This window comes from Primulina tabacum, chromosome 2, assembly GCF_025594145.1.
Source record: "Primulina tabacum isolate GXHZ01 chromosome 2, ASM2559414v2, whole genome shotgun sequence".
NCBI lineage: Eukaryota > Viridiplantae > Streptophyta > Magnoliopsida > Lamiales > Gesneriaceae > Primulina > Primulina tabacum.
This window is the reverse complement of record NC_134551.1, coordinates 46481336-46553424: the sequence shown is the minus strand read 5'-3', so window position 1 is coordinate 46553424 and position 72089 is coordinate 46481336. Positions and strand designations below refer to the sequence as shown.

The window sequence follows — 72089 nt, the reverse complement described above, 5'->3', positions numbered from 1 at the left end:
AAAATCGGAACTATTTTAATTACAAGTACTGATATAATTTTACATACACACTTCTCGTGGGAACGATACTTTACTCTCATATATTAAGACAACCTGTGCGCTTGCGAGCAGAAAATAACGCAACAACTACTCAACCAACCAGAGTTATAGCCGATACAACCCCTACTCTAATCATCAGTGAAGAGTAATCCATCAGGAAATCTGTTGACCAGATAATAAATGAAGCAATGTCCTTATTTGTTAAGAAATTTTGTAAATTTTCAAGAAAGAATCAGTTTAATTATTATCGTAAAAAAGGATCAAGCTGGTGATGATCAAGCTTGTTTTAAATGTAGAAAGAAGGGTCATTTCATCACAGATTGTAACAAGCCAAATAAAGACGATAAGAAACCCTATGAGAATAAGAGATCTAAGGATGATAAAGAGATTTTTCATGAAAAAAGGAGCAGAAAGTTCTTGTTCTTGAGGATAAAAAAGCAAGTGGACTGATTCAAACTCAGAACCCTCGTGATCAAAAAATTCATCCAATGAGAGCAATGAAGAGAAAGTCTAGTGTCTTATGGTAGATGTTAAGTCGGAAATCACAAATGTTGAGCTACAGACTATAGATGATATGGTATTTGACTTTGAATCTGATGAATTTACACGTGCGGATCTTGTTACGACACTGCGTAGGTAGACGAGTATAAAAGACTTTTGCAATCATTCGAGGAAGTCAAAATAGAGAACACAATCCTAATACAAAAGTCAAGTTATTCTAGCTCCTCGCAAGAAAAAGAACTTAGGAGTCTAATGGTGAAGTTTAATCTTCAAGCGGCTGAGAATGATAACTTGCGAATATTGTTATAATAAATAATAATGAGAATAAATGGTAATTAGTCAATTCTTGGAACAAGTCTTCTGCGTCCATTGAAAAGATGCACGAGTTGCGAAATACTGTAAGTTTGGTAATGATAAAAATAACAGAGTTTTTTAAAGGTCCATCGACCGCTCTTATGTATTTAAACGTTTACAGTCACTGGACATGTCAAGCCACTCATCGCATTATCAGAAGCTCAAGTTGCTGACACCATTAGAAGATTATTTCTTAGATCTATTTCTAACCAGACCGAATATCGATGAAGTGTTTTGAGAAAAAGCGTGCAAACCATAACCGATATCCAACCAACTAGTTATAAGCAGATCAAGATGGGTACCCTGGAATCGAGCTGTTCACTAATATCAGATAAAGTGTTATGTACAGTATCATACTAACTTCCGATTGACATGAATGTTTCCTAAAAAATCAAGAGTTAATCAACTTTTCGGAAATTAAAAGAGTCAAAGTCGTAAAAAACATGGAAGTATTAAATAAGCATTTAATGCAGCGTCAGATAAAGAGAAGTAGATAATATCATGTTGTTGGGAAGCTTTCCAGCTGTTGGGAACTTTGGTCATAACTATGCAGATTCAGAACATCAAAGTTAATATGATTCAAGCATTTTACAATATGCAATATATAAGATTTCGAGAATTATTTTTCTTTCAAATATCAAGTCGCTCATCAACATACATTTATATTCTACATCAGATCATCAATGATCAATTTGTACTACCTTACCAACTCTAGGAGTTAAAAGTTATCGGTTCGAAATCAACTGTTTCTGGTGAACCAAATGTTCTTAAACAACCAAAGTTTGTTGTGAGAAGTTATCAATAAGAGTTTTTATTAACTATCGACAAGTCCTAATCGAAGTGGATTCGTACCAATCAAAATCTTTTAGTGGATTCATTCCTACGTGGAAGAAGGGATGACATAAGAATTGTCATCTCCAAACATCCATAAAATTTTTTCCTTTTACTTACACATTTGTTTATGTCTGCTTATTTATTTTCCGCCATTGTGTTAATCAATTACATGCATTGAATATATACACACACGATATCACTAGTCTATACAGACCGTTTTCATACTCAAAATTTTTTTAGTGGTCCAATTCAGTCTAGTTGTTCAAGAAAATGTTTTAATAACTAAAACATATTAAAGTAGTTCAATTTTAGCAAAATATTTGTTGGGTGCAATAATTGTCCCTCATTAGTGGAGCGATCGAATCGTGGTGCTTGTACTGCTGTGCAGTTTAAAAGCTTTGAGTTGCACCATTACCACTAGCTATAACTTTTGGTAAAGAGGTAATCATTCGGTCCTACAATATTTTATAATGTTATTCAACCATCTCTAAACACAATTTCCGATCCCAACTTTGTGTTAATTGTTCTATGTTTGGTAAAAAACAACCATTGTTTACGGAAAATTTACAAATTGGATAATGTAACTGTTTAGCCCAAATATTTGAAGTCCAATGAAAATAAAAATCCATCAGACATGAAGGCCCAAATGTTGCTAAGTCCAGGAGAGATATATTGGTCTGAGAAAAAGCACGATGGAGGGATTGATCCATGACACATCATGGATGATCGTGGAATGTGGCTGGAACCGATCCGTGGAGTGTAACAAAAGTAGAAAGAAGAATCAGAATAGACTAACATCCAATAAAACAGCAACAAAGCTTCTTCAATTCTCTCAATATTTTATTTGCATATTTTTCAATTTCTAGCATCCTAGTTTCTTTAGATTTTGGCATATTCCTCCAACTTTCTTGTAAAAATGTCGTTCATGTTCATAACAGCGTAATTAAATCTGAAGTTGTTCATGAATTTTCTCTAATTTCATTATATTACTTTGTTCATATTTTTCGCTTTGAAGCCATACCGAGAGAATTAGAACTAACGGTCGAATTGGGACACACAACGCTTGACAAAAAAGTTAGATCATTCCATATTTGGCACGATCACGTGCCTGGCACCCCCGCAAATTTCATGAGAAATAACTTTCATTTTTAGTTTTATATATAAAATTTTAAATTATAGCACTAAGTCGGTCTTTATTTCATATTAGGTTCTTTTCTTACCCAAGTACTGACATGAATCGTAAAAAAGATATGGAACAAAAATTACTAACATGCCATGCATATCGACACTAATGAGAAAGAAGTAAAAGTGCAAATAAATATAATTTACTGGACTAAAACTGTAATGAAAATTTACATAATAAAATGGATAATTGATAAATTATATGACCAGAATTTCAATTTTTCCTATGTATATATGTATGGAAACATTTAAAAATGTGATAATATTTGACAAAACTACGTCAAAATGTCAAATTGGTATGTATTGTAGCTGATTTTGAGTAGTTCATAGGTGAATGAATAAAATCTCTTTTCTCTATATATACATGATCCATTGTCAAATAAACAATAAAATAACAAAAAAAATTACAAGTTACTGGGTGAAATCAAAAATTGACGAGTTATGGGACTAAAGTCCAAAACATACCAATTTACATAATTAAAGTTGAAATTTCCCTATTTTATTAAATTTGAGAGGCTTGGTGTAACGTCCCCGAAAATTTAAAGGTCCAACGCGAACCACATTCACGCAAGTTATTAAATTTCTTGTGTATTTCAATTAATTGTTTTAATTACATAAATTAATTATGTTGTACATATTGACATGTTTAAAATATACTTTTCTATATTGTCATATTAAAATGTATTTTTAACGGTTATTCGAGTTGCGATCGAGGAACGGAGACCGAGGGCTGGAAAAAAAATAAAAAATATTTTTATTAAATAATTATTTTTAATTATCTAAAATATGATTGATGTTATTTCTTATTTTTGAAAATAAGAGGCTTTGAGGTGATTTTATACGCCGGGACGTAAATTTTGTCGGTGTTGGATTTTCAATAAAAATACGAACGTTTTGGTAATCCAACTAATAAATTCACAAATTTTATTTAACAAAATATTTTAATTAAGTACTAATGAGCCTAATTAACTTGTTAATAGGTCAAGGCTTTTGTTGGTGTGTTAATTAATATTTAAAGTGCAAAAACCCCACAATTCACAACACAATTACACGCCCCACCTCCCCAATACAATTAAAACTCTCCCCTTCACACAAGTCACGGCACACACATAAAAAATTGAAGGAAAGGCATCGAATTGCTAGAGTTTTCAAAACCGTCGTCTCCTCGTCGTCGTTCTTCAATCGTCAACGGTTATTCGTGCGTAAAATACGCAAAGGCACATCATATTCTTCCTTCACTTATCATCACACCATATTATGTATTTAATTATGTTTTGAATGAAAACAAGTGAAGCTTTCAAATAATTCCGTTTATGCATCAAAGGTGAATTTTTAAAGCATGTTGTTTGTCCAAAAATCATGATTTTTATGTGCATAAAGGGCTGCCATGATTAGGAATTGTTACAGGATGTTTGTACACGTTTTTAAAAGGTCCTAGAACACATGAACATGCTGCACAACATGAAAATTAAAAGCTGGAACTGAAGGGAATTTAGAAAGAATGAGCCATGAGTGTCTTGGTTGTCCAAAATTCATGAGGTTTGGTTCTTAGGCATGGGGTCATGGGGCTCGTCCAGAGGCAGTGATGGTCTCGGTCTAGGACTGGGTTGTCCTGGGGCGGTTAGGGGTCAAGGTAGTGGCTAGGAAATAGTCATAGTGAACTAGGACTCTCCCCATGCACGGTTCTGTGCGCAGCAGGGAAGTTGGGCTTGCGGCTGGCTTGGGCGCGAGCCAGGTTGGTCCATCAGGGTCAAGGGAGAATGGCCAAGGGTTGGTGCAGGGTGGCTCGACGTGGATCGAGCCAAACACAAGGAAACGTGAGGGAAGTGCCGGATGGGAAGTTGCACGCGAGGCTGCTGTCTTCGTGCAGGGCTTCGTGCGTGACTCAGGGGCTCGGGATGGGGGTGGCTTGGGTCTGGGACTTGTCTAGCGTTAGGAAGGGTCGAGAGGGGTCGATGGTTAACCAGCTGGAAGTGTCCTAGTTGGGTTAGGAGTCCTAGAAGTGCAAGGAAGCTCACGCACACACACATGCAGAATTGGGTCTATTGTCCATGTGAGTTTGAGCGACTTAGGGGCTGGTTCTTTGAGCTAGGCTTTGTTAGTAGGGTCCCTAGGTGGGTTGGCTAGGGTTTGGACTCGAGGTGGCTCGGGCGTGGCTCGAATAAATTAGGAGTTGGCTCGGGTGGTTCGATAAGGTGTCAATTTCAAGATTTTAAGAAGGAAAAATTGGAACCATGGGTCCACGGGTGTGGTTCATGGCTCACAAGGGTAGAATAAATAATAAAAATTTTATGTTTAAAGTTTGGGATCAAAATAATGAGTTTTGGACTTATCCGGGATTTAATCGCCGCACGAAACGTTAATTAAAGAATTAATTGCAACGCCTAGATTTAAGCTTAATAAAATTATGAAAAATTATATTTAAGCTCAAATAATTATTAAAAGTCTAAGTTTTTAATTTGAGAATTTTATATTAAGGTTTGGTTTAATTCGGAATTAAAACGCATTAATATGTTATATTTAAAGATTAATTTAAAAGTCATCGATTTAAGCCAAATAAAATATGAGAAAATTCATGTAAGCTTAAATAATTATTTGGGCATGTCAGAGTCAATGAAATTAAGAAAATATCAAAAACTTGAAATTTTACGTCTAGTGGTAAAACGATAATTTTACACCCGAAAATTAGTAAAAGTCATGGCAGTGTCCTGAATGCGGTTTTATATGCTAATATGATTATTTTAAATGTTTATGAATTTTTATATGTTAAATTATGATTTTTAAATGTTTAAGGATTTTTTTGATTTAACATTGACATTTAAAATATATGTTGCATGCTTGGTTTAAAAGATAAACGATATTATATGCATGTTTTTATTAAGTGATGGAAATACGAAATGTTGAAGGACGTGAATGGATTGTGACTAATACGATGATTGGTGATATCGTGAGGGTTATGGTCCCAGTGGGAGCCCGACGATCGTGTTTCTTTAGATACAGATACGAATACGTTAATATGCTAATACATTGGCCAAGGCCCAGTTGACTGGTGAGAGTGTTGCTGGTGTCCCCGCCGCCCAGTACTGTGGTTTTCTCTAGATGGATCCATCGCCCAATACGAATACGAATACGAGTCACAATCACGATCTGAATTCAACAAACACGAATATGAAATTGAATATGAATATGATGATATGAAGATGTTTATGAAAAATTTTATGTTTGAAGTTATTCATTATTATGAGAATGTTATTTTAAGTACAAGTATTTTTCAGTGTTGTGTGTTATCTGTATACGTATTATTTGTTATCAAGAATATGATGTGTTGAGTCTTTAGACTTATTAGGTGTGATTGATGAAGGTGATTACGATAATAACGTTATGGGAGGATCTTGATTGTTGACCTAACTGGACTGAAGGTGCACATAACCCGATGACCAGTGCTTCTACTTTTCCGCACTTATGATTTAAGTTTATGATTTACGTTAAAGATTTTCAAGACTATTTATTTATGCTTTTGATTGGTTTTTGAGAGAATGATACTTTTTCAAGTTTATAGCTTTTTAGGTTTGGTAAAACGTTTGACGATTTTACGTTTTGAACTATTTTCCTTTGGATTTTTAAATGTTAGTTGGTTATTTTATTTTGAAATGGTAAGAAAAATATTTTATATATTTTGTATGTATAGTTCGGCCGATTGAGTGTTTAAAAAAAATTCTAGTACTTTTCAAGCAAAACGAATAATAGACGTTTCACTTCGATGGATTAATTTGGTGTCATGATATGTTATTTTTTATGTTGACAAAGTTATCCCTATTCATAATTTTATACAATATATACTTAATACTTACTATTGAAAAGGAAAACTCTATTATGGTAAATATACTAATATAAAAAAGATCTCAATCTTATCCAAATTAAACTTAAAGATTTATGTCAATCCTATCTAAGTTTAAATAACCGTATCACTACTCTCAATATAAAAAATCATTATAATATGTCATAAATTTTAAAATTTTAAAATAAATAAGAATACATATTTAAATAACTATTCTGGTTAATTATTATAATCTCTTATAAAACTAATCTGTAAAATTTAATATACGCTCTATTCTTTTTACATAAGACAAAAACTTGCGTGTGAGAGTCTCACGAGTCGTATTTTGTGAGAAGAATATCTTATTTGGGTTATCCATGAAAAAATATTACTTTTTGTGCTAAAAGTATTACTTTTTGTGCTAAAAGTATTACTTTTTATTGTAAATATCGATAAATTTGATCCGTCTCACAGATAAAGATTCGTGAGACCGTCTCACAAAAGACATACTCTTTACATAATTGGAATTCTAGCAAAAAATAAAAATAAAATCAAATCAAATATATCCTACTGAAAAACGACGATATAGATGATCAAAATCAAAACCGTAAAAAGATAAATATACATAATAAATTGTAGTTTTTCTTACATAATTTAATTCACATGATAGCAAAAAAACTCATGCATAAGAGCAGAAACTGCGTGCAATTGTATATATATGAAACAAAAGACACGTAGAAAAAACACTAAAAATTCAACGTTTTATAAATCATTGGAAAGTGGACGTTTGTTTAATTTATTTCAAAATCTGAAAGTTGGGGAGGCATTCCAAAATTATACAAGGTAAGTTATTATCACAAATCAAACAATGTCGGCTAACTAACTACACACAGACATAAAGCGTCAAAATCCGTCAAGCCACGAACATACCAACAAGCAGAGATGGTCAAACTAAATTAAGCGTAGCTGCACATTCCATACAAGCAAGTGCCCCCTCTCTTGCACCGATTATTGCACCCTCCACAGTTTTTTCTATGTGTAAAAGGGTTTATACACTTCCCTTTGCAGCAAACCTCAGAAAACTTACACATCCTCCCGCATTTCCCGCAGTTCAATTTATCTGTTCCGAGATTTACACATCTTCTACTACAACAACTCGACCCTGGACTACCCTTTAGCCTACAAATTCCAGGGTTTTTGTTGCATGTTGTTAATCCAAAACGTCGCCATCTAAATCTTCTTCTGGAAAAGAATCTGCTTGCACCTCTGTGAACTGAACTCGGGTTTACAATTTCATTGAATTTTTCATCAGTAGGAAGCGGTTCTGCTGCAAGAGAAAGGGCTATGGCCATCAAAATAAAGAGTGCTAATAAAATTTGAAATTTAAGGCATTCCATATTGCTTCATAAGTTGCTTATGAATATGTAGTGTGTGTGATCAAGAAATGTTATTAAATGGTTACGTAAATTGAAAAGAGAAAAGAATTGGAATTTGGTTGGGGATTTCGAGTGCTGCTTGGAAATAGAGGTAGAACAGACGTCCTTATATATAGTGGAAGGATGCATGAGGAATTACTACGTAATAACATTTTTGAATTAATACATTTTTTTTCTTTTTCTTTTTGCCTTTTGATTAGCAAGTTGCACGAGTAATCCTAGATGTATCGTGGAGTGATCTTTATTCGGCAGCCGCATACAAAGTCAATTTATCTTAAAAGTTAGGCACCCGATTCATCAGGAGAAAAGGAATAATTATTCAAGTAAAAAAAATTTTAAAAATAGTCGCTGAATTAACAAAAAATTTGGAATAAAATTGTTGGGTGCAATAATTGTCTCTGCTAGGTAAAGCGATCGAACCGTGGTGCTTGAGCTGCCGTGCGGTTTAAAAGATTTGAGTTGGACCATTACTACTAGTTATAGCTTTTGGTAAAGCGGCAAGCGCTCGGTCTTACAATTGGTATCAGAGCCAAGTTAACGGGTTCGATTCTCATTGATTGCAAGAAGTGTAATTATTAGGAGGGAGATTGTTGGGTGCAATAATTGCCCCTGTTTGGTAGAGCGATCGAACCGTGATGCTTGAGGTGTTGTACTGTTTAAAAGATTTGAGTTGCACCATTACTACTAGCTATAGCTTTTGGTAAAGCGGCAAGCGCTCGGTCCTACAAAAATATTTGTCAGAAAATTAATTTAATATTTAAATTTTCATACCAGATATTCAATATATTTAAATACTTATATTTTTTAATTTTCTCTACATGATAACAATCAAACTATATTTTTTAAAAGTCAATTTTTGAGTATACAAAAAAATATTTTTATCGGTTTACTTTTGTTTGAACTTTGAAGTTCGCTACTCCCACAAACCTATTTTAACTACTTAATTAACACATGAACTGTAATTAAAAAAAATTCCTAAACCTGCAGTGAGCTTTAATTCGATAAACAAATTTTCATGAGGATAATTTATTTTCTTGTCTATAAGCTTAGTTAAGATTCAATTAATTGTTGACTTCTGTTTTATATATGTAACCATTTTAGTAATATAATCGAAAGAGGAAAGTAATTATATTCTATACATATGCACGCATATAATCATTCTATTTTTTTTAATATCAAAACAGAGAAGTGAAAATTAAATTAAATTTAATTAAATGTAAACAAAAATCATGTAAATTTTTATAAATATGTAATTGGATAATTTTCTTAATGGTATTGAACATATACTTTTGCTCCATATTTCGGGTATATATCTGATTAATCAGAACATATTTTCAACTTGTTTTACGAATAGAAAACATTCGAATTTTGTACATATCTTTTTTTATATTACAAAAAAAAAAAAAAACAAGTGTTAAAAATTGTCGATTATTCAAAATTTGGCGAAAACTTTACCACAATGCGTGTAGGCATAGCTAGAGTACTTTTATATTACAAATTTAGTGTTATTCCTCATCAAAATTTTCATTCAAGAAACCGTGTGTTGTGTCCACATACATCTATGTAAGAACAAAGACGTTGACCATTTAATTTGTGTGTACTTGTTTGTATGTACGGGGAAGCATGATATAACATTAATATGTAACACATAATTCACAACCATTGACTCTACTTTATCGAATATAATATAATCGAATACACCACTTTAGATGGATTGATACATTCTCATTCGTCTTCGACAAGGGCGTAGCTAGAAGTTTCTCATCATGTGTGTCACGCCCCGAGACCGGAGTTAGTCGACACCGGCGTTGTTCAACAATCACATAATCGTCAAACAACAAGCTTCGTAGTTCAGTATAAACCAAAACCAGTCTATTTCATAATTAACTCAAAATAATATTGTCTTACAACGATAAATCCCAAAACGAAATAAAATGTGCGAAAGCGTTGTACAACTTGAATCAAAACTTAGGAAGAACATAATCGAGAAATCTTCATATCCCGAAACTTCATCACCAACCCCAAAGCATGTCTTATTCATCCTCGTTTACTTGATCTTCGTTCTTATCTGGGGAGAGATGTAAATGGTGAGTGTTTTGGGAAACACTCAGCAAGTGGAGGCCGATCGATTACCACAAGTACATATAAATATAATTTAAAACCCATATTGCAAACTGATTTTTGAAATGTAGTATATCATATCAGATCAGAATCGGAATCGAAATACAAAACAAAGATTATCAGACAATTCAGAACAGAACAAATCAGAACAAACGAAAACACAGTTATTCATCTCAGTTTTCCATGGTCAAATTGTCCCCCCATATGTTAGTCCTTTAAGGGGTGAGGTCAGAACACAGTTTTATACCCACTGATGGGGGCCATATAGAATTTACAATCGTCGTTCCATATCCCACTCGAATCATAACAGTACAAAACATAATCAGATGTATCAAACAACACTTATCGGAATTTTTGAATGAATTCAGCGGAATCAAAGAACATCGAAATAGAAGGAACATATCGTTCATCGATCGAGATTTTATGAAATATATAATAGCATTTTTCGAAAATGGTTTGACACACATACAAACATGTCATGAAATACTTATACAAAGTTTAAATTACAAAGAAATACATAGCAAAAGCCCACTTACTCTTAGTTTAAATGTACGATTCGAACTTAACCGATACTTGTGTAAAAATTGGGTCGAACACGGGCAACACCTCGGTAATTAACGATACTTTGACAGCAATACAATGGCTGAATGTAGCCTCTTCTCTTTGCTTGAAGTAGTCGAGACTTATGAGTGATTTAAGAGGATTTTTTGGTGTGATTTTACACTAAACCACAGCATCTATATATAGGCCTCCAAGGGTAAGGTGAAGGGTCACTCCATTCAATGTCATTTATCTCACCTTAAATCTCATTATTCATGGTCATTAACATCCTCTTATTGACATTTATTCATGACCATTAACCTCATATTTAAAACATCTATTCATGGTCATCAACCTCCTCTTAATTATCATTATTTTGCTCTTAATATAGGTGATTTAATGGTTGATTTATTGTGGCTTAAATTAGTAATTAAAATGATGATAAATGGTTAATAATGAGGGAAAATGATTATTCAAATTTCCAAGATTATGGTTGCATGAAACTCTAAAACGTTGTGCCAAAATGAGCTGAAATTTTCTATGACATATACCGGTCTTCTCGTTGCAAGATTTCGGGTCTTTAAAATATGGGCAAATTTTGTCTCGAGGAAGGGTCTTGACGACGACATTCTCATTCATCTTCGGTACCTAGAAATAGATTTCATATCAACCCTACTATATATTGTGTAAATTCATGAAGCTGCTTGAAAATTTCGTGATAAGATTACGACATAAAAGTTGAAAATTGACTTTGGTGACGGACCATTTTCGAAATCATTAATTAGATTTTAGTGTAGATTATAAATTATATCCCAAGAGTGATGCCCTGATGAGGGGGGAACCAAGGATCTGAGCATTGGAAGCTTCCACATAATTTTTTAGTTGTAATCTATAAATTGGATCGTGAATTTATCTTGTTTTCACTTTTGGCCACGCGAATGGAAGGAGATTGAGCGATGTTATACAATTTTTTTTTTATAAAATAAATAGCATTTAGAAAGAAAAAAAAAAGGCTAAAATAAATTTCTCTTTTATGATACAAATTAAAGTTTATAAGATGATTGATGATCACTCACTAGATCGTTTGTGACTATTTGATCATATGGTTTTATACATTTGGAAATGGAATTTGGTACCTCGTGCACTGCTGTCCCGCAGTGTCAACGCTTTGAACTGCTTGGAGAATCCGCAATATTTCTCTCAAATATTTTCGTGTATGTAATCTACATTATTAATCAAATTATATCATATTTCACAATCAAATATCTCACAAGTCAAATATTTATGAGTCACATTTTCACTTTAATAATATCTTTTTTTGTCATTTAAATAAAATCTAATATTTCATAATAAATTAGTGTTCACTCGTCACGGTGACATTCTTCCCAAATGTGTTCAATCAAGTCATGACGAAGCTGATGATGCGCCTGACTATCACATAACTCGGTATTTCCGCGAAGGTATTAAACAAATTCTGGGTGTAGCGTGATTTTTTGGTATAAATGTTGGTGTGGAAGATATAGATGTATGGAGTTCAGGTGGTATAAAATAAAATATATCATGCAGCTACGCAAGGTTTCCAGCATATATAGCATATTCCGATGATCGATTTTTTTATAATCATGCTTCCGTACAATAAATTGAATAGTTTACTTTTTTGACCAGAGTGTCCGTCGGATTATATCCACCGAGTTTTACAGATTGCTCCTCACAGCCCAGCCACATAATCGCAACCGATGGTTTCTGACGCAAATTCTTTCAACAGCACTTAACACAATCCTATTTTGTTTCCTACCTCAGGGTGTATAGTAAGGTAGTTCAATTTGAAACTAATACACGAGAGGGGCAAAAGCCTTGATCTTTTTATTCAAACATATAAACTATTATTACATTTTAACCACATGTAGAGGAGAAGAAACTTGTTTAGCTACTTATAGTAGCCGAAGTTAAAACACACATAAACTAGAAAGAGAAAATATTACAATGTTTTAAAAAAAATGAAAAGGTTGAATGATGCCTTCATCTTCCTTATACCTTGTTATTTATAGAAGTCCTTTGCGGATTTGAATTCCGGACTTCAAAACTTGCTTTAGCTTTTCTTTAATGCCTTCCAGCTATGGTTGACACTATCTCTTGAGTGAGTAGAGTGGGTGGTTGAATGGTACTCCTCATTTTTTCTTGAGTTGTCTTTTTCTAGATCATTAATTTAGAAACATCTTATTCTTCCATATTTATCTCCTGGCATAACCAGTAGATATGTGTTTATATCATATCAGCTGAGATCTCATTCCCTGCTTCTTTTAACTGTTTGTAGACATCTTTGAAAATCATCAGCTTCTTTCTTATCAGCTTAAACCGTCTTTGGGAAACTTTAAAATATGTAGAATAAATTTTTATTTGGTTCCAAACTTCGTTTTAATTCTTGTGTGGTATTCTTGTTTTCATTTAGTCTATATTTATAGGTGTATTTGGGTCCAAGGCTTTTTGTTAGTGGGCAAGTTACATGCCTACTTGATTTTGTCGGAGAATCTTTATCTTTTGTTATCCCCAAGGAAAGTGATTGGGGTCACATATCCACTTATTTTTGTCGAGAAATCTTAAACTTTTGGTGTCCTCGAGGAAAATATGGTTGTGGTCCTTCACCACTTGGTCATGTCTCTGCAGGATGCTTCCTGTCTGACCTAGGTCTGAAACCCTTGCCAAATTCTGGCTCCTTTTGATTTGGGCATTTTGGACAAATCTGTTCTGACCATCTCCCACATGAGCCATGTTACAGAATTTCTGACGAGTTTCTTTACTCTCCGACAGTTTCCTATTCCACAAAAGATTTCTTTTCTTTTCAAATAAATTTTCTGCAAAACTTGTTGTTTACCTGTCATAGTATTTAATAGGAATAATCTGTTTACAGAATTATGATAAAACTTAAACGGAAACTTGACTTTGTCCATCTCGGTTAGACAGACCCATAAAACTCATGCTCTTCTGGTGGAAATGTCATTTTAAGTTATTGAAGCAACAAGGGGTATTTTTTCTATCGGATGATCCTTGATGAATTTTTGAACATTAATATTTGGCCTCCTTAACTTGATGAAATGAAAAGGCTTCGCGACAGCCTTTTTCTGCTGGTTCTGGTGTTGCTACTAAAGAAGTATAGCTTCCAGAATGTCTCCTCTAGACAAATAGTCATTATTTGCCAATGTTTCATGAACCGCTTTCTGAATCCATTTAGATAGTCATGAAAATTCGGGGAAGCTGGGTGATGTAGTATAAACCGAAGCAAGAGCACCGAATTCATACCAGACTTTTACTTCCTTTGGATAAGAATTTTTTTCATCCATACCCTAAGATATTTTCCTGAAACATCAACTCTGATTGTGATGGGGTTAATGCCTACTCTTGTTTTTAATTTCTCTCAAATTTGTGGATAAACCTGAAATGGAGAAATCGTAACTTCATTAGTATCATACTTAGATTTTCCCTTGTTTGTATTAGGTCTAAGGTTGATCTTTCCTTCTTCAATCCTCGAGGTGAAAGGTTGACTTAAAAACTCGAGCTATAAATCTGGAGTTTCAATTTTTGTTTCAGCCGACTCATCTGGAGATGATCCCGACTTAACAATTGTGCTAGGAGTATTTGAATCCCCTGCTTCAGGTTTAGAGTCATGTACTCAAAAACTCTCCATTTGGGAAACCAGTGGTTTCTCAATGTCTTCGAGGATATACCTATGTATTACAGACCATAGTTGAGTATAAGCCTGTAAGCATCCTATGATTCCATCAGAGATAATTCTCTTATCGGCTTGTTGTAGCCTACCCGTAACTTCTGCATTTAGGACAAGCTTCTTGAACTCAAGTGAATCATTTCAAGGTGTTATCTCAAATGCCTCTGCATTTTTATGATGTCATCGATATCACCGCTATCCATCTCTTGTTAAAAAATGCAAGAATATTTTCATGAGATTTAATAATCACAATATCAAAAATATAATTTTGACATAATGCTTGGCATCTTAATAATCTGGTCTTGTCGGGTTTAGATTCTATTCCTCAAGAAAGCTTTTATCTGTGTGTTATCAACTTTTAAATTAAATTTTTTTGCAAGTAAAAATAATGGTCATTTTCCAAAGCCCTTTTTTCGTTGACATGTCATCTTATAGCTTCTGCATTTGAGAAAAGTTCACTGCAATATCTGCAGGTTGTTCTCCTTCTGCTGTGAGCTTGGTTAAAACTGCCGTCCTCCAATTATCACTGGCATCTGTATATAATACCAGATCATCTTCGTCATGGGGAATAGTCATTTTCGGGAGATTTGTAATTACAAATCTCCTTTAGTTGGCTAAGTCCTTGTGTGTGTTCTTTCGTCCATATAAATTTATCATTTTTTTTCAGTAATGGACTGAACACTTTTCTATGTTTTGCTAGGTTTTTAATAAACATTCCAACAAAATTAACAACTCCTAGAAAACTTTGAACTTGTTTATTTTTTTTAGCTCTTTTGGAAAATTTTGCACTTTTTCTATTCTATGATCCTGCAAAATTATTCTAAACTCGTCGATTTCTATTCCGAGAAATTCAATCAGCTGTGAATTTCTCGCTTTCTTCCTCCATCCGAATCTGATAAAAACCAAATTTACAATCAAATTTAGAGAATATATTACATTGCGTATGCAACTAATTAGATGTTCTCTACTAGGTATAAAATACACATCAAACTCAAGAATCTTATTAATTTCTTGGTGATTAATAACTGGTCTGGATTTGTTCTTTTTTATTTCACCATAATTTCTTACAAGAAATCATGGGCTGCTGTATGGTGAAATTCCTGCTTTGATCAAACCATGTTCTAGATGTTCCTTGATTTTAATTTGCATATCCCTTTGATCAACTATGCTCATTGGGATAGGCTTGCATCGAACAAATTCATACTCTTTACCTTCTTTAACTTTAAGGCAAGCTTTGAGTTGATTTTTATCTTACCATGCCAAGGGATCTTCACTGTAATTTTCTTTGATCCTTTTCTTGACATCTTCTAATGATACATTTGATTCAAACTCTACATCATTCTGTTGTAGAGCTATCTTGAGGCATTCTATTTTCTTCTGGTTGGAGCTTCTTATCTGCTATTAATTGGAGCATTGTTTCTCCAAACCGTTTAGAATCATTCATCTTTGGGTACATAAGTTTTCCTTCATCACCATGCTTGCTGCGAAACTGAATTGACAATTTTCTGTAAAATACCTCTCCTAGTCTCTGGAATGTGATTTTTTGAGCACAAAGTATTGTGAACACTAAGCGTCTAGTCTCGTTTTCTTGCGTGTAGGACTTAAACATTTGTAGAAATTATTTCTGAACAGAATGTCAGCTCCTATATCATGAAAATAAATTGGTGGTGTTTTTACCTTATACTAAGGTGTTTGTCCAGCACCTCTAATCACGATTCTGTCATTTTAATCCCTTTACATAAGATTAAAATCCTTTTAGAAATATCTTCCAGCAATCTTAGGTAATTCTTCTTCCAAATCATTTGGAAAACTCCTTTTTTTGATGTACAGATTCCAACGCCTGAATCATTATAAGCAGCAAAATATTACGCTTTATATTATTCGTGTAACATTCCTACTGAAATGTATATCGAGAATGAGCTTGTGGTCATTGAATTTTCCACATATTATCCTCAGCCATAAACTCTATTCCAAATTCTAAATGTTTCCAAGGTTTATATTCCTCGAGAAACTCTAGCCCAAGAACCAATAGATCTGGTTCTTTTCCTGGAATTCCTTGGATATGAACTTCTAATTCTCCGATGTTGATCATTCTTTGGTAAGTTCCTATCATATGTTGTTCTAAATAGTATATGATATTACAAAAAAATTGATTCATTTGCTTTGTAATATCAAATATTATTTTTACTTCCTTCCACCCTTCTGGACATCTAAGCTTTCCTATTGTCGAAAAGCTTTTTAGTGCCTGTTGGGTTTCTTGGACAAGTGTTTTTCTCTATCTGTAGCTCGTAATTCTATATCCATGAAAAGATAGTCTTCTTGATTTCAGTCTAAGACTTTGATTGTTTTATAGAATCGGTTTGTCTTATATTTGGATATATGTTTCCTGTATTAAGGGAAACTAAACTCTTTCTGGATAAATTGTCTGAGCCATTTTTTCCAAATATCTCAGTTATTTCAATAAATTCATTTTTAGTTAACAATTATGAATAATGTGTATTAGATAGAGCATATGAAATTTGATAGGTGATAGAATACGGTCTATTACCCTCTTTCCTCAGTTTTTTTTCTTTGAAGTTCTGATGCAACATATATCAAAGCTGGACTGAAATCTCGATCTGCCAGGTTATAGGCAATTCTTGGATAAATTACTCATTCAATTTTTCCTGGATAGAGATTTTCCTGAGATTGTTCCCAACTACTGAATCTTGAAGGTTACACATTCGTTTATCGCATATAGCGATATCAATGGGTGAATCTATTTCTTCTTTAAAAGTAGCTTTTATCATAATCTGGATAGCTCCGATATGAATCCAAGACATGGCTCTTTCTACTTCTATCTTCCTCCTTAATTTCTTCAGAAGAAATTAGTTGAATCTCCATTATATTTCCTGTAAATTCTATTGGAATCACCATTTGCCTTCTGGAAACTTTATAGATTAGATGATGCTTTCTATTTTTTAGGCTAAGACTTCTTAAGAATTTTTCTACATGTTCTGTAGAGAATCCCTGATACCTCTGAAGGCTAGGATTTTCTCTCATGATCATTTGGACCATGTTATGGGATATTGTTGTCTGACTAAAGAAACTAGACAAATCTTCATGTTTTTTGTGTCGAAACAACCTCTTCTTCAGTCAGATTTTGAGTCTATTCCATCATATCCTTCCCGACTTAAGACTTCTTCTTCTTCATATATACTTTCGTCTGAGGCAATACCTTCAAATCGATATACTTGAATAAGATCTTGATAATAAAATGTTTCTTCAATATCCGGGGTTGGATCGAAGCGTTTAATATCTCTTTTTTCATTTTATGGACAATTGGTTGAGATATGACCTCTTGCTCCACATGTCCAGCAGTTACAAATCATTAAAACTTTCATTAGTTCGAGTGTGAGCTCTTCTGAAAGTTTTCTTTGTAGGTGTTCTTCATGTTCTTCGAGAAGTACTCGATGCTTGAGATGATATTCTACTTCTTGATGGTCCATTTCTTTGCCCAAATTCGTAAGATCTAGCCTTTTGTATAGACCAAACTGTTCTTGGTTTCCAAGAACTTCTTCCACTTCTGGCATAAGGATGAGTTCTAAAACTTTTTCTCTTCTGCCTTTGTGGTTTACTTCCAATAATTGTTGGAAGATCATTTTCAATACAACACAAAGGAATACGTTTGTTAATACCTCTTTTTTTGTAATGCTGTCAAATGACACCATCCTGCCAATTTTCCTTTGAGAAAAGAGGCTCTTCGTGCCAATGTATCTGGATTGCCAGGGACATATTCCCTTATTAGCATTTCCCTCTAGGGACTTGGTATTTTGGCGAAGAAAAGTCGCATTGCTATATCTTTTTCGACCCCTGAATTTCATTTAGTGAATAACATAATATATTCATCCACTAAACATATGTCATGTAATTCAAGATTATAACGAGCTTGAGTATTTTTTTTCTTCTCTGTAACTTGACTTTTAAAATAATCTACCCCTGTAAATTGTGCTTTAAAAAAGGTAGTCATTCTTCCGGCTATCTCGCTAAGAGATTCTCCGTCTAAGACTGATTCTTTGGTGTCTGCCGAAATCATATCCAAGCAATTTTAACTGATCCCATAAGACTCATTTCTAAAAATTTAATGAATCCTTCTATGTTGAGATCAAGTTTGCCTGCTGCGATTCTCATAGCGGATGTCCAATCATCTATGAGATTTTCTCTGTTTTTAAGTCTAATACATCTAGGTTAAGAATAACCCCATAAAGATGTATAGGTTCTAAAACAAATTTCACATAGGGTGTTTGGTGCAAGGAATTTGAATCTTCCTTGACTTTGTTCCTGCTGGGTGTGATTCTCCGCCAGTGTAAAAGTCTGGTTGAGATTCTCTAATATTTATATTCTAAGATCCAACACTTTCTCTTGGTGGTTCCTGCGAAGATGACCAGGTTATGGTGGGTTGTTCACCACCTGTTGCGTTCATCTTTAGATCTACAACATTGAAATTTGTAAAAGATTCTGCAAGATTTTGGAGATCCTCTAGACCAATCTTTTCTAAAGTTATAATCAGATTATTTTCTTTTCTGAGACTGTTTTGATTAGATTGATCATTTTTTCTTCTTTAGTTAAAGGTTTTGGCATCAATTTGGCCTTCTTTCTTGATGTAATAAGGGTTCAGTACCAAATGATGGTGGTAATCTTCCTTCTGAAGTCCTTCTATTAGAACTTGGTTGTTGTTCTAGACTTTGAATTCTTGTTCGAATATCCTTTAATATTCCAAGAATTTCTTCCTGGTTTTCAAGGATTTTCTCCAAATTTTGTGGTACATAATACAACATTTTGTTATAATTCTGTATTGTCTTTTGAATTTCTATAAGATCTCCTGAAAGTTTAGAGAAATCCGGTACTATTTCTAGAAACCTGTTATTTTGAATCATAAGTTTACGTTAGGACTATGATAAGTTCCCCTGTTTTCTTGATATCTAACCTTGGTTAGATCTTCCTGTTTCAAATATTTCAGAGTTCTGGAATAAATCCTGTAAATAATTAATCTCGAACCTGAGTTCGGATTCATGTTATTTGAGCAATTTCTCCTCCTCAAACATTTAATTACATAATAATAAAAAATTTGTATGTTTAAAATAATTTTAGCTAGGTTCTGATATCATTTTCTCCCAGAAAATCAATCATTAACATTATAAGGTATTAAGGGTATTTTTGTCTTTTTTAATGTTTTAGGGAGTACAAACAAAGTTTTTTAAGTGTATGGAATTAGGATAAAGTTGAGTTTGAATTTAGAAATTTATCTCCAATTTAACCTAATTAATTAATAAAAAAAAATTTAAAAAAACGCACACCGTGTGCTGCAATCGCAGGCTTCAAGCCTTTTTGATTTTAATAATTAAAAAAGGGGCAATATTCGGAATGCCTCCTATGTGTCCATAAATTATATATATTAGTCAAAGATACATACGCATTGCATGTGTTATTATTATTTTTATTTTGATCAAATAATGATAAACAATTAACACAAAATTATTTTCAATTTAGAAGAGTTTTTTTAATTTAAAAGAGAAGTTTGTTTGGATTTTGTTTATATGTAAAATTTGAAGTGATTTGGGGAAATTTTTAATAGAGTAAGAAGGTAATTATGAAACCAAATATTTATTTTAAAAGTCTTACACTTAATAATATATTATAGATATTATAGGCATAGATAATTACACTAAATTATAATTGATATTTGTATATTTCATTTTTGGGAGGGAACCCAAAAATAAGAAAGAGACGAAACTATCACGCAGTTTCCCACCCCACTTCAACCAGATCGCATCTAGTAAATCACGAGGAGAAAACTCAACCTTTGAATTAAAAAGATTTGACTTTTTTAGGTAGTTCTCTCATTCCTGAGATGGTTTCACGAATTTATATTCGTAATACTTGTTCATAGACGCAATAAAAACTAACACTTTTAACACAAAAACTAATATTTTTCATTAGTTAAAATGAGTCGGGGATTCATATAAAAAAAATTAACCCTTGAGACGGTTTAAGGATTTTTATTATGTCATTTTAAAATTCGACTCATAAAAAAAATTTAGGTTATGTTTGGATCAATTGATTTGGAGTTAGAAGTTTCAAATCAATAACAATGAGTTTGTTTGCATTAATTCGTTTTACAAGGATTTTTTTTCCTTAATGATCATTTTAATTTATTTGAGTCACTATATTCTTTCAATAATATCCAAAAGTCAACCAATTACAACCTAGATGACTTCTCTGCTCCGTCATTCCCAAACGTACATCAAAAGAAATAATTTTTCTTTCCAAACAAACCTTATCGTGTACCTTTATGTTGAATTATAACTTATCGTGTGTGTGGCAAATGTGAAATTCGTGGAATTTCGATTTGCAAATTCTTTTTCGGCGTTCGGAAATATGAAATTTATAATTCACGAAATTTCATTCAACTTATCCAAAATTCCAAATCCTATTAAAAGTTTTAGATTTAATGGAATTTGAGTTTGGAAAATAATAATATAAACCCGTAACAAGCTGTAAATCTAACTCCCTTCAATTTTCTTGGGTCTTGATACCGTTCTAAGTTCATTATGAATTTTTGTTTATTCAGCGAAAGGACATCAAGACATATGGCTTTCTTTGATTTCTGCTGTTTCATACAAAGAATGAATTCTTAAACTACGCTCACTAATCTAATCTAAGTCGTATAGGAAGGTGTGTCCTGACATAAATGTTAGAGATGCAAAACTCTCCACTGTAGTCAACTAGAATCTGTGACAAACTTATTTTACGACGTAAGCTGAAGACGCGTTTGAATACCTAAAACTCGAGTGCTGATGAAAATCACGGTGGCGGCTCCAGCAATGCCGAAACATCGAAGTTATTAACAATTCCTTGGCTTAAAAGGCGCATGGCTGCTCCTTGTGAAAACTTTCTAGCAAATAAGAAACAGGGAACGGATGTCAGGTTGTTACTGCACCACTCGGTTCTGAATTCCGTTGCATAATATACATGCTTAATGTCCTGAAAAATACATTTGGAAAATGTAAGTTAACCTAAGTAAAAAAATGTCGACATTAAAATGCATTCAGTTACAGATACAATTAGGTACATTTTCATTGAGACTGAATTGGTGTAACATGGCTAGGCCACATGCATAATCTGAAATTTCTCCATGTTCTTAAAATAGTAGCAACATGGATTAGTATGAATAGATTCGGTTTACTTCAAAACAGAACATTAGTCTAGTCTACAACTTTCGAGCAGGACATGATGTCGGGTGGTGCCATCAACAAACCTTAATTCTTTTTATCTGTTGAGGTCCTGAATCTCCATAGCTAAATGTAAAAGGATGCCAGAACTTATTTTCCAAATTTGTCTTGGATTGATTCCATAAGGTGTAGGTCAATGTTCGTCTTTCAAGCTCGGACTCGAGATCATTCATCTATAAAATGACAGGAAAGAAATAGCGACCAACTACTTCAGGATACAATTTGCAATTGTGGGCCTCGTGGCAAACATTGAAGGCGTAGAAAATAATGATTTCTATTTCCTAAGGAAAGGTCAGTTCACAATATTACCTAAACAAGATGCCATCAGCAACAATAAAGAACAAATAACTGGAATAGAAAGAAGTAACTTACTGCAAGTAAGGTCTGCACATAGTGTTCATCCGGGATACAATTGTGCTGTTTCTGAAGTTTCTGGATTTAATTATAGGATTTTATCAGATATTTTCCTTACCCAAGAAAAGGCCAACCATGTGGAAAGTAAAAATAAGACAAAGATATCCAGAAACTGGTGAGTGTAGAACACTCGATGAAAAGGTTTATCATGATTAAAGAGATAGCCGCAAAGGGTAACTCACAAGATTCTTCTTGCCCCCACTGGAATCAACTTGTGGGCGTCTCTGCAAAGAACAAAACCCTACAAATTATAAATAAAGTGCACCAACAATTCATGTTTAAAAATCTGGTAAGATTAGATTTAGGTTAAAAAATGCAGAAGAATTGTTTTAGTTGACATGTCTAGCAAAAAATTCCTCTCTTTTTTGGAATGTGATGGGGCTAACTTGGGGAGTCGTGAGCAGGAGAAACACTACTAATTAATGTGGCAAGAAAAGGAACGCAAACGCTGTCCAGAAGCAATAACAAGATAACTTTTCTTTACAATATAAACAAATTTAGGTGGACAGGGCTTAAAGTCCTGAACAGAAAGTGTGCTAACTACAGGAGAGAGTGATAGGCACTTTTTATGCGATCAATACACATAATCTTGGATAAAAGTTGAAATTTTTCATCGAAACAGAAATTAGATCATCACCCAATGCACTATGTATGTTGCAAAGGAAGAGAACACACACACACACACACAGAGAGAGAGATAGCAAAGGATTACTATGGGACATGAGGATGAAATATATACCTTGCAGAAGTTCCTGAAGATTTGAAAGACAGTGTCATCAGTAACTATTACTTCCGCGTGTCTACGAGTTAAGGTGACCCACTGGAGTAAGCAAACTAATCAGAGTCATATATGTGGAAAATCTTTTCAAAGTGACTGTAAAACTGGGGAACCATCACCCTTATCAAAAATGCACTCAATGAAACAGAGTGCTTTAAGATAAATAAAATCATTCTTTACGTACTGTTGGGAAAATTAAGATGGGTCCCTCGTACCAAAAAGCAAAATAACCAAATTTTTTTCCAGCTCTCTGCATGAGGGAGTTTTATATCTACAGTGGTACTGGACTTCTGATCAACCGAAAATATCTAATCATTTAGCTAAAAACAAGCAAGAAAATTACCTGTGATCCTTTGCGCCATTTATTCTTTGGTATAACTGGGGACATCCTTGGATTATAGCGCACATCTTTTTTATCAAGAAAGCTAGCTCCAAAAACAAAATACAGGCCGACGAAGTAAGCATCACTTTAAATACCAAATATTGATCTAAACATTCTTTGGAATTAAATTTCTTTATGAACGTATGAAGCCAACTAAGCCATATAGGAGTTTCATTCTCTTGTATACCTGTCCACGAAACTCCTAGGAGATTTCATCAGATAATTGTAAATATAGCTGAAGTTGTACAGAGGGACACATCTGTTGAATTGAAACATCCAAAACACAATCAAAGTTCAATTTCACCGCAGGAAATAAGTCAACCTATGATAACATAGTTACAAAAATACAGCAAGCACCAAACTCAAACGAATACTAACACAACAGGAGTCACTGAAAGATCACGATGGAATATGATACGACATAAACCTTACAATGATGAATATTCTTCAATTCCATTAATACAATTGTTGGAAGGAAGGACAATAACCTATCTGATAAGAGAATAAATCTTTGATTAGCTGGATTCTCAAGAGCTTCTTCAAACAGTACCCTCTCAGCTTCAATCATACTAGCTTCTCCCCAGGCTACCTACATCATAATTCCTACTATCATATTGAAGTCACTAGGAAAGAAACTCAATTACCAGTTTATCAGCACAAAAAAGGGCATCGAAATGTTATCCGGGTTAATTCAGTCTAAACTGAAAATTTCGTTATTCTATCATGACAATCGACAATTTTTTACATTTACATGTAACAAAAAAGATTCGAAATGGGATTCTTTCATCTCCCAGATTTGGTGATTTTCTTATCTGTTCACCATCTACCACATCGGCTTATCATGTGACAAATCTTTAAATTCTTCCTTTTCAACCTCACCATATATATTCAAACAATGGTATCAACACGGAGTTACCTTGACGCTGTTTTTCAGTTGCCGATCATAAAAGAAAGCTGATCTTGTCGTAGACGCATTAAACATAAAACCAGGATCTGAATGTATGTATATAGAAAATTTTGCGCGGTCTGCATTCTGCAAAATGGAAAAAAGACGCACAGATAAAAAAAACAATTTTTTTTGTATAAAAAAGTCCAATCTCATTAACCAAACAAACACTGAACGTGATAAGTACTAGAAAAACTTCGTCAATAATGAAGAATAAAATATAAATTACATTGTTCAGCAAGCAGGAAGAAAGTTAGGTAAAATAAACAAACCAAAACTAAAATATTGAATATTAATAAAATTCGATAGAGTTACTTAAAAGAAAATCCAGTTAATTCGTTCTCAAATCTTATTAAACGAACCTCTCCTCACCTCGAAGAAGCTCCCCCACAGAAAATCAAGGGGCAAATTCCTCCGAGCCAGAAACAAAAATGCGACCTTGGGATTTCCATCAAAGTGATCGCTAAAATTCCGCGAACTACGAGGCAGATCACTTGAATTGTCAGCAAGTGTAGTTTGGGAATACTGCTGAATCCTGAGAAAAGCAAACAGGCAGAATAAAATGGATAAAAAAATCACTAATTTCCACCACATACACAATACGTTGCGCATCGAGAGCCCCGATTTCGCCGATGCCTGTGCCTTCCTCATCATAGCAACTAAGCTGAAATTCACCGATTTTCCCTCAATTATCCTCCCTACCCTTCCTAACATTCAACAGATGTACAGAGGAAGAGAGGGAGAGCATATGATCAATGAGATGAATAATTTGGAGGAATCGAGATTGGGTTAACCGAATTTGAATACGAAATTGAAAAGGGTTTGGTTTGAAACGGAAGATTCCTGGTGGTGGCATGTTTTCTTGGTGGGCATCGACCAGGACATATCACGAAGGCGTGAGCTTCTTTTTCAACGCTTTTTTTTATGATTAATTTAATAACGCGATCTTTGCTCTGAAACCACCGTCTACATTGTTGCAAAAAAATCAATTTGAGGGGAAATTAAGGTATGTATGCTGCCAATAGAAGTGCCCAATGGTATATTATAAACATTGACGATAAGATTAAATATTTATCGTTTTATAAAAAAATTATAATTAATGAAATCAATATAACTTTGATTTTTTAAAATCATACAATAACTCAAGTAACAACGGTTCAATCATTATACTAATATGAACAATTATTATATATCTGATGAAAGATATCGTATCGAATTGAGAGTTTTTGTTTTTAGTCAAAAAAAGATTACATGTAAAAAATTTAATAAGAGTTATGCATGAAATTGTCCTTGTTAACACCTGAATTTAGGGGTGTTCATAGGTTGGTTCGATTCAGCTTTCGATTTTTTATTTCGGTTTTTTCGGTTTACGGTTTTACAAATATATAATCTGATATCCGAATCATTTTTCTTCGGTTCGGTTTTCTACCGAAATGGTTCAGTTATTTCGATCTGTTATTTCGGTTTTGATACAATTATTTAAATTAATAAGATAAATATATTGTAAAATGTAATATGTTATTTTTTTACATGATTTCTTAGTAAAATATTTAAATATAAAGTCTAAATTAATTACATAAACAACAATCAATTAAATATTATTCAAAATAATTCGTCATTCACTAATATCATCTCAAAATATATACAATAAAATTATTAACTTTATGAAATTTCGGTTTTTTCAGTCTGTTCGGTTTTGACATATATAATCCGAAACCGAGCTAAATAAATTTCGTTTTTAATATTTATATCTGAATTAATAAAATTCGATTTTGGTTCGATTCAACGTTCGATTTTTTCGTGTTTATCCGAAATTTGAACACTCCTATTTGAACTATCCGAACTGAACCACAACACACCATCATTTTTTTATTTTATTAAATAAAAAATGTGATCGAAAAAAATTCACACTACATCACATATATATGGTTAGGTGAAAATTTGAAAGAAGAACTTCACTGATCGCACTGTGTGATTACAGTATTTGTTCTTTATTATTTATTATATAATTGTATGTTACTGTTTTTTTATATGTTTTTTTTAAGGATAAATATTCTTTACTCTATAAAATCCGAAAAAAAAAAACTTTCTTGTATTAAAGAAGTAAAACCACATACAACATTCCAAATTACAACTTGAGAAATAGAAAAACCAAATTTAGCTAGCTTATGAGCCACTAAATTAGCTTGGCGGCATACATGCCAAATACCGTTACAAGTATTGTCTAACAACATATTTTTAATTCGGACAACTGAGGAACCTTCAATCCCTAAATACTCATCAGGTTTCGTCACCGCTTGGACCGCAACCAACGAGTTCGAAAACACACCAAGCTGATTAACCACATTGTTGGCACAATCACAATCCCTTCAAAATTTCCGTGAGCTCACCCCAGAGAACAGAACCAGGATTTCGAATACTTGCAGCAGCCATACCTGAACTAGTACCATAGGCACTTTGACGGAATCTGTTTTGAGTTCAACTTGAAGTGGTTGGCAAGAGGGCATCCAATAGCTTTGTCTTGGTCGGTGTTAAACTTTTGAAGTACCTTCTCAATATACTTCTCATGCGACAACCAGATCTTTTGGCATACTTGTCTCGATGGATTTTTATGCCAATAATTCATTTTGCTAGCCTCAAGTCCTTCATAGAAAAGGTCTTGCTTAGTTGTTTTTTTAGGCCTTTGATTTCAGAAGTATATTTGCAAACAATCAATGTGTCATCTACAAAGAACAGGTGCACCATCAAATCATCATCAGAGGTATTCTTGACAAACAAATAATGGTCTGCATCGGTTTTTTTGAATCCATATTGAGTTATTATAGATTCAAACTTCTTGTACAACTGTCTTGGTACTTGTTTGTAACCGTACAAACTCTTCTTCAATCTTCGCACGAGGTCCTCTTTCCTCTTCTATGCAAACCCCTCTGGTTGCTCCATGTAGATTTTTTTCTCTAAATCTCCCATGAAAGAATGTGGTATTGACATCCATTTGTTCCACCTCCAGATCAAGTTCAGCTGCTAACCCCTAGCACAATCAGGAAGGATGTCATCTTCATTACCAATAAAAATGTCAAAGTCGACCCCATGTTTATGTCTGAAACCTTTGACGACGATCCTAGCTTTGAATCTTGGTTGATTACTATGTTTTTCGTGCTTCAACCTAAACACACACTTATTCTTCAAAGCTTTCTTGCCTTTCGACAACTTCAGCAGCTCAAATATCTCATTCTCATTCAAGGATTGCATTTCATATTGCTTGATCTTCATCCACTTATCCATGTGTTAATTGGTAGTAGCTTTCTCAAAGCTATCTGGTTCTCCTCTGTTAGTTAGCATGATATATTCATTCGAGAAATATCTGGTTGAGGATCGCATTTCTCTTCCAGTTCACTGTGAATACGGATCTTATCATCATCCTTATGATCGTTCTGAAATTATTAATCTTCAATTGGTTGTAGATTTACCATTGAAGGCCACCATTCCAAATCTTGTCTAAATCCAAAATTCTCATTTTCCACAGTCTCCAAGAATTCATTCTTAAGAAATATGGCATCACTACTTCTTATAGGATTTTTGAGATCTGTATTATAAAACTTGTAACTGATTTGATCCTCGTCATATCCTATAAATATACATTTTCTTGATTTGATATCCAACTTTTATCTTTCATCTTTTGGTATATGAACATAAGCAAGACACCTAAACACTCGCAAATGATTATTGGGAATTTTTTTTACCTTGCCACACCTATTCTGGGATATCGTAATTGAGAGGAACACAAGGTCGGTGATTCAATATATATGCAGCAGCAACCACGACCTAATCCCAAAATTCTTTAGTCGGCTTTGCATGTGAGAGCATGCTTCTGACTCTTTCTGCCAAAGTTCTATTTGTCCTCTAAGCTAATCCTTGAGTTGTGATGTTTTTGATAATGTCGTTTGATGTTTGATTCCATTCTTTTTTCATATCTCATCAAATGTTGCAATATATTTTCCTTCATTATCTATATAATACATTTGAGTTTTATGCTTGTTTGCCATTCAACCAAGTTTAGAAAATTGTTGAATATTTCCGCTACTTGGTCCTTGGTTTTGAGTGTCCACATCCAAATTTTTCGAGAATGATCATCTATAAAATTTACTTAGTACCTTGCTCATCCAAGTGACGATGGAATCAGACCAAATAAATCTGAGTGCACCTGATCTAGAATTTTTATCGGCTCTGCTAGGAGGTGAAATTTTGAATGATATCCTATTATGTTTTTCGGCTAATTAGTATGTGCATTGTTTCATATGAACTTGCTTTATATCAGGCAGAACGTGCTTGCTCACAAGGTGTGTAAAATTCTTTTCACTTATGTGGACAAGACGTCGGTGCTCTGTTGAGTTCTCTTCTCCTGCATAATTCATACTTTCAGAATGATTTTCCTAAACTACATAAATCTTCGACATCTTTAATCCATTTATCACCACAAGTGATCATTTTGAAATACTTCGTTTCAGAAGGTTATGCAAAAACCTTCTTCATCGAGTCTTTCGACTCATATCAGATTCAGGCGCATATCTGGCACATGCATGACGTCTTTCAGGATCATTGTAGAGTAATCCAAGGTAGTCAATCTCACATCTCCGTTTCTTATGACTCTAGATAAGTCGCTATTCCCCATATTGACCACACCAAAGTCCCCTTGTGTGTAGGATGTAAATCATTCTCTTCGAGATATGACATGGACTGTTGCTTCACTATCGATCACCCAACTAGTTACTTGAGTTGATAAATTTATGGACTCCTCCTGCTCTAGCTCGTGAACAGCATTAAATTTTTCAATAGCATTTGTTTGCTCGTCATTGGTTTCATGTTTGTCTTTCATTTGTCGACAATAGTTTTAATATATATGTTTTCTCCACAGTGATAACACTTTATGTTGGCATAACTCCTCGAGGACCTACTTCTTCTTGGTTTTTTATTTGTATTTTTTTTGTCTTGTTTTTCCCTTAACTCAGTAGCCAAAACATCTAACTGTGAGGTAGATACTCCTTGAGATTTTCGCTTCGTCTCTTTCAATTAAGATATCACTCTTGATGAAGTCCATACTCACGACTCATCCTTGTGCTATGTTAGTGAGTGGTATCTTCAAAGTCTTTCAAGAGTCTGGTAATGAAGCTAGTACAATCAATACTATCACATCATCATCAAGTTTTATGTCATAACTTAATAGCTGTTTCACGAATCCTTGAATCTCGTTTAGATTATCTGCGACAAGATTTATTTTTTTGTATCGAACTAGAAAAGCTTATTCAAATATAACAATTTGTTGTTGCCACTTTTGGATGCATAATGTCTCCAAATTCGTCCAAAGCAAGTAAGCATATGTCTCCTTACAAATGTGATTATACACGTTGTCATCGAAAAATTTTCGGATGTACCCACAGACTTGCTCGTGCTCAAAGTTCCATTCGGCATGTGATTTATCATCTGGTTTAGACTCGTTGAACACCGATAATTGCATCTTGGTGATGAATAGAAGATCTTTCATCTTATTTTTTCAAAGTTGATAATTAGAGTCATTAAAGTTAATCATCTTGCTTGTGCTTACCTCCATCTTTTGTGACTGCTACCAACAAATTAATCGTCAAAGCCAGATCACAAAAGAACCACTTCCTTAATACTGTCTAGAAAGCTTTTTCTGATGTGAAAATTCAGACTAAGCTGCAACCACAGAAAACAAACCCTTCTTACCCCAGAGGTTATATTTAAAATCATTTCAACCTCAAAAGTTGGGAAGGTTACCTTTAAAGCTTCTTCATTCCACACTCCGTTTGAGCAGATAAACTCCTATACTTTTGTTTCTGTAGCACATTAAAATTCACTGAACTTCTGCCAGATTTCAAGGCATCTTTAAAAGCATTGATGCACCACGACTCCAAGACTGCCAAATAGAAGAAAGAGCGGTAGGGTTTTGTCTTCTAAACCCTAAACAACTAATAAAATACACATTAATTCATTAGATTTTAAAACATTCTTAGTGCAATTTTGACACAACTTTACCCAATTTTTGAGACAGAAAATTCCAATTTTTTTAATGGCACGATAGGCTCCATATTTAGTGTTGGGATGTTGTTTTCAAAATATTTGAAAGATAAAAAGTTCAAGTATATATCAGTCACAAATCCTAATTAAGTCGCTCTATTACTATAATACAAGAAAAAAATTATTCAATATCTGTAAACATATTATTCAATATCTGAAAATATTTTTCTATAGTCAGTAGACATTCATAAAAAATATAAAATCATGCATATTCCTTATATAATTTATTTCAATTTCCAAAGTTCGATTCAAATTAGACATTAGTGTATCTAATAACAATAATAATATGAATTCTACAAAATAAAATTTATATGGTAAAGAAAGCTAGTTAAGAATTAAAAATTAATAATAGATTTTTTCCATATAATTTGGACTACTATTTGAAATACATTTTAAGTTTGTTTGATATTTTTATGTCAATTTTTGTTTTTATTGTACTGATAAGTACTTATCTCTTGTTTTACTTCTTAGCCATTATCTCTTCATTCAAAAAACCGTATAACCGACCACCCTAGGCCGCAAATCTAATTTTACGTTAAAAAAACCACAATTAGAAAATATATTTCAAGCCGAACCATACATTTTCGAACTTAAATGAACTTATTTAATAATATTTTAAAATAGTTTATTTTTTGTTCATACATTTTTACCAAAAATTGAACATACAAATTCAAATTAAAGTTCTTTTATATATAAAATCATATAGAAATGTCCTAATGGGCTAGCAGGCTCACATGCCTTTTGATGGATGAGAAATTACCAACTCAACGGATCTACTTTAGATGGGGAAATGGGACGGCATGACGGTTTTGAAAATTTTGTGTAGTTTGGCTGGTTGGGTTAGGTCATCCAGCAACCCGTCCCAACCCATCATTAGGCGGAGTGGGGCGGCTTACCATTTTGACGGATTGGAAAATTATCGACTCAATCCACAAATTTCGTTTGTGGTGGGGGCAGCGCTGACATATCTAACTCATTTTGACAACTCTAAATCAGTTTTGATACGTATATGTAAGAAAATTGACACATATCAAAAGAAGAACAGACGTGTAGGAAATAGTGACGGCCATTGCCTATAACTTTTGACAAACATGCTCAACTTTAGAAAATTGAGATGCGTACACGATTCTTCTTTTGACTCTCGGCTCCTGATACACTCATCGATGGTATGAGAAACGCCTATAAATAGCGGTGATTGAGATCCCTAAGCACACACCTCAGAAAACTAAATACACCATCTATCGAGAGGATGAAGTGCTTAGAAGACTTCAACCGGAAAGAAAATCAGAGAAATTAAAATTTTTCAATGGCCGGAAGTAACACTCGATTCACTTCCGCATATTATTTATCATGTTTATATACGTGCAGAAACATGATTTTTTTTAAAAAAATTCTGACATTTGGTATCAGAGCCGTGATACCTCTGCCTTGAAAATATTGTTTTCATTTTCTGAAAATTGGATATCGGGAAAGTTTTGCGTAAAACTTGAAGTTGAAAATCGGATAAAATGATATTAAGAAACTAACTTACCTGAGAATTTTGTTCTCGGTTGCACCTTAAACTTCTTCCTTGAAATCTTAAAAAATTTGTGATTTTGTTTTCTGAAATTTTCGGAGAAGATGAACAAATGATATGTGAGAGAAATTGCCGAAGGTTGAAGACGAATTATGTATAAAATCATGTATATGAATTCAATTATCTCGTGCATGTGGAATTATTGCATGCGGAGCCCACACCATTTAATTTTACAATTCAAAATCATGCAATACATTAAATATGAAAGAGCTCACACTTCAATTGTTTTCTGTCGGTAATTATTAATTTTTTTTAATTTAATTAAAAAAATTAATGTTGCGGAACCCACAACATTTGACAATTTAAAAAATTGTCGTAAAGTTTATTATTATTATTATTATTTTTAAAATAATAATAATAATAATAATAAATAAATAAATAAATAATAATTAATTTGTTATTAAGTTATATGTATAATTTGGTATACATATAGCATTTGGTTAAATAATTTGTACACATTAAAATAATTCTAAGTTCGACGTAATTTCTAATACATGTTTAGAAATTATTTTTGCATATTAGATATAATGTCAAATATTATGAATAAATGTTTGATGTGTATATGCAAATTTAATATTATGTTTGCATTTATTCTTGAAATTTAAAATGCAAATGATATTGAAAAATATTTTGGTAAATCAATATTCACATTATGTTCATATTAAATTATATTGAGTTGTTTATAATTTGAAAAGAACATATCAAGTAAGATGTGAATATAATATTATAAAATAAAATATTTCAGATGTTCACAAATGAACAAATAAGCATCATTTTATCACTACTCTGATTGAAGAGAAAAACTGATGGAGAACGTATTTGTTCATATTAAGTAAAAATGTGAATATAAAGTTATTTTATGAAAAAAATTTGGCTTATAAAGATTCACATAAATGTGGATAATTAAATTTAATAATAATTATAAGGTGACATGAAAAAACATGATGTGAGGGAGTTCTTCATAGATCGGTTTAAACTGCCTTGACTAGCTACTGGTCTCCCTGAGGAACGTTGCTCTGTCTAGGAGTTAGGTATTTAAAGGGCCTTAGCACTACCTATCTTTCCTGGGAGCACTCTTGGAAAATGTTGATTATGTTACTAAATAATATTTATTATATAAAGTATTAAAATACAGCCAAAATTTTGTTCAGTGAAACGTATAATTTTAAATAATTGAGGAATAGCCACAACATCCTTAGTTACGGAAAATTATGCATTAAGTGGATTTGGATCACATAATGGACATCAAATGTAATTAATTATATAAACATAATAAATTTTACCCCACATGGATTTTTATTATATTTATATAACTAATTAGGTTAAAATATTAAATTATATTTTTCTTAATTTACCCACAGGAGTTAAGAAAAATACATTTTGATCGTTTTATCATAAAGTTAGAAAAATCTTATCAAATTAAAATTTTAGCCCACATGCAAATTTTATGTCATTAGATTTTTAAAACATGAATTACATTGGTAAAACATGATATTGTCTCAAAAATTTTAAGCATATGATATTTTTTTGCAGTTATGCAACCTGCAAGTTTTTCTGATATGAAATGTGACATTCCCGAACTAAAGGGCGATAACTATAAAATATGGAAAGAAAGAATTCTTCTTCAATTAGGGTGGATGGATATTAATTATGCTATATGGAAAGACGAACCATCTGCTATTACTGAAAACAACATTCCGGATGATGTTGATCTTTATGAAAAATGGGAATGATCTAATCAACTCTGCGTAATGTTCATAAAGACCAAAATCTCAGCTGGTATGCGTGGTTCTGTCGACCAGCATAATAATGTCAAATAATTACTGAAGGCTATTGATGAACAGTTTCAGTCTTCAGATAAGGCACTTGCTAGCATCCTAATTATGGAATTCTCTTCATTAAGACTCACAAGTGTGAGAGGTGTGTGAGAGCACATAATCAAAATGCGGGATATAGCGGCTCGATTAAAGACACTTGAAGTGGAAATGTCTGAAACTTTTTTTGTGCACTACATTTTATGCACTCTTCCACAGCAATATGGACCCTTCAAAATTTCCTACAACACACATGATGATAAATGGTCAATAAATGAATTAATGACCATGTATGTTCAAGAGGAAGGAAGGCCGTTGATAGAAACAAGTGATAATGTCTTTATGACTACACAAGGAAAATTTAAGAAACAAGCCAAAGTCAAGGGAAAAGGGAAATGAATAATTCCACCCCAACCTGATATCAAGAAAGAATCTAAGTGTTTCTTCTGTAAAAAGACGGGACACATGAAGAAGGATTGCATTAAATTTAAAAATTGGCTTGAAAAGAAAGGTATTCCTATTTCATTTGTCTATTATAAATCTAATATAGTTGATATGATCTATAACACATGGTGGATTGATTCTGGTTTTACAATTCATGTTACAAATACCTTGCAGAGTATGAAAAACCTAAGGAAGCCAATAGAAAAGGAGCGGAGCATCTATTCAGGAAACAAGATGTCTTCGCATGTGGAGGCTATTGGGACTTTCTGCCTTATAATGGATAGTGGTTTTATTTTAAAATTGAAAAAGATATTTTATGTTCCTAGTTTTTCTAGGAATTTAATTTCAGTTTCAAAACTTGTATCACTTGGTTATTCATTTCAGTTTTTGGATAAATCAATAAATTTGTTTTATAAATCAAATCTTATTGGAAATGGTACAATGATTGATAGTCTTTTCTCTATTTCTTTACAAAATAATAACACCACTATGCATGTTCAAGGAGGTATTAAAAGATGTGTTATAAATGAAGATTCCTCTATATTGTAGCAAGGAGATTGGTACACATCTCCATAGAGAGAATTAAAAGATTAGTAAATGATGGAGTACTCAGTACTTTATATTTTACTGATTTTGAGACTTGTGTGGACTGCATTAAGGGAAAGCAGACCAATAAGTCTAAAAAGGGTGCCAAGAGAAGTACATAAATATTATAAATCATACATTCAGATATTTGTTATCCAGATATGGACATGCAAAATCCGAAATACTTCATCTCCTTCATTGATGATTATTCACGATACATGTATATCTACATGTTTCATAATAAAAACGAAGCACTTGAAGCCTTTAAGGTTTTTAAGGCTGAAGTGGAGAAGCAATGTGGAAACATATTAAGATCGTGAGAACTGATAGAAGTGGAGAATATTACGGTAGATACACTGAGAATGGACAGACACCTGGTCCGTTTGCAAAGTTTCTCCAAGAACATGGAATTGTTGCCCAATATACTATGCCTGGTTCTCCAGACCAAAATGGCGTAGCTGAGAGGAGAAACCGAACATTATTGGACATGGTGATGAGCATGTTTAGTAGCTCTAAACTTCCTAAATCCTTGTGGACTGAAGCTCTTAAGACAGCTGTGTATATATTAAACAGAGTTCCAACTAAGGCTGTTCCAAAGACACCATTGGAGTTATTAAAAGGTTGAAAATCGAGTTTGCAACATATATGCGTTTGGGGTTGTCCTTCTGAAATAAGAGTTAACAATCCACATGAAAAAAAACTGGACTCAAGAACTATAAGTGGATATTTCATTGGGTATGCCGAAAAATCCAAAGGGTACAGATTCTATTGTCCATCTCACAAAACTAGAATTATGGAATCAAGAAATGAAAAATGTGATCATGACATAGTTTTTGAGAATGATCACATTAATGCACAACCCTCTTATTCAAATGAGAGATTGATTGTTATTCATAGCCCTTAAGACCAAATGGGTGTTAGACAACCAGTTACTGAAGTTCCACAAATCGCTGATGAAAATCCAGTAGATCAAGTTGTTAATGAAGAACAACAAGAAATTGTTGATCAATCAAACAACCTTAGGAGATCTACTAGAATAAGAAGATCAGCTATATCTAGTGATTATGTTGTGTATTTACAAAAATTGAACTTTAACATCGGAGCCGAAAATTATCCTGAAACGTTTTCACAAGCCATGAGTTGTAGTGAGTCAAAACTGTGGTTTAATACTATGAAAGAAGAGATGAATTCTATGGCAGTTAATGGAGTCTGGGATCTTGTTCAGTAGTCTGATTGTGTAAAAGCCATTGGATGTAAATGGGTCTTCAAAACAAAGAAAGACTCATTAGGCAACATTGAAAGGTATAAAGCGAGAATCGCTGCTAAAGGATTCACTCAGCAGGAAGGAATCAATTATAAGGAGACTTTTTCTCTTGTATCTAAAAAAGATTCTTTTCGTATCATTCTAGCATTGGTTGCACATTTTGACTTAGATTTACAACAAATGGATGTGAAAACAGCTTTTGTCAATGGAGAACTAGAGGAAGAGGTTTATATGAAACAACCTGAATGATTCTTCTCTAGTAATGGTGAGCAATTGGTTTGTAAGATTAAGAAATCTATATATGGATTGAAACAAGCTTCCCGTCAATGGTATTTAAAATTTCATGATGTTATCTCTTCATTCGGATTCGTTGAGAACCCCATGGATCAATGTATATACCAGAAGGTCAGTGGGAGCAAGATTTGTTTCCTTATTCTATATGTGGATGATATATTACTTGCAACCAATGATAAGGGTTTGTTATATGAGGTGAAATAATTTCTCTCTAAAAACTTTGATATGAAGGATATGGGCGATGCATTTTATGTCATTGGCATTAAGATACATAGAGACCGAATTAAAGGTATTCTAGGTTTGTCTCAAGAAACCTATATTAACAAAGTTTTAGAGAAATATCGGATGAAAGATTGTTCACCAAGTATAGCTCCCGTTGTGAAATGCGATAAATTCAATTTGAGCCAATGTCCAAAGAATGATCTAGAGCGGGAACAAATGAAAAACATTCCTTATGCTTCTGCTGTCGGAAGCTTAATGTATGCTCAGGTTTGCACTAGACCTGAAATTGCATTTCTTGTTGGGATGTTGGGAAGATATCAGAGTAATCTAGGTTTAGATCACTGGAAAACTGCAAAGAAAGTCATGAGGTACCTTCAAGGGACCAAAGATTATATGTGTAATGCCCGAGATTTTAGTTTGATACTTTTGAATTGTTATATATTATGAATAAGGCGATGGAAGAACAGACGTGGAGAAGCGACGTTGCAAATTGAGTTTATTGACAAAGAAAGAGACCGCAACCGCGCCAAGAAGTAGACCGCACCCGCGGTGCAAGGGCAGAAAGTTGTGTTTTGAGGGAAAAAGCCACCGCACCCGCGCTATGAAATATACCGCACCCGCGGTTGATGGACAGAGAGTTGGCTATTTTTACAGTAGGGACACCGCAACCGCGATGCCAGATAGAGCGCACCTGCGGTGCTGCTACAGTAGGGTCACCGCACCCGCGGTCGCTGTTCCTGATTTTTTGATGGGGCTGCCGAGAGCTAAGCGCGCCCGCGGTGCGACGTGTTGAGTGAAAAATAAGATACTTGCCCTTGCCATGCATATATGATGTGTTGTCTCCTTCATTTCCTCACCAACTCAGCAGCAAGGACCGAGAGCATTTCAGGAAAGGTGCAAAATTCTTTCATCTTAGAAGCTAGTTTGTGCAAGATCTATTCATCCGATTTTCAATCCGAGTTAAGATTTGTGTTCCTCTCATCACCAGCTTCGAAAGGATGTAAGTATGGTTCATTTTCAGCATGGTTCGAAATATATATGTGGGGAGGAATCAGATTTTATTTCTATTTGGTATTCCCATGATTATGATGATCGTAGAATCGCAAACGAATCGAAGAACGGATATGATATGAGATTGTTTAGATTTCCAGCATATATGTGTATGAGATTATGCAGATTTTGAGATCTTGATATATAGATTGTGATGATTATGAGTTGATGTTATGGTCCTTGTATTAGTTGATTGTTGTTTGAGTTATCGGTATCGCAAGATTACGCTGTTATGCCGTCGAATTGTATCGAGATTGATTTTGATCAGATTCAATTGTGATTGAGATTGCATTGTATGTGGTTGACATTGATCAGATTATGTGTTGCTTTGAGTATTGATCAGAACATGTATTGAATTGAATTGTTAACTGATATTATACATATTCGATTGTCATTGCTAGATTGGGAATGGACATATTTGAACCCGAAACTTCGACTTCGTCAGATCGAAAAGAGAAAGGTATAAATCGATGTTAACTGGGAGATCGACTTGAGTTAGATTTAACTCGAGTTTCCCTAAACCACATACTTGTATGGTATTGTTTTTATACCTTTGTGTTTTAATGATTATGTTTATTCTATTGAATTAGAAAGTAGAAAGCAGAGAGCTATTGAGTGAGAGTCACTGACAGAGGTGCTAGACTATGACAGAGGAGTCACTGGCCCATTGCACATTGTCAGAATAGGTTTAGTCTCTGACAGACATGCCAAGACACTGAACGTTTGGTATATCGAGATGCTTCAGATATAGATAGCATCCTTATTACAGATTATTCGATATAGACTAGACCAAAGTCCAGAAATAAGAACGTACTGCCACCGCGACCGGTAGTAGTAGGTGGGAGACCTGTTACGTTCTTATTCACCGGGATCCCTAGATTAGATGAGAGATGAGTCGAGTCTGAGATGCCGAGTCATGAGTTGAATTACAGATTGTATAAATTATGTTTCGTAGATTATAATTCATGTTTTATTTACAATTTGATTTCGATTTGCAATGTCAGATTATGATACATGTAGTGATATATGTTTCATGCCTTATTATACCATGGCATGTACACATTGTTTATACTGGGATTTATTCTCACCGGAGTTATCCGGCTGTTGTCTTGTTTGTATGTGTGCATGACAACAGGTGGGATATGATCGGGGTCAAGAAGATAATGAGAGAGGACAAGTTTAGCGTGGTGATTCCGGACTTGTTGTAGATATGGTTCTAACACTTGAACTCTACTAGTTGAACCTTAGTCTAGTCTGAATGTTTATTGTACAGAATTGTATTTTTATACTGATATGTATATTAATTAAATTCCATTACGTTCCGCCCTTGTATTGTAAAAGAATAAAATTTAGACCATGTTTATCTTAATTGATAATTAAATCCCAAAAATGATTAAGAAGATGATTAGCGTCCGGGTCCCCACAACAGGTGGTATCAGAGCATTAGGTTCTGTAGACTGAGATAGAAGTTAGTGAGCGAGGTAGAATGAGTTTTCTTTCCTTGCATGTGAGTGCTAGCATGTGGTTTATTATGATGTTGAATTACATTGTATATGCTAGCATGATATTATGTTTTACTGCTTTTAAATACATGTTACCTGAATATCTGAGATGATTTGGTAATATGTATTATTTGAAAAAGGATCAGAACCAATTCTTCATGAGAGGTAAGCTGATCAGGAAGGGACTGAGACGGATTTGTCTCATGTGATTGCTAACTCTTGTGATTATCAGATATACCTCCTCGCAGGATTCCAGAACGAGGTAGTACTTCGACTGATCAGGTGGATGTGTCAGAAACTCTGATGGAAACACAGTTAAAGAGGTTTCAGTCATTTCAACCGTCGATTCTAACGGGTACTGAGACGCCAGTGGATTGTGAGAATTGGCTAGATGACATAGAAATGCTATTTGAATTTCTTGGTTTCACAGATGATTGTAGAGTTAAACTGATTGGGAACCAGTTACGGGAAGTCGCAAAGAGTTGGTGGCTGGTAACCAAAGAAGCCTTAGAACAGCGTGGTCCAGTGATTACATGGAAAATTTTTAAAGTTGAAATCTATCAAAGATTTTTTCCCGTATCATACAGACAGAATAAATGTGCAGAGTTTGCAAATCTAAGACATGGTCAGTTGAATATTGATGAGTATTTGGCCCAGTTCTTCACCTTGCTACGTTTTGCCCCTCACGTGGCTAGGAATGATGCAGCTCTATTTGATCAGTTTATCCAGGGATTGAATCCGGAGATACGTACATTGGTAAATGTGAAACGATCAAATAATTTTGCTGATACCCTGAACAGAGCCAAAAGAGCAGAAACAGTTCTGATGAGACAAACAGAAGCTTCATATGTTCTTCCAACACCGAGTTCACAGCAACTGCTTCCCAGATTCGAGATTGGCAGCAGCAGTGGTGGAAAGAAAGAACAGTTGCAAGCTCGAAAGAAACAGTTCAAGAAGTTAGGGAGCGGGTCATCTAGCTCCAGTGGTTCTAGCCCGAGTTATGTCAGAGTTTATTGCAGAACTTGCGGAGGGAGACATCCCACAGAGCAATGCCAGGGAGTGACTGGTAGCTGCAATATCTGTAGATAGCGGGGACACTTCGCTAGAGCTTGTCCACAGAAAGGTTCCCGAAGATTTCAGGGAGCTGAATCATCTGGTTGAAGTGATCAAGGAACAGACCCAGGATGCACTTGTTGATATAGTGACAGGTAACTGTTCTTTTACGATTATGTTACGTATGTATTGAGAGATACTAAAACATCCTATACATGATTTTGTATGAATTACATTGATATATGCTTTATCTGTTGGGTCTGGTGGTATTGTAGTATTGATTTCCTTACCTCTTGGGGGAAAGGTTGATGTCAGTGAATTCCATAAAATATTGTATACTGCAGTAAGATGAGAATAATATTGAGTTAGATTATGTTGTACTTGTATTGTCTGATTCTGGCATCATTATTGATATGGATATATTGAACAAGTACAGAGCTATTGTAGATTCTTACCAGGAGATGGTAAGATTCGGACCTGAAATGGCCGAAGAATGAATAATGTACGGTAAGGATTTTCGATTTTGAATTCCTTTGATTTCCGTATTAAGTATGATTCGATGATTTTCGAAAGGAATGGAGTTATTCCTTATGCATTCAGTTGATTACTGAAAATGAATATACCATGAGCTGATTTGTCAGTAGCAGGAGAATTGCTAAAGTCTTTCCAGATGAAATTCCGGATTTGCCTTATATCAGGGAGAGTGATTTCCGCCTTGATTTGATACCAGGTACTGGTTTTATTTTAAAAGTCTGTGCAGAATGATACTGATTGATTTGAAAGAATTGAAATATCAGTTAGAAAATTTACTGACCGAAAGTTACATCTGATTGTGTGTTTCTCTGTAAAATACTTCAGTTCTGATTATGGGTTGATGAATCCTGGATTCAGAGATATTCTGATGATTTTATGCCGTTTATCTATGATATTTTGTGATATACTCGTGGCATATGACTGACTGAATCGAATATCTTGTATTGAAGGATCTGAGAACTGAAATTGTTATATACAGAAATTGTTCAGATATGAATCTTGATTGAAACAGATAGTATTCCGAGTATGTGATATCCGAATATGGTACACCGATTGATATTAGCTCAGCTGAGGCAGTGATCAGTGGCTGAGAATGACACCGAGTCAGAAATGTCAGAAATTTATTTTTTCATGAGTTTAGCAGATTATGATATGTGACTGTTGTTTTGAAATTTCTTACGAATTGTTATTGTTCTAAAACAGTATTTGAGACAGAGTATATTGTTTGGGGGACATTACATTCGAAGATGATATAGCAGTTGATCTAAACAACGTTGAAGATGTAATCGGTTAGTCAGATCGACAATATTGTCAGAAATCACGTTCTATGAGTTTATTAGATCAGTAAAGATGATTGATATTTAGAATCTGAGCCGATATTGATGTTATTCTGAAACGTATTTGATACAGATTGTTGCATATTGTTGAGATTATATACAGTTCAAGCCGAATCAGAGCTGATTTTGAAAGTTACAGCAGTTCAGAAGTTTGATCAGAATGTACAGAACTTGATTTCGATAAGCAGAGTAGGGTGTCAATCAGAATATCAGGTAGGTACTACTATATTATATGTGAATAACCGACTTGTTTGTGCCGAATATTTCGAATCTGAAATGATAGATGTTTGTCAGAAGCGCACAGTAGTCAATTCAGTATTCTTGCTGGTAACAGAAAAGATATGATACTTCGAAAAGACAGTTTTGATATAAACAGAGGAGATCAGTTGTAGCAGAATTTGTACGGAAATGTCTGAATCGTCGACAGATGAAGATAGAAAGATAGAAACCAGGAGATTGATTATCTAGATTGTCGGTTTTTGAATAGAAATGAGAGTACATTTCTATGGATTGTGTGACGATACTACTGAAATCTTGACAAGACTGTGCTGTGATGTGATTATGATTGACAGGTTGCTCGAATATGCCAACGTCGGACGATGACTGTTAGTATTTGCGACTGAAAATAGAATATATCCTTGACTAGGTTAAACAGATTTGATAACAGCTGATGGTGTTGATTTGTTATGAGCTGTGGATTGGTATATACGGATGTTGTATAGTCAGTATTGCAAGATTGATTCGAACAGGGTTATACCGAAGGATATTATGGTATTATACTTTTTGAATTATTATTCCAGTTTGGAATCAGAGATCCGTAAAAGATAGATATTTCAAAATGAAGATTATTCTGTGGTTGAAAACACAGTAAGATTGTCAGAATATCAAAGAGACTATCTAAAAGACAGAATCCGCTATGAGATTGAGATTTCAGAAATGATTCATTGAGATGAGTTTTCGGATTAAACCCTGTTATACATTTCTTCTGATGTATCTGATAGGATTACCTGTGAGTTCGAGGACGAACTCATATCTAAGGGGGGAGAAATGTAATGCCCGAGATTTTAGTTTGATACTTTTGAATTGTTATATATTATGAATAAGGCGATGGAAGAACAGACGTGGAGAAGCAACGTTGCAAATTGAGTTTGTTGACAAAGAAAGAGACCGCACCCGCGCCAAGAAATAGACCGCACCCGCGCCAAGAAATAGACCGCACCCGCAGTGCAAGGGCAGAAAGTTGTGTTTTAAGGGCAAAAGCCACCGCACCCGCGCTATGAAATATACCGCACCCGCGGTTGATGGACAGAGAGTTGGCTATTTTTACAGTAGGGACACCGCAACCGCGGTGCCAGACAGAGCGCACCCGCGGTGCTGCTAGAGTAGGGTCACCGCACCCGCGGTCCAAGAATGAGCGCTCCCGCGGTCGCTGTTCCTGATTTTTTGATGGGGCTGCCGAGAGCTAAGCGCGCCCGCGGTGAAAAGCTACCGCACCCGCGGTGCGACGTGTTGAGTGAAAAATAAGACACTTGCCCTTGCCCTGCATATATGATGTGTTGTCTCCTTCATTTCCTCACCAACTCAGCAGCAAGGACCGAGAGCATTTCAGGAAAGGTGCAAAATTCTTTCATCTTAGAAGCTAGTTTGTGCAAGATTTATTCATCCGATTTTCAATCCGAGTTAAGATTTGTGTTCCTCTCATCACCAGCTTCGAAAGGATGTAAGTTTGGTTCATTTTCAGCATGGTTCGAAATATATATGTGGGGAGGAATCAGATTTTATTTCTATTTGGTATTCTCATGATTATGATGATCGTAGAATCGCAAACGAATCGAAGAACGGATATGATATGAGATTGTTTAGATTTACAGCATATATGTGTATGAGATTATGCAGAATTTGAGATATTGATATATAGATTGTGATGATTATGAGTTGATGTTATGGTCCTTGTATTAGTTGATTGTTGTTTGAGTTATCGGTATCGCAAGATTACGCTGTTATGTCGTCGAATTGTATCGAGATTGATTTTGATCAGATTCAATTGTGATTGAGATTGCATTGTATGTGGTTGACATTGATTAGATTATGTGTTGCTTTGAGTATTGATCAGAACAGGTATTGAATTGAGTTGTTCACTGATATTATACATATTCGATTGTCATTGCTAGATTGGGAATGGACAGATTTGAACCCGAAACTTCGACTTCGTCAGATCGAAAAGAGAAAGGTATAAATCGATGTTAACTGGGAGATCGACTTGAGTTAGATTTAACTCGAGTTTTCCTAAACCACATACTTGAATGGTATTGTTTTTATACCTTTGTGTTTTAATGATTATGTTTATTCTATTGAATTAGAAAGTAGAAAGCAGAGAGCTATTGAGTGAGAGTCACTGACAAAGGGGCTAGACTATGACAGAGGAGTCACTGGCCCATTGCACATTGTCAGAATAGGTTTAGTCTTGGACAGACATGCCAAGACACTGGACGTTTGGTATATCGAGATGATTCAGATACAGATAACATCCTTATTACTGATTATTCGATATAGACTAGACCAAAGTCCAGAAATAAGAACGTACCGCCACCGCGATCGGTAATAGTAGGTGGGAGACCTGTTACGTTCTTATTCACCGGGATCCCTAGATTAGATGAGAGATGAGTCGAGTCTGAGATGCCGAGTTATGAGTTGAATTACAGATTGTATAAATTATGTTTCATAGATTACAATTCATGTTTTATTTACAATTTGATTTCGATTTGCAATGTCAGATTATGATACATGTAGTGATATATGTTTCATGCCTTATTATACCATGGCATGTACACATTGTTTATACTGGGATTTATTCTCACCGGAGTTATCCGGCTGTTGTCTTGTTTGTATGTGTGCATGACAACAGGTGGGACATGATCGGGGTCAAGAAGATGATGAGAGAGGACAAGTTTAGCGTGGTGATTCCGGACTTGTTGTAGATATGGTTCTAACACTTGAAATCTAGTAGTTGAACCTTAGTCTAGTTTGAATGTTTATTGTACAGAATTGTATTTTTATACTGATATGTATATTAATTAAATTCCATTGCGTTCCGCCCTTGTATTGTAAAAGAATAAAATTTAGACCCTGTTTATCTTAATTGATAATTAAATCCCAAAAATGATTAAGAAGATGATTAGCGTCCGGGTCCCCACAATATGCTTATGTTCAGACGAATTGAGAGTTGGAAGTAATTGGCTACTCTGATTCGGACTACGCTGGCTGCATTGATTCACGAAAATCCACTTCAGGATATATTTTCATGCTAGCTGATGGAGCTGTATCTTGGAGAAGTGCAAAGCAGACACTGACTGCTACTTCCACTATGGAAGCTGAGTTCGTAGCTTGTTTTGAGGCAACCTCACATGGTGTATGGTTGAAGAGTTTCATTTCGAGGCTTAGAATCATGGATTCTATATCTAGGCCATTAAGAATATATTGTGACAATTCAGCTGTTGTTTTTACGGTTAAAAATAACAAAAGTGGTAGTCGAAACAAGCACATCGACATTAAGTATTTAGACATACGAGAACGTGTTAAAGATAAGAAGTTACTTATCGAGTACATTAGCACTGAATTGATGATTGCAGATCATTTGACTAAAGGCATGCCACCATTGAAATTTAAGTATCATACAGAAAGAATGGGACTTGGTTCCTTTATGCAATTTTGTTGTAAGAACAAATTAATGAAACTATAATGTGATATTTTCTCATATTTGTTGTGCACACATTCATTAATTCGAAAAATATCAATAAAGTTGGACCTCGAATAAACATAAGGTTTATTCATTAAGTTATACAGATTGAGATACATAATGCATTGTAATACATGGAAGATAATATTCGTTTTAAGATGACCTATCGTCATGATTCATGTATTTTGTTTTCTCCCATGGTAAATGAGATATATGTGTCAAGTGGGAGAATATAAGAAAAATGACACATATCAAAAGAAGAACAGACGTGTAGAAAATGGCGACGGCCATTGCCTACAACTTTTGACAAACATGCTCAACTTTAGAAAATTGAGATGCGTACACGATTCTTCTTTTGACTCTCGTCTCCTGATACACTCATCGATGGCATGAGAAACGCCTATAAATAGCGGTGATTGAGGTCCCTAAGCACACACCTCAGAAAACTAAATACACCATCTATCGAGATGGTGGAGTGCTTAGAAGACTTCAATCGGAAGGAAAATCAGAGAAATTAAAAATTTTCAATGGCCGAAGGTAACACTCGATTCGCTTCCGCATATTATTTTCCATGTTTATATACGTGCAGAAACATGATTTTTTTAAAAAAACATTCTAACAGTATAAACACATTCAATCTAAACCGGAACAAAATTATCCATATCTTGTATGGAATTAACATGAAAAATATCAACTAAAGCAACAAGAATTTCAAACAAGCACAATCAAAGCTGCATAAACAACAAAACTATTTTTAACTTGGAAAACCTCCTCAATGTGAGGAGTAGAATAGACTGAATAGTCCACTAAAATAATCTTCATTATAATGAATAATGAGATTACAATGTGATCACTACCAAAATTAATCAATATGTAGCTAGAAATCACTCTCAAGATATCACAATCTTGAAATAACAAAAGTATTTAAAAGATCTCACCCAGAGACCGACTGTTTAGAATACATTACCATCAACATAATCTGTCTCCACCTTTTAGAATGTAACTCAAGATGTTTTGAGTATGATGTCCAAATTTTGGCACAAATCACGATTAGATTTTCATCAACAACTATCGCAAGCAAGCTGCACAGATTTTATGTGGAAAACTACAGCTTATCTTTTGACATATTATCAAAAACAAAATTAATATATTTTTATACAAAAATTAATTTAAAATGAATGAAATCGTTTCAATTTGATTATTTATTAATATTGAAAATTATTATTATTTTTTTTAAAAAAAATTAATTATTTAAATAAACATGTTGAATTGACTTGAATATTTGAAGTTTAATTGCAATAAATTTAGCAGTGCTTTATTTGTTATCTTTCGTAAAATCAATATGTAAAAAATATTATATTGAGAGAGATAAATGCTTGAAATAAGAAAAGTTATTCACGTTAAGTGGTAAGTTCAAATAAATTTTTAAAAAAATCATAATACTAAATTAAAAAATTCATAGGTTCTAAGAAAAAGTTTACAAATGTTAATAAAAGTCATGCAAAATAAATTTACAAGATTCTGTTAAAATCTTTAGAAATATGTGGAATTCTGCAAAAGTAGGTAGAAATCTATAAACTTCACAAAAGTGTGTTATTTAAAAAGTTAGCAAATCTTTACAACGAATACACCCTTGAGCTAGTTACCTAGTAGTCATTTTTTTATAAGGGAATTCTTCATAAAACTCTTTTTTCCTTCTAAAAATTGTAGGAGAAGTTGATAGTATGTTTGTAGTTTGAAATTTTAAGTTTTTTTTAGAGTAACTTGAATTTTAAGTTAATTCGTTGAAATACAGTGTAGTATGATAATTAATGCACAACATAAATTACACAAAAACTTATATAAAACTCTTCATGAGTCAATTTTATGATACAGATTTTCAACCCGACCTCAGTTAATGAAAAAAATTATTTTATGTCAAAAATATTTTTCTTTGTAAATATGAAGCAAGTCAAATCTGTCATATCGTCTCACAGAAAGCTTACTCCATAAATTATACTACTCTTACTTACTTGAATAATTGACTAATTGTTCATAAAGATTAACGTTTCAAATAATTGATATGTTGATTATATCTCGTATTTTAGTAGGTCTCTTGTGAGAAAGTCTCACGAATATTTATCCGTGAGACAGATCAACCCTACTCATATTTATAATAATAAGTAGTACATTTAGAATAAAAAATAATACTTTTTATCGATTACCCAAATAGGAGATGAGTCTTATAAAATTGACTTGTGAGACTATCTCACAAAAATTTGGCAAAAACTTGTATGAGACGGTCTCACAGGTCGTATTTTGTGAGACAGATCTCTTATTTGGGTCATCAATGAAAAAGTATTACTTTTTATGCTAAAAATATTACTTTTTTATTGTGAATATCAGTAGGGTTGACACGTTTCACACATAAAAAATCGTGAGACCATCTCACAAAAGATCTACTCCAAAAATTTATGTGCTCGTATTCTCATCTATTCCTATTTTGCGGTGTCTTGCTATTTTTAGACATACCATATATTTGGGAAGAAAGTGCATACACGGCACTAAAGTCTATTAATTTGGTGATGTGATCCAAATCAATCTCTTTTTAAACTATATAATGATCTTATCATATTTCTTCGGCAATTAGATAAAAGAGGATCTAATCGTATCTCTACTTTTTTTTAACAAAATCCAACTCAATCGGATCTTTTTAAAAAGAATGATAAGATATTTTATTTTCTTTTTTTATTCTTCTTTCTTTCAGTGATCAGATGAGATTTGGTCATATATATACTTTTAAAAAACAAAAACTAATACATGGTAGCAAATTACACATATACCTCTTTTATTTTTCATTACATTATGTACCCAATCAGGGGACAATAATGTAAATTTAATAGATGGAAAGTGAAACCCTAAACATCCTTTTGCACCCTATAAAAGGACACATGGGATGTTGAGGATCTCAAACCTCCATCCTATTGATCTCTTCCCACACAAGAGGGTTAATGAGAAAAGTGAGAGATTTTGTGTATTATTTCAACGTTAAGTGAAGCGCGAATCTCGATCTCTAACTATGCTCAAAGTTATGCCATGGTATTTGAGAATCTCTTGAATGTACAATCCAATTGCTGATCTGAACATGTGGTCAGATCCACAGGCGTCGAATGATCTAATATAGAGAGTGATTGTTATGATTTTTCAGAAAAGAGAATTCAAAGGTTAGTTATTTTTTTATTTCAATAGTAATTTTTCTACTTTCATTAATTATTTATTTAAATTTTACAATTTATAGAATGAAGCCTAATAATCTTAGTTATTATCATTGTGATTTTTTAATAATTTCCACACTTACATTCAATTTGATTGAGATCTAAATCTTAGGTCATGAAAGTCATGATTTGCTCTATGTATTTAAAATTTTTATTCATTTTATTTTGGTTGATCTATATTAAATTCATGGTTCTATCTCTCTCACTCATTCAAATGTTCTCTTCATATATTAGATTTACTAGATATAAGTTACAAAATTTTATGAAATATGAAAACAAAACAAGTACAAGAAATTGGAATAAGTGCACTGAGATTTGGTTTTCTTCTTATATTATTATGTAATAGGTGTTGGAACTGAAATTTTGATATTATGTTTGTTGTTTATATATATGAACATGGTTAATTCTTCTTCTTAATAATTCTACTTAATATTTGATAGTAGAAAAAACTTTGTAATTTTAAGTTCATCAAAAACAAAACTATATTCATATTAAAAAACAAAAATATAATAAATTTATTGTTTCATATCAAAATTAAATTTTAAGAATTTTTCCAAAGTTTTCAATAACCAATCTATAATTATTCCATTTTATAAACCAACAACCTTGTGGTATCATGGAAAAATGGTATTTGGTGGAATTTGGAATTAAAATAAGCATTTTAAGTTTTGGAAAGATAGATTTAAGAGTAGGTCTCTTGTGAGACGGGACAGGTCAATCCTACCGAAATTCACAATAAAAACAATAATTTTAGCATAAAAAGTTATATTTTTTCACGAATTACCCAAATAAGAGGTCCGTCTCACAAAATATAACTCGTCACACCATCTTATACAAGTTTTTGCCTAGATTTAAAATGTTTTTGTACTTACAAATTTGAAGGGATTTAATTACACTATTATATACTAACTTTATCTGCACGCGTTGCTGTGTGCATGTATAGTAAATGTTTTATTCAAACGTGTACATGTACAATCCTTTGTTTTTGTATATGTACTTTTGTTATATAAAAAAAATAGAAATCTAATTTAGATTTTTTTTATGTTTTTAGTAGTTTTTTTACACAATTAATTAAATTTTTTAAAAAATAAATACACTAAATATGTAACCAAATACTGAATTTAAAAAATTAATGAAAGTAGATTCAGGTATTTGAGGAATTAATTAAAGTAATTAGAAGTATTTCAAGTATGTTAAAAAATATATCATGGCTCCAATGTTTTTGCCTCTATTATGACTAAGTTCTATAATATAGCATAGATAAATCATAGTTATTAAAAGTGTGCACGCCTCAAGCATGCGTTAGGTGCAGGGTAGAGAGGTAAACGATCCAAACCAAACCAAACAGTATCAGGCTTGAGCTTGGCTCGTTTAAGATTGTTTGAGGCTCGAGCTCGATTCGAGCTTTTATTATCAGACTCGAGCTTGGTTTGTCTTGAAATTACCAAGCTCGGGAAAAGCTCGAGCTCGGCTCGTTAAAAGCTCGTTTAGCATGTTAATCAAGTCAGGCTCGAGCTTGATTCATTAATAGCTCGTTTAGCATGTTTAACAAGCCTAGTTGAGCTCGGCTCGTTTTCGAGCTCGTAATGCATAGAATTGAGCTCGAGTTTGAGCTTGATTCGAACTTGTTAAAAATTAAATATATATATAAACTAATTTTAAATCAAACATAAAAATGTAAATTAATTTATAAATAACCAAAACGACACAAATAAGAGCTAAAAAAACATAAATCAATATATTATTGAACATTCCAAAATAATACATCTAAAATATTCATCATACACTGATATTACCATATAAATAACAATGAAAGAATTTCACCTCGTAATACTTCAACTAAGTTTGTATCCTACAAAGTTCATAATAACAATAGTACTAATATTTTTATTTGTCTTGTGTTCAATTCCTTCCATTGACATTAGTACTATTATTTTAATTTGTCAACTCAACAAATGAGTCAAGCTCAAGCTTACGAGCCACCTAAACGAGCCGAGCTCGAGCTCGAGAGCCTATTATCAAACATGTTTGCGAGCTCACGAGCCGAATATCTTTAGGCTTGAGCTTGATTTGATTAATTTTTCGAGCTCAAAATCGAGCTTGAGCTTGGCTTGATATGATTAACAAACGAACTCAAACGAGCTTTTTATCAAACCGAGCTTCGAATAGCTCGCAATTTACATCCCTAGTGTGGGGGCAGTTGTGAGACGCAGAAGCGTGTGTCTTGGTGCTATGTAGTTGAGATTTTGTGTGTGAACATAAATAATTTAAGCCAAACAAATTTTAAAGTCCAATTAGCAAAGTTCATTCTTATTTAATGTTTTTTCAAAAAAACCCTGGATGCATACATTTCATCTCCCTCATGCTTAAATTCTATGTGCAAGTAAGGATGTATATCGTATCGTACCGAAAATTACGGTATAAGAATATTTTATACTGATATCTTCGGTACATATAACTAGCATATCGATTATAACGAAATTGTATGATATACTTAGATTTCGGTATAAGATTAGTATATACCATTTTATATCAAAAAACCTTATATTTTAAAAAATTTATAAATTTATTGTTTAAAAATATTCTATACATTTAAATTTTTATATATTGTTCAGTATTTCGGTATTCTTGTATATAACAAAATTTTCAAATTTCATATCTTACCGTATCGAAAAAATCGGTATCGTTACCATACAGGGTATATCGAAAATTCGGTATTTTTTCTCACCCCTATTTGTGAGTCACAAATTGAATGCAACTGTGCAGCCCAACATTTTGTGAGTTTCTTCATTGCACTAGATGTTCAATCAAGGTAATATCTCGTTATCCCAATTTATGCAAGTTCTATCTTCCCATATCTTGTTTGTGTTGTTGAATCACGCAGCAAGGTACTCCCCATACACTTAATTGATCATGCTTCTTTTTATCCAAATTGGCAAATTCCAAAATTCTATCATGCTTCTTTTTATCCAAATTCCAAAATTCTGTTTCTTTTAACGTATTTTCTCGGTTCTTGATTTTTCTTGCCCCACTAGCTTTCACCAATATCCTTATGATTTTTATTTATATTTTTTGCTATCTTTGTAAAAATATATAATTTATGTAATAATATTGTATAAATCACTTTATATATGCTTTATTTTAAAATGCGCTTTATTTCGATAAAACGTGCGATTTGCTCTGCGTCTTTCACCAATACCCTAACTCCACCGACGTGTGATTAGACTGAAGATGTACTGAGCTTTGAGGTTAGCACCTCCTAATCCTTGCTCTAGTAATTTAGTGCCAAAAGGCGTTGTAGAGATCGTGAATTTAATGTGAAATGTATAGTAATATCCGTTTACTTTAACTTATAATCAGGAATATATGTTTTATTATATCGTCGAATACAATAATTGTTTCTATTAGATATAGCACGTTGTGTTTAAGCTCTGTATGGTTTAGAAGATTTGAGTCTGCACCAATGCCACAAATTTTTTGGTAAAGCGGCAAGCATTCGGTCGTACATATACAACTCAATAGTTTATAGTAAATAATAGATAACATATGAAAATTATGTGTTGCTCACAGGCAAGTTAAAGAGATTTACCTTCACTGTGAAAATCAGTCAATAAAAAAGTATAAAAATGTTTCTACAATGTGGACATGCTAACATCCATTCCAATGGTATTCACTAGCAAAATTGAATGGTTTATCACTGCAGCTTAGTCATTGCAGGCAACCCTCATCGAGCTCAATTTTTCGAGATCTTCGAGTGCTTGGTTAACGGCATACACGATCATCTTCTTAACCTGGTCAGTATACCGAAATAGTGAAAAAAATTTGTTTGAATTTATTCTATCTTCAAATAAAAAGCACACAATCATATATAACAAGCTACCTCTAACTTGTCTTCTTTGGCTCTATGTTCTTTTGGTAGCTCTCTGAATTCTTCAGTCAGTTTAAGGCATTCATGTATATTTTCGGGAGATACAAAGTCGACAGCAACTTTCGTGCATGACTGGAAAGCAAAACATTAGATAGGAAAATACCAAGACATGCTAACTCAAGAAATATTTGAAACTGGTTGAAATTTACCTTCAGATTTCTCACTTGGTGTGGACACCCTGCAGGTATGAACACTGCCTCTCCAATTTTTTGCTCAAACGTCCACGGTTCGATACCTGAATTGATTGAAAAATCGGTTCTTTCAGTCTTGTCTCCAAAGAATATAAATGGGAACTCAACACCGCTAAAACATCGCATGTAAAGGAACGTCAACAAGAGCGTTCTAGTGCATTGTAGATTCTTATCCAATACGTGTTTCATTTGATGATACCATGTGAATCGCTAGAAACATGTGAAATGTATGGCTAACCTAATATCGAAAGTTTTGTAAGGGATTTAGAGATTCGAACTAACCAAATTCTTCTTTTAGCTTCTGTTTATGTGCTGAAGTCAGGTAGAACGATTGGTCGTGAATTGGATGAATTACCTACATACGAAATTTTGGAGGAGGCACAATTTAGTACATCACTTGATAACAAAAAAATTATGTTTTAGTAAGTATTATAATAATCACCTGATGAACAGGAGAGCAAAAGGTGTGTCGAAATTCATTTGAATGTTTGACCAGATATTCTTTCAATTTGGGCACATCTTCCCTTCTGAATATGTCCCAAAGGGCACTGCCTTGCTTTGAATGCACGTTAGGCAGGAAATCAGTAACTTCTTTCTCTTTTTTGTCATCAAAGTTGATCTCACAAGACTTTTGCTTTCTGTTCAGGTCTCTGCTTTCTCTTTCATCCTGAGCTCTATGCATTTCTTTGAACAATTTGATGGCTTGGTGCTGCTCGGGGCTTAATGCTACGTCTGCAGTGTGTGTCAATATATTCACCTGAACCAGTGAAATTAACGAAAGTTTGTCACACAGCGTAAGATTTGAAAATTGTAAATTTCTAATGATGAAGTGATACTCATTCTAACATTGAATTCTAAATATGGCCAAGTGATTATTGATAAATGATAAAAAAGGTGATATTCCTGAATTTGGTGCGACAAACTTCGAGTGGCCTGTGCTAAACAATACGAAAGTTGGATGAATTTAATTGAGGTTATTTTTTAAAGTACAAATCAAATGATATATGGTGTCCGAGTTCATACCGCATCTGACATATCCAAGTGAAGTTTAGTTACAGAATCTCCTCTTCCAAGTTCCTCCCTGATCCCATATGCAATATATGTCTTTGGACCCAAATCAGGTTTTATCACACTTGCTGGCAACTTCACAGCAAGGTTGAGGAAACCATTCCTTGGATCTGTGTATTCTTGGAACGGCAGTGCGCTAATAAATTCATCACAGTGACGGGGCAACAAATCCTCAAATTTGTCAGATGGCGGCCAGTCCTTGAGTTTCAGCATCTCAGGCCACAAATTCCCATATGTTCTCCCTTCCGTGTAACCTTTAAAGAATTTACGAGTACAAATCTTCACCTATAAAAGAAAAAAACAAAGAACTAAATATTAGCATCAACGGTCTGCAAACAAAATGTAAAAATGACAGTCACACTGGATTTGTTGGAATAAATATGAGAACACCATTGGACGATGGAAATATATTATCGATTTTGAACTCTATCTGGGGCAGATAAAGATTAGACATTATTCAAATACAGGACTTGAAGAAAGTTGAACTACCTCGCAACCAGCCAGGCAATCAATAGCCTTCACATCTGACATCCTTGAAATGGTCCTTTCGTCTTTGTGCTCACTCAATGCTCGCCACATAACCAATGGTTCCCAACTTAATCCACTAGTCTGATCAAGAACGTTTCTAACAATAACAGGCTGTCCTTTAACCCAATGCTTGCGAAAATTCAGAAACTCTTCCTCATTCAGGATGTTTTCTGAATCTGGGCAATATAAGCAGTTGTCTTCAGAGCCCTCTCTTGAAGCGGCCCTACACAACTTTCCAGACTCATCATCACAGCACCTAGTCGGAAGCATTTTCTCCTCTGTAATCTTATATTTACTTCTGATTTTCTCAGCCCGTGTTCTTAAACTTGAGATAAAGTCAGCAGGAAGGAGGCATTTCAGCTCTAAACAGCAATCGCCACATCCACCCATTTCTTTTGGGGCGCAAAAAATCCTCCCGTTGCTGCTGGAAACCCAGTCAACGGGCATGGTAGAAATATCATCTAAAGCCTCTGTATGAGAGGATTCTGGTATTGGTTCTCCACCATGCATGTAATTATACCCTTTATCTGCATATCGAAATATTGTTCTGTTGCGACCTTTATCTCGTAAGCGACCTCCACGAACATCCCGGCCACAACTGAGACACAGTTCATAATTGCAGTTTGCGCAACTCCAATGAAGATCAACAATTGAAGTCAAACAGTGGTTGCTGCTCCACAGCCGCGAAAGAGGAAAAAATTTATACTATGTAAGTGTCTATTTCGGTAAGAACTTCAGGTCAAAGGAAACAAGATCACTTACCAATATACACGCTCACCAATGGAGCAAGTTGCATGTTTTAGTTCGACATTAGATGGAGCAACATCTGACCATGTAATACCGTGTTAAAACAAAAAATAGAGAAGCCTTCAAAAACGTTATCCTGGTTTAGGAGACATACATTGAGATTTAGCTTCTTTCTCAATCTCTTCAATTTGTTCTTGATGAATAATTTCAAGGTGCGGAAGAAGTTCACTGATGAGATATTGCAGGTGCCAAGTCTTCTCCCTATCAGTGAGATCTCTTCGAGATGTCTGAAATTGGAGAGTAAACAAGTATTAGTTGATGAGGTAGTTCAGAAACACAAAACTGTCTCAAGAAACAAACGAACCTTCAACATGTTAGTTGAATGTAAGCACGAGTTGCAGTTACAATTTCCACGGCAGAAAGGGCAGACCTCTGACACTTCCTCTTCGGATAATGGATACCTATATATATACAAGTTATAAAATATTAAAATTTCCACATTTATTTAGAATAAATATAGAAGGATTAAGGTGGTATGGTCACCATTGCTTAATGCAATGGATGCAGTAGCATTTCTGTTCGCACTTTCTACACGGAACAACAATCCTTCTATCTGCTCTCTGACACTGATGACATTTTAGGGATACCCTTTCATTTAAATTCTAATTACAAGGAGAATAAAAAACACGAGTTAATGATCAAGCAGATAGGGAGATAAAAGCATCAACATTCTACAGAAATCACACTAAAATGAATACAGAAAGAATTTTCAAGTAAAATAACTTAATACCTTTATTTTTGTGGCTATATTCCTTTGTACAGTATTCCTATCAGTTTTTCTTATTGATGAACAAGAACTGGCAGATGTGGAGGGTGAGGAACAGGAGTTAGACATAGAATGTTCGGCAAAGCCATCATCTTTCCTTTGTGTGCCTGTAAAACTTTGTTTTGCATTATCTTTATCATGATTTTGGTATTTTGCCTCTATGGATGAATTGCATTCTCCCGTCATTGTTTTTATCAAGAAAACTACATCCTCTTCGTCATCAAACCAATCACCTACGAAGAAATTAGTTTCTACAAACTTGTTTGAGGCAGTACGTCGCTTTTTTGATGTTCTCTGACCATCCATCTTCTCAGTTTTTTTTGGCTCAGTGCAATCTCTGGCCACTGACCGCCTTTTCTTCTCCATGCTTGCATCCCAATCTTCTTCCTCATCGCTTTTTCCCCTTTTATTCAAAACTTTATTTCCATTGACATATCTCTTGTTTGTCCTTCCACAAACTCTTTTCTCAACGGAGTCTTTACTCACTTGACTTGTTGCCTTTGCAAATGATGGTTCTTTCATAGCCGAAACAGAACTATTTTTAGCCGGTATCAGTAAAGCAGAGGCAATTTTGGTGCTTCCAAACATACTTGTTTTCTGATTACACGCATTGTTCATTTCTTGAGGCAAGAGTTTTACTAATTCCTGTTCATCCTCATCCAAATTCAGGATAAGCCTCCGCCTTCTCCTCCTCCTCTCAACCACACTTCTTGGAGCCACTGCCATTTCGTTTTTTAGGTAACAGATGTCAGGTTCTCGCTTCATTATCAACTGTGCCATAGCCACACTGCATATGCATGTATGATGGATCACTTATTGTTGATAAAATAGATTAACATTCAATTACACGTCTGCAGATAATTGATGATCAGGTTTACATGACGGTATCACATATCTATTTACATAAGTCAGGTATCTATAAAGGTGAGACCGTCTTAAATGAGTGTTAAAGCATGCGTTTTTTTTCACCTGATTTAAAAATTCACTCCATCGACAATTCATTGATCGCAAATAAAAGGCATACAAAAAAAACACTGATTCGAGCATTAATGTACCTATAAATTAACACGAACTGAGAGAAACGTGCTGTTTCAACGTCAACGAAATTAAAACAAAGCAGTTGACTCTGGATCAGTTCATTCATCAGTTCGCATTACATCGTCATCGAAATTTAATCGAAAACAAAATCGCAAAACGATCCAAACAACGCTAATCCAATCCAATCAAGAAACATCCAATCAACCAATCAAGAATCCTCGTAAACAAGATCATCAGTCTTAAACCCATTCAAACAACACATAGAAAAGAAAAAAAAATGACAATCGTGCATCGCGTACGCATTCAAAAACAACCTTAAAAAAATGAATTATTCCGACCCACCTGATCGATCTTGTACAACAATTTTCTTTCACAAATCGATCCCAAACATCAGATGATTCCCAGAAGTGATCGAGGAAGAAATCAAATCCCGTTTGCAAGAATAATAAAACTTGATGAGGCGAATGCAACTTCGAATGCGAATGCGAATCCGAATCCGAAAGCAAAAGCGATGAGAAACAATCTAAAGAATCTCGTAAAGAAAATAATAATATTTATTGCGTGAGATTGTGTACTCTGCTTTTGTTCGAGAAAATATAGGATTATAGTTATAGTTTGATTCGGTGACGAAATAAATAGCACATATAAGTAATATTTTTTAATAATAAAATATATAAAAAATAATAATAAATATAATTTTTGACTTTGTTGATTAATTTGATTAAATTTGAGATAATGTGATATTATTATTTTGAAAATATTAATAAAATATTATTTATTAAGGATAATATTATAATTTCAATTAAATGATTTGATTGAAGTGAGATAAATGATTGGTGATTTGATTGAAATAAGATAAATGATTGATACAAAGATGATGCATCGAACATGATATTAGATTGTTTAAAAATATGGATAAATAATATAACAAACCAAATGATATCATAGATAATTATCTTTTTAAGATAAAATAAAATAATTATTATATTTTATTTTAAAAAAATGTTGAGTAGGTCTCTAGTGAGACGGTCTCACGAATCTTTATCTGTGAGACAGGTCAACCTACCGATATTCGTAATAAAAAATAATATTCTTAACATAAAAAGTAATATTTTTTCGTTGATGACCCAAGTAAGATATATGTCTCATAAAATACGATCCGTGAGACCGACTCACACAAATTTTTGCCAAAAATATTGTTGTACGATATGATATTAATTGGAAATAGAAAATAAAATTTGGTCGTTGGGTGGCGGCCGTAGATGCCACGGCAGGTTAAAGTTGTAATTTTGTTAGGTCAAAAGTCCTGAGAGTGATAACTTCGATTGACTTAATATTTTGGTCTTTGATTTGACGTACGTACGTTGTTTTTTTCTTCTTTCAACTTCAATAAACAAAAACCAGCCATCCTTATATTTATGCTATGTTTGTCCCAAAATATAATTAAACTTATTCGCATTGTTTTCTAAAAAAAAAATTTCCAAAAATATATTTTTTAACTTGATTTCACATTTTCTATACGATCATTTCGATTTCTTTATTTATCAATATTAAAATTTTACTTGCATATTACATTATAATATTCCAACCAATCATATTTTTAATTTCGAAATAAGGGGTTCTTACGTAAAATTCATTTGGACTATGTTTGGTCGTGATTCGGTCTCTACAAGATTTTTTTTTTTTTTTTTTTTGGTTCGGTCTTTGACAAAAACAATTTTTTTTGTTCTAGACTCCTAGGATAAAAATTTTGCACATATGCCGCCCTCACTTCACAATTTTGCTCTTCTTTCTTATTTTTCTTTCCATGATTAAAAAAAATTAATAGCTCCAGATATCCTTAAAAATCGAAATTTTTCGATGAATTTTGAAAATCCGAACTACTTAATTGTAAAACTCAATTTTTATTGTGTTCATTCAATATCTTTATTTCATTGTTAAATGATTCAATTGTTCGTTAATGTGGTTGCAGTTGTTAAATAATACAATGACACTTTGTTATAACATATTGTTAATTAGATGAATATAACTCGACAGAAGGTATATTGATTAATTAGGAAATTCAGTAAAAAGCATGGCTTATGAATTCAAATTCAATAATTAAAATAGGATTAAAGGATAGGTGAAACGAGATTCTAATAATTGTTTGCTTATTATTTGAATTTATATAATTTTTATTGTGTTAATTCAATCTCTTTATTTGAATTTCAATTTAGTTTAGTAATTCATTTACCCTTCTTTCTTAAATAATTAAAGAATTGTGTTTGATGTAAATTTTTCATATATCAATATTCGTGGGAACGATATTCCTATTTGTTATACTATATTAAAACTTGACCAGTACAATTGTGGTAAATTATTGTGTTGCAAAAGTTTGGTCACCCTTTTTATTTGGGTTCAGAGATTTGACTTATTTATAATAGAATCCTTTACTATCCATTTATAGATAACAAAAAATAAAATAAGGATAAATTATTCTGCATTCTCTGATTCCAAATATAAATTGTTTGACAATTCCTATTTTAGAGATTTTTTTGTTTCAGCTTCCTGGAACGGCTTGTTTTTCAATCATAGTTCCCCCACGACGAAACTTGCTTTATTTTCCATTTTTGGGTTAAAGGAACTAACTCAGCGATTGGTTATGTTCATCTTATGGATAAAATGCAAATGAAACAAGGTGTTACTTCACTTCTTGGTCCAAGAATGGAGTTTTTTTTCTTTTTGTATTAACATTTAACAGCTACTTTTTCGGTTTTAGGATTCGATTTGTCTCCTTGTCTGGCAATGGCATTTCCGAACTAAATGGTGAATTGATGCTTTTAGAGTCAATTATTTCTGAAAATTCAACATTGCTTACAGACAGTCAATTATTTCTCAAAAATTAAAATACCTTTTGCAGCTTCTGCTTGGAGGATTGGCATTTCGCCTTGATTTAGCAATAAAGGATTTCACAATAATAAATTACAAAATCCATTATATTCTTTATTTTATATATATATATATATATATAAAAATAATAAAAGTTAGAAATGTTTATAAAAGTCATTCAAAATAAATCGATAAGATTATGTGAAATTCTCAATAATTTTATGAGATTCTATGAAATCTCTAGAATTTTTTGAGATTTTATAAAAGTATAATTATATAATTATGTGATATTTTTATAAAAATCAACAAAAATATATCAATTTCATAAAAATCTGTCATTTTAAAAAAACAAGCAAAATGTAGGGAAGAGATAGAAAATGTGGTTACACACACACATAGGGATTGGTTATGTTTGGGAATTTATTAAATACAAGAGAGAATAAGGGGAGAAATGAAGAAAATCAATTTCATTCCTTCACGCTAAAATGTAGGGCTTCTTTGTAGACACCAATAAAATAATATTTCTAATGGAATGAAAATGGTGACTAGAATTTCAAGATCCCAGAATTTTGATACAGTATTTTGTTAGTTTTTCATTTGAGATGAAATTATGATCTTTCCGCATCGTCATATTGTAGCATAGACTTGAACCAAATGGAGTCCTGTAAATTATATAATATAATATTAACATATAGAAATATATAATATTTATTCCAAATGGAGTCCTGTAAATTATATAATATGATATAACATTAGCTTGTTATATGATTTCATTATATAATATAATATAACATATAGAAATATATAATATAAAATTGCTTGTTTTTTTTATAATGCCTCATTCCATTCCTATTTTTCATAAATTTATTTATTGAATTTTAATTTATATGTTAGGTTACAGTGGTTGTTTCGACAATGACTATAAATAAAGCTTGGATGTATGCTAGGTTAGATAATGGATTTATAACAGAAGAATATATGAATGGGGTTGAGGATTTTGTGAACTTTGCTAAAAGTCATCCTGAATGTATGAGTGGTGACAAGTTACATTGTCCTTGTAATCAACGTAAATGTAGAAATACTATTTTCACGATGAGGATACTGTTAGAGTACATCTAGGAAAGTATGGTTTTATTCCAAATTATTACAATTGGTACGTTCATGGGGAGCCTTATATTACAGATACGATCGGCCATTCCATTCTCCCATCTTCAGCCCCCATTGCTCAAGAAGACCCACACAATGATAATGCAATGCAGTCAATGATTCAGGATGCGATGAATGCCCTTCATCATTCAGATGTTGATGAGATACCAGCACCCGCTACAAAAAAATTGTATGAAATGCTAAAGGCCAGTGAAAGAGAAGTTTGGGAGGGCATTCCTTTTGGTCATTCCCAATTGTCAACTGTTGCGAGACTATTGAACATCAAGGCAAAGCACCATTTCTAGGAACGATGTTATGATGATTTATATCAGTTGATATCAGAGTTGTTACCAACCGAAAACATAATGACCTACAGTTTTTACAATACAAAGAAATTAGTCAAGGGTTTAGGTTTGCTAGTGGAAAAAATTGATTGTTGCATTAACAATTGCATGATTTTTTGGAAAGATGATATTGAACTAACTGAATGTAAGATGTGCGGTCACCCTCGTTATAGACCTCAAAAGCGTGGAATAGGGAAGAATAAAAAAGATATATCTTTGAAAATTATGTATTACTTTCCATTAACTCCAAGACTGCAACGGTTGTATGCATCTACTGCAACTGCCAAACACATGAGGTGGCATCATGAACATGTGCATGTAGGAGATTCAATGTGTCATCCATCATACTCTATTGCATGGAAGCACTTAGATGAGAAATACCCTTCTTTTGCAATGGAATCACGTAATGTGAGGTTGGGACTTTCAGCCGATGGATTCCAACCATTTGGTCAATCAAGAAAGCAATATTCTTCATGGCCAGTCATATTAACGCCATATAACTTACCCCCTTGGATGTGCATGAAAGACCAATACATGTTTCTTAATGTGCTTGTACCAAGTCCAAAGAACCCGAAGGAGAAGATAGATGTCTTTATGCAACCTTTGATTGTTGAGCTTAAGGACCTATGGAGTATAGGGGTAGAGACTTATGATATTGCAAGTAAAACCAATTTTAAACTGCACGCGGCCTTGTTATGGACAATTAGTGATTTTCCCGCATACTCAATGTTGTCGGGATGGAGCACGGCTGGTAAGTTAGCATGTCCACATTGCATGGATGAGTCTGATGCATTTACATTACCTCGAAGTGGAAAGACATCCTGGTTTGATAATCATCGTAAGTTTTTACCTCATGACCATCCTTTTAGAAGAAATAAGAAATCTTTCACAAAGAATCGGGAGGTGACAAAACATCCACCACAAATTAAGTCAGGAGAGAAAATTATTGAGGAAATAGAGAGCTATGGGTTTGTATTAGTAAGTGAAATTGGTTCTGATTAATTAAATAAAGAGATTGTCAAGATGTGCAAATGTGGTTGGAGGAAAAGGAGCATATTCTGGGAATTGCCATATTGGAAGGATCTGCTAATTAGACATAATTTGGACATGATGCATGTTGAGAAGAATTTTTTTGATAATATTTTCAATATTGCGATGAATGTTTGGGGAAGAACGAAAGACACATCAAAGTCCCGTGAGGAATTGAAAGAATTGTGTTGCAGACCAGAGTTGCACCAGGATGAAACATCCAAAAAATTTCCAAAGGCATGTTACACATTGGAAAAAGAAAGTAAGCAGGCATTGTGTAGTTGGTTGAAAGACATCAAATTCCCTGATGGATATGCCTCAAATATGGCTCGATGTGTGGATATGAACAAATTGAAAATATTTGGAATGAAGAGTCAAGATTGTCATGTATTCATGCAAAGACTTATTCCAATAGCCTTCCATGACCTACTTCCCAATAATGTTTGGCAGGCACTTACTGAATTGAGTATGTTCTTCAGAGATTTGACGTCGAGGGTCATTACAACAGCTGACATGGTTCGCTTAGAGACAATCATTCCTCTTGTACTTTGTAAACTCGAGCGCATATTTCCACCGAGCTTTTTTGATTCAATGGAGCATCTCCCCATTCATTTATCTTATGAGGCACGACTAGCTGGTCATGTTCAGTATAGATGGATGTACCCATTTGAACGTTTTTTGAGGAGGCTAAAAAATAATGTTCGTAATAAAGCAAAGGTTGAGGGGTCAATATGTAATGCTTATTTGGTTGAAGAAGCATCTTCTTTCTGTGCTTATTATGTTGCTGACAGTGTCAAGACTAGACATCGTAAGACCCCCCGAAATTCTGATGATGCTCGACCGATAGACTCAAACATGTTTTTGATTTTTAAATTCCTTGATAGACCGTCTGGTTGGTGCATATATTTTTAGATGGTTAGATGACAAAGAACACCATGCAGCAAGGACATACATTCTCCTCAACTGTGATGAGTTGAAACTTTCATAAAGTTAGTTAGATTGTACTTCATAAAATATTTATTTTTCTATTTTTTTTTTTTTGAAGTATCATTGTTGCTTAAAATTTTCATTCTCCCCAACGATGCCTTTCAGAATGAGGAAATAGGGGGACATTCACTTGATTCACAAGTGCAAACTACATCACAGTTACTTGTAGATGTAAGCGTTACTTATGAGGAATTAGATGATGAAGAGATGTCTACCGATAATGAGATTGAAGTAATAATAGAGTCAGACCATGATAACTTGGAAATTAATGATGATTATGATATAGATTATGATGACGATTTAATTGTATGATAGAGAACTATGATATTTTTATTTTACTTTTATTTCTTGTCTAACAACTTTCATATTAAAAGTCCATGATGTATTTTTTTTATGTGATTGAGTAATATTTCAAAATTGTTTGTGTTAAGATTGTATTTTGCAGACATCATCATGGTTGACATTGCAGAAGAAGAAGTTGGAAATCGGATTGAGCTTAGAGTAGTGGGTAATAAGTAAGTATTTTTTTTGTTGAAAAAGTAATAAGTATTTTATTATCTTTAAATGTTATAATATTCAATTCATTTTCATTTTTTCCTGTTTTAAATATTGATGAATTTTTTATTGCAGTTTTGTTTCTCATGGACATAGGGTTTCTGCATATATCACTTCTAAGTTTAAACTACGACAGTATGCATCTGGTCATACATGGGGACATTTAGATGAAGACGGAAAATATTTTTACTACAAAGAGTTTTTGGTAAGAAGTTAAATATTAATAATAATAGTAGAACAATGATAATTTTTTTTTTGTTTCTATTGGTTTAAACACTGCAGAAGATATATACATGGCAACCTGGGGAAGATGAACAATTTAAATCAACATGGAATTTGTATTGTCAACAACTGTACAAAAATCTATTGTACAAATGGAGAAAAAGGATTCATCCGCCAACCCAAGTTCCTATTAATGTATGGGCTGCATGGCAGATTGTTTGGAGTGGGGTAAAATGGAAAAAAAAAAATCAGAGATAGCTAAAAATAACAAAAATAGTGAGGTGGCTGGCACAGACACTGGAGTTACTAAGCACACGACCGGATCACGCTCTATAATTGAGCATACTTTGAAATTGATGAGTTTCAAATAATATATTTCATTCGTTAATATTACGAACTTAGCATATTTGAACTTGTTTGCGCAGGAAGCGGATTTAAAACGAAAAGCTGATTGTTGGGAGGTGTTTCGAATTACACATCGTCACAAGGATGGAACATTTGTCGATGCTCGATCTCAGTCTATAGATGTAAGCATTAAAAAGTTATCAGTAAATAACATAGTTCCACCATTTTCAAAACTTGAGTGCTAAAAACTCATCTTTTTCTGTTGGATTTAATTGTACTTGCTGAAATTTTTTTCTTTTACATAGGATAATATGACCACAAGAATTTCCGAGATATCTCAAGCTACTACAAAGGGGGAGGAGCCACATACTCCATCACAGGATGCTATAAACGACATATATTACGAGGTTGTTGGAGGGATGAAGAAAAGATGCATTTATGGACTTGGCTCACAAGCAAAAGTTGCCTTTCCTCATGCGATGTCTGCTTCTACTGGAAGGGTTCGTCCAAGTAGCTCATGTGTTGAGATACAAGAGTTGAGGGCAGAGAATGCAGATTTGAAGACTCGAGTTACTGAATTGGAGGAAAAGATACGTGAATTTATGGCTCGTATTGTGTTTTCTCAAACACTAGACCGTCTTTCTGCTTTTCCAGTCTTTTCTTCACCCATTATAGATTCTGATGAGACTCAAGCTCCTTAGACACCGTCCCAGTAATTAAAGTTTGAGTTTCGATTGGATTGACTTGGAAATGTTTGGAAGTGGTTGAACATTTTGTAGAATGAATTGACATTTGTTTTTGATATTTGACACTTTAATAGTTGGTATAAATATTTGTATTGATTTTGGTGTTGATAAGTTGTGGCTTGAAATAGTTGTATTGATGTTAATATTTTGTTGTGCTTTTTGGAGGGTTATATTGATTGATTTCGCATATTGTGTTGTGCCTGGATTGGTGTAAATAATTGAGGCTGAAGGAGGAAAAACAATATCTAAATTAGAGACTGATTTCATAAATTCGGTCTCTAACTTAGAGACTGATTGTGTTTCATCGGTGTCTAATATAGCGACCGAATTACTTTACCGGTCTCTATATTAGAGACTAACTTTAATTAGTCGGTATCTAAAGTAGAAACAGCATATAATAATTCGGTCTTTATTTTAGAGACCGATGAAGTAAACGTGGTCACTAATTTAGAGACCGATTAATCGTACTGGTCTCTCATATTTAGCGATCAAGGTTATTGATACCAACCCAATCAGTCCCTAATCGGTCTCTATTTTGCTTTAGATACCGAATAAAGACCGATTTGTTGGTCTCTAATCTGTGTTTTTCTTGAAGTGTAGATGAATCGCATTTCATAATTAAAATAATTTAATGCAGTTTAGGTAGCCTTTAAATTTTGGGTTGATACCTTATGTCATATTAAAAATAAAAATTGATCTGTCATTCAAATTATATGGATGTTTTCCATTTTATCGATTTAAATAAATACAAATCAATTTACATAATGAGCAAAATATAATTCATTTGGTGATAGGTAGTTTTAGTATAACAATTAAACAATATTATTTTAATTTTAATTTTTTTTAGTGAAATATCATTATATTTCTCACAAAAAAATTTTATTCACGCCCTTATTACAAAAATAAATTACCAACTTAAAAAATAATATGTTTTGATTAAATAAAAAAAAAACGTAACAACCTACTTTAATAAAATTTATAACTTATCTATAATTATCATAGCCCATCAATTTTTTTTTAAAATTTACGCATTATATATGCAAATTACAAACATTTTAAATATAATTGCATCATAATTTTTTTAAAAAAAATTACATAATTTTCCAAAAATAATTACAAATCATAACAAAACAGTCACTATTTTCAATATAATTGTCCATGGTTTCAAATAATAATTAACTAAACCAAAGAGACAATTATCCACACAAAAATCAACTATACAAATACACAATGCAAAATAGTACTGGTATTTATAATTAGTTAAATAGTTATAAAAAAAAGTATTTATAATTAGTTCATATCTACCAGCTACCAATCAATATAACGAGCCTATTTAAATTTTTTCATGAATAAATCATCCTAGACCTAATTAAGACATTAAAGTTAATGAGATAAATATGCAAATCAGAATAGAATTCCGAAACCCCAATACATACATACGGATATATATCATAAAAATTCATACGAAACGATCTCATGTGTTAATTTTGTGAGACAAATCTTTTATTTAGGTCACTTATAAAAAAATATTAATTTTTTGTGTCAAAATATTTATTTTTTATTGTAAATACGGACAAAGTTACATGTCTCACAAGATAATCCGTCTCTTTTTGGATTTTGAATGGGAGACACTAACTTTAAATCAATCTGATTATTTTTCTGTAAGGTTCATTTATTTATCATTTAACAATCTATGACATCACCCATCTTCTCGTTAATTAATTTAAATTGCATGCAATATATATGATATTTTTTGTGTTTATTTTTTTAATTTAATTATTTTTTATAATAAATTTTTATATTAAGAATGATATAATCATTAAAAATTTTAAAGTTTGGATAAAGATTAAATAAAATACCTTAATAATTTGGTAAAAACTTGTGTAAGACGATCGCACGGGTCGTATTTTATGATATGGATCTCTTATTTGGATCATCCATGAAAAATATTTATTTTTATGCTAAGAGTATTACTTTTTATTGTGAATATCGGTAGAATTGATCCGTCTCACAAATAAAGATTCGTGAGACAGTTTCACAAGAGACCTACTCTAATAATTTTACAAATTTTGAAAAAAGAGAATACACAAATTTACTAAAATAGATTTTTACAATATTTTTTATTAAACGAAAATAAAATACTTCTTGAGATGATGTTGATATTTTAAAAAATTGACAATAATGACATTAAAATAATTAATTATTCTAAGTATCTCAGAATTTTTGACCCATGTTAAGACGTCTATATAATATTTTTTTATAACTAAATTAATTATATTTAAATGAAATCGTATCATAATTGTTGAAAAATACTGAGAAATAAACTAAAATTATGAAATAATGTATTTTTAAAAAACAAATAAAATAAGAGTTGTTCACTAAAATAAACGACCATAACTAGCTGCTTAAGAAAATTCATTATATCCATTGTACAAACATTTTGCATTAAAGACTTACTTTACTGATAAGTTGGTGTAAGGATAATTGAAAATATTAAAAAAAAGCCTCACGAATTTGAGAATATTAAAAAAAAACTCACCAAAATTATTTATGTTAAAACAAAATAATAAAATAGTGAAACGAAGAAAATCAACGACAATTTCCACAAGCAGTTTTAACTACATGCAGGTTATAACATACTTAGCTCGTGGCGGCAGGCTATTCACATCCAACATCTTTCCTATAAACAAACTTTTAGCCACCAGCAGAACGACTCTACCGCGATAAACCTCGGGAAAGAAACAGGTGTTCCTCATACAAATTCGAAAGCCGAACCATTCATTGCTCGAAAACTCTTGCTGTCTAGATGTCAAGTTTTTCAGGAGAGGACGCCCCGCTGAGTTTGCTGGGGGCTGGTGTACTTCTACGAGACTGTCGTTTGGTAGGTACGAGCACACTTTCATCCAACTTCCCATTAGAATCGATGTCTTCTTCTTCATCTTCATCATTCTTGAAGACTGGATGGATATAAGCGGATTGGAGATAGCCTTTCAAGTTCAGGTTTGGTTCTCTGGCACGTTCCAATGTATCTTTCGTCATTGCCTCCTGGAATCCCGAGAAAATATCGAATGAATGAAGAATCATGAATCGGGAAGGAAAAGTTAAAAGTCATTCTAACCTGTAAAGGGAATTTAACAAAAGCTGATTGGTATCGGCCTTTGCAGTACAAGTGGAATGAGATGGTCATAACAGGGAGCGCGATGAGGAAAGGGGCAGTTAGAGCGGCCTTTTTGGTGCTCATTAATCCAATTAGAACTATCTGTGAGAAGACGAGAGCAAAAACTATACGGCCATGGACGTCTGGCCAAAATGCAGCAGCACTTTCATATTCTTGGTTGTACACATTGATGATCTGCAAAAGAAACAGGGACACAAGCATTTCAGATATCTTCAGGTGTTCGGCTTGCCTAATTCACTAGTTTTTCAAACTGATTCAAATATATTCAAGTGTTTGAAAATTTGAATTAAATTTAACAAAAATTATTTTGTTCAGATGAGCTTGGAGGTTATAGCCATATTTCGAGCTTTGTCTCATTAGAATGATACTGAATTCGAACATCGTAGACCAATTTCGAATTCCGACTCTAGGCCAAAACCGAAGTCAAGCCCCTACATGAATTCATTTTTGAGAATTGAAGCGTACACGAAATGATCTAGCTCAAACTGTTTATGAAATAGAAAGCTACAGAAGAGGATAGAACAAGTGCACTTTCACCTGATGACGGTATACGACATATGCCAGGGCAAAGAACACCAATATAAACGGAAGGAAAACTGGTGTCACCACAGCGTAGATAAGGCCAAGAAGAAAATATAACTGTATCTGTGGTTCACCCGTGTTGAAACCGATGCTCCCTGGATCCATAGCATCTTCTCGATCCTTTTCAGTTTTCACCAAAAAGAAGTTTTTTATATGGTAGAATATCAACGGTTTCAATCTTAAAATTTCTCCCGCCACACCAGCCCATCCATCGACCATTACGTAAGTTATGAAGAAAGTCGCTTTCATGGGGATTGCAGCGCCTATTTTCCTTGGAATCCTGAAGATGAGAAACGACATAAAAATTGAGTAAAAATACACCAAATTTCACAAAATTGAATGCACCAAAACCGGCAACTGAAACTAACAGTACAACTCAAATTATTTAACCTTTGCAGCAGCCCCTAAAGCATATATTTGATTGTCGTTCCACAGGATTTCTCAACCATCTCAGTCAAAAATTGGACAACTTACTCCTAATTCGAATTGAACACAAGGACCTTGGCCACTGAACCGAAATCTACAGCTGAAGCTAGCGGTACAACTAAATTATTTAACCTTTGCGGCAGCCTAAACGAAATATTTCGATCGTCGTCCCACACAAGATAATAATACCGATTACCGTTTCCCAGCAATACCTACCAACACAATTGGACAACTAGATACTAAATTGGAATTGAACAATGACCTTAGCATTGGTACCCATTTTAGGACCAAATCCCATATCCCTGTATCAATTACTATAAATGATGGTCAAATCTTCTAAACATTTAATCTGCCACACTTTACCATTTGTCACAACAAAAAAAAAGACTATATATACACATTAATATTACTCGCAACAATCTGAATATAAAAAAATAAAGGGAGTGTAGTTTATATATGGAAGTACGTACTCATTTGCAGACTGATTGAGAAAACTATTGAGTTGCTCCATCGCACTTCCGGTTATTACACTTACAAGGAAAACATTTATAAAGTTGAAGAGATAATATCTTGTGGCGGATCTCCTCTCCAGAGACGATATGGACAGAAAGCCCTCGAATTTGGACATCATCATCAGAATTGTCGGAAGCACAATGAGGAAAATCTTTAAAGCAATCCCAGGCAATAATCCTTGGATTAAACCCTTGAGAAAACCTCTATAATACATATGGGTTGTTAATAGTAAAATTGAAATGGAGACCAATATCAAGTAGCCATATGCGTCTATAAAACAAGATAAAAAATGCAAAACAAACTAAAAAATCGAGCAAAAACGCATAGATAAAAAGGAATACTGCCATCGAGAAAGTGCCAGGTGTAAAATAATGTGATTTTACATCAATACACGCACAATATCAAGTAGCCATATGCGTCTATAGAACAAGATAAAAAATGCAAAACAAACTAAAAAATCGAGCAAAAACGTATAGATCAAAAGGAATACTGTCATCGAGAAAGTGCCAGGTGTAAAATAATGTGATTTTACATCAATACACGCACAATATCAAGTAGCCATATGTGTCTATAGAACAAGATAAAAAATGCAAAACAAACTAAAAAATCGAGCAAAAACGCATAGATCAAAAGGAATATTGCCATCGAGAAAGTGTCATGTGTAAAATAATGTGATTTTACATCGATACACGCAACAATAGTGTTTAGACAAAAAGTAATAAGATGCGCAAAATAAATCATAGAATCAATAACCAATGAACAAGAACAATACACGTGAATTTTACACGACTGAATAATTCTAATTGGTTAAAATCACCTTTCAATGATTGGTCTCAAGAATGGCACCCTTTTTTCAAGAGCCTCTATATTGGCAAAAGATTGGGCAATAGTAACTGGGATCATGAAGAAGAATGTAAGGAAGAAGAAAGCAACAGCAATAATAAGCCTCCTAATAGAGAGCGACACGTATGGAATTGCCAGGTTGTTCCAATAGACATCACGCGGCTCTGGAGCCCACTCTGTCATCCACAAAGTTGGATTTCTCGATTGCTGTGTTTGTGCACAAACAGCAGCACCCCACCGACTTTTGAATGAGACAAATGCCGCAGGCATGATACAGCTGACATCAGTTTTTACCCTCTCCCGTTCTTCAGCTATCTGCATAATATGATACTTAGGCTATAGAAAGAAGTTTTAGCAAATCAATTTGCCATAGGGAAGAAAAAGACAAATGTGCATTATCACGGAAGAACATACAAAACTATTTATCTATTTCAGTGTATGTGGTCGCAATTTAAAAGAAAAATGTCATCAAATGAATGGTACATTTTCCCAAGCTCTTGAAATTTTTGGATTGGGGTTGATTTTATAGGAAATCGTATATTTTGTTAAAAGCACATTCGATGTTATCAAAAATTTATATTCATCTAGTCAGGGATTTCTTTCATCATTTGATATTCAATAATTAGGGTGATCGTAAAAGAGAGAGAATATTAAGCCCTTTGCGGCTTTCTTCATAACAGGTTTCTTATGACCAAACCACAATATCATATGGCATATATATCCATTTCGCTTCACTGTCTTCCCATCATTCAAAATTTAATGAGTTTATTTTGATGGTGACGGGTTAATATTGTGTTTTGTAGTTAAAAAATCAGTTTTATTTCGTGATGATGCTCTATTTAATGTGTTCAATCTGCAGAGACATGTTGCTTCGTCATACAGTGCGTCTCTTGGACCAAAGGACATGAAAGAACCATTGTAAGACACCGTTAGGATGCAAAGGTGTCTGAAAGCTCGAAAATTGAACGTGCTTGTTCATGAATCAGTGCGACGGGCGCTGGATGGCTGCCTTTACCATCACAGGCCATAAATTTCCAGGCAGCTCCTTTGCACGCTTTGAGTTCGGGTTCAAACTTCCAGGCAGCTCCTTTGCACGCTTTGAGTCCATGTTCAAACCCCGGGGTGCTATTGTTTCGAGTTTTCCCTTCAACCATGTTTCTTAATTTCATTAAGCCTAGTATTCCAACAATCCATCACATGAATGAAAATGATGCATGAATGCACGTGACGTCGAAAAGAGAGTTTACATGAAAAATTATCGCATCAGGTGGTTTTTCGCTTTGAACCTTCCATAGCAAAATACTTCGGATTTACCAGGCCATGAAGTAAACTTGATGTCTTGAACTTCTTGACGTTTTGTGTAAAACCAGACAACAATATCTGCAT

At 33.5% G+C, this 72089-nt stretch overlaps 4 protein-coding genes and 2 long non-coding RNA genes across 13 annotated transcripts in view; 2 read left to right on the top strand and 4 right to left on the bottom strand.

The window, feature by feature from the left end:
* Window positions 1-7683: 7683 nt before the first annotated feature.
* On the bottom strand, window positions 7684-8215 carry LOC142537958 (uncharacterized). Its single transcript, XM_075643411.1, has one exon. It carries the CDS (start codon window positions 8122-8124, stop codon window positions 7684-7686), a length of 441 nt encoding a protein of 146 aa, XP_075499526.1. The 5' UTR covers window positions 8125-8215.
* A 12867-nt stretch (window positions 8216-21082) lies between these two features.
* LOC142532859 (glycosyltransferase BC10-like) lies at window positions 21083-25269 on the bottom strand. Its single transcript, XM_075639383.1, has 10 exons — window positions 24709-25269; window positions 24307-24423; window positions 23879-23979; window positions 23578-23649; window positions 23352-23433; window positions 22970-23050; window positions 22413-22454; window positions 22189-22248; window positions 21843-21989; window positions 21083-21568 (listed from the first exon to the last, which is right to left on the bottom strand). The coding sequence occupies exons 1-10, from the start codon at window positions 25048-25050 to the stop codon at window positions 21389-21391; spliced, it is 1224 nt and encodes a 407-aa protein (XP_075495498.1). The 5' UTR covers window positions 25051-25269; the 3' UTR covers window positions 21083-21388.
* A 26833-nt stretch (window positions 25270-52102) lies between these two features.
* On the bottom strand, window positions 52103-57504 carry LOC142532837 (lysine-specific demethylase JMJ26-like). 2 transcript variants are annotated; one of them, XM_075639362.1, is made up of 13 exons: window positions 57258-57504; window positions 55846-56693; window positions 55599-55717; window positions 55420-55516; window positions 55210-55342; window positions 55071-55134; window positions 54270-54978; window positions 53736-54065; window positions 53155-53469; window positions 52995-53067; window positions 52671-52756; window positions 52474-52593; window positions 52103-52384 (listed from the first exon to the last, which is right to left on the bottom strand). In XM_075639362.1, exons 2-13 carry the CDS (start codon window positions 56659-56661, stop codon window positions 52298-52300), a joined length of 2949 nt encoding a protein of 982 aa, XP_075495477.1. In that variant the 5' UTR covers window positions 56662-56693; window positions 57258-57504; the 3' UTR covers window positions 52103-52297. The 2 variants fall into 2 exon arrangements, with proteins under 2 accessions (XP_075495477.1, XP_075495469.1); XM_075639354.1 differs by having other exon boundaries at window positions 55846-56668; window positions 57262-57504.
* LOC142532852 (uncharacterized) lies at window positions 52301-53577 on the top strand. Of its 2 annotated transcripts, XR_012816627.1 has the most exons (4): window positions 52301-52387; window positions 52513-52705; window positions 52787-52838; window positions 53359-53486. It is a non-coding gene; the product is annotated as an uncharacterized LOC142532852 (long non-coding RNA). The 2 variants fall into 2 exon arrangements; XR_012816628.1 differs by lacking the exon at window positions 52787-52838 and having other exon boundaries at window positions 53359-53577.
* A 6242-nt stretch (window positions 57505-63746) lies between the features above and the next one.
* LOC142537957 (uncharacterized) lies at window positions 63747-65320 on the top strand. Its single transcript, XR_012818616.1, has 5 exons — window positions 63747-63801; window positions 63924-64053; window positions 64131-64430; window positions 64500-64597; window positions 64721-65320. It is a non-coding gene; the product is annotated as an uncharacterized LOC142537957 (long non-coding RNA).
* A 2396-nt stretch (window positions 65321-67716) lies between these two features.
* LOC142532809 (hyperosmolality-gated Ca2+ permeable channel 1.2-like) overlaps window positions 67717-72089 on the bottom strand; it is an 11449-nt gene continuing 7076 nt past the window's right edge. For 5 of the 6 annotated variants that reach the window (XM_075639325.1, XM_075639317.1, XM_075639334.1 and 2 more), the window contains exons 8-12: window positions 70678-71018; window positions 69818-70063; window positions 68877-69201; window positions 68280-68513; window positions 67717-68206 (exon numbers count right to left, since the gene is read on the bottom strand). In XM_075639325.1, the coding sequence (XP_075495440.1) occupies window positions 67964-68206; window positions 68280-68513; window positions 68877-69201; window positions 69818-70063; window positions 70678-71018 (1389 nt within the window). In that variant the 3' untranslated portion in view covers window positions 67717-67963. The remainder of the gene's footprint in view (window positions 68207-68279; window positions 68514-68876; window positions 69202-69817; window positions 70064-70677; window positions 71019-72089) is intronic. The other variant, XM_075639301.1, reaches the window with a different exon arrangement.

Excerpts from the sequence above, each read along its gene's own strand:
- LOC142532859 (XM_075639383.1), bottom strand. The coding sequence starts at position 25,050 with ATGTTAGGAAGGGTAGGGAGGATAATTGAGGGAAAATCGGTGAATTTC. Across the intron at positions 23,650-23,878 it reads TTTATTCTCTTATCAGATAG|ATGTGTCCCTCTGTACAACT; the intron begins GTTATTGTCCTT and ends TCAATTCAACAG. Across the intron at positions 23,434-23,577 it reads CCTAGGAGTTTCGTGGACAG|CTTTCTTGATAAAAAAGATG; the intron begins GTATACAAGAGA and ends TTTTGGAGCTAG.
- LOC142537958 (XM_075643411.1), bottom strand. The coding sequence starts at position 8,124 with ATGGAATGCCTTAAATTTCAAATTTTATTAGCACTCTTTATTTTGATG.
- LOC142532837 (XM_075639362.1), bottom strand. The coding sequence starts at position 56,661 with ATGGCACAGTTGATAATGAAGCGAGAACCTGACATCTGTTACCTAAAA. Across the intron at positions 53,068-53,154 it reads TTTGCTCTCCTGTTCATCAG|GTAATTCATCCAATTCACGA; the intron begins GTGATTATTATA and ends TTTCGTATGTAG. Across the intron at positions 52,385-52,473 it reads CCAAAGAAGACAAGTTAGAG|GTTAAGAAGATGATCGTGTA; the intron begins GTAGCTTGTTAT and ends TATACTGACCAG.